Source organism: Lepidochelys kempii, chromosome 14, assembly GCF_965140285.1.
Source record: "Lepidochelys kempii isolate rLepKem1 chromosome 14, rLepKem1.hap1, whole genome shotgun sequence".
NCBI lineage: Eukaryota > Metazoa > Chordata > Testudines > Cheloniidae > Lepidochelys > Lepidochelys kempii.
Window position 1 is genome coordinate 36290927 of NC_136393.1, and position 70403 is coordinate 36361329.

The 70403-nt window shown below is 51.2% G+C and overlaps 2 protein-coding genes and 1 pseudogene across 3 annotated transcripts; 2 read left to right on the forward strand and 1 right to left on the reverse strand.

Annotated features, from left to right (window-relative positions):
• Nucleotides 1-25425: 25425 nt before the first annotated feature.
• Nucleotides 25426-27067, forward strand: LOC144929312 (uncharacterized). The gene is made up of 4 exons (XM_078848477.1): nt 25426-25495; nt 25856-25978; nt 26473-26552; nt 26992-27067. Exons 1-4 carry the CDS (start codon nt 25436-25438, stop codon nt 27038-27040), a joined length of 312 nt encoding a protein of 103 aa, XP_078704603.1. The 5' UTR covers nt 25426-25435; the 3' UTR covers nt 27041-27067.
• A 9470-nt stretch (nt 27068-36537) lies between these two features.
• LOC140897693 (von Willebrand factor A domain-containing protein 5A-like) lies at nt 36538-49231 on the forward strand (annotated as a pseudogene). Its single transcript, XR_013634562.1, has 16 exons — nt 36538-36606; nt 37650-37710; nt 37825-38026; nt 38201-38418; nt 38928-39100; nt 39780-39894; nt 40412-40583; nt 40696-40784; nt 41023-41167; nt 42378-42457; nt 42695-42809; nt 42935-43085; nt 43733-43836; nt 46516-46652; nt 47111-47220; nt 48386-49231. The product of XR_013634562.1 is annotated as a von Willebrand factor A domain-containing protein 5A-like (transcript).
• A 17215-nt stretch (nt 49232-66446) lies between these two features.
• LOC140897649 (olfactory receptor 10A7) lies at nt 66447-67496 on the reverse strand. The gene has a single exon (XM_073310529.1). The coding sequence runs from the start codon at nt 67494-67496 to the stop codon at nt 66447-66449; it is 1050 nt and encodes a 349-aa protein (XP_073166630.1).
• Between the last annotated feature and the right edge of the window lie 2907 nt (nt 67497-70403).

Below are 70403 nucleotides of genomic sequence, written 5' to 3' on the forward strand. Positions count from 1 at the left end.
CCTAATCAGCGTGGAATAGAGCAGAAGAATTACTTCTCATGTCTTGCTTACAACACTCCTGCTAATACATCCCAGAATGATGTTACACTGTTGACTCATATTTAGCTTGTGATCCACTATGACCCCCAAATCCCTTTCCACAGTACTCCTTCCTAGGCAGTCATTTCCCATTTTAAATGTGTGCAACTGATTGTTCCTTCCTAAGTAGAGTACTTTGCATTTGTCCTTATTGAAGTTCATCCTCTTTACTTCAGACAATTTCTCCAGTTTGTCCAGATCATTTTGAATTCTAATCCTATCCTCCAAAGTACTCGCAACCCCTCCCAGCTTGGTATCAGCCACAAACTTTATAAGTGTACTCTCTATGCCATTATCTAAATCATTGGTGAAGATTTTGAACAAAACCAGACCCTGAACCGATCCCTGTGGGACCCCACTCGTTATGCCCTTCCAGCATGACTGTGAACCTCTGATAAATACTTTCTGGGAATGGTTTTCCAACCTGTTTTGCCCCTACCTTATAGTAGTTCCACCTAGGTTGTATTTCCCTAGTTTGTTTATGAGAAGGTCACGTCAGACAGTATCAAAAGCCTTACTAAAGTCAAGATATACCACATCTACCACTTCCCCTCATCCATAAGGCTTGTTACCCTGTCAAAGAAAGCTATCAGGTTGGTTTGACACAATTTATTCTTGACAAATCCATGCTGACTGTTACTTATCACCTCATAATCTTCTAGGTGTTTGCAAACTGATTGCTTAATTATTTGTTCCATTGTCTTTCTAGGTACAGAAGTTAAGCTGACTGGTCTGTAATTCCCCAGCTTGTCCTTATTTCCCTTTCTATAGATGGGCACTATATTTGCCCTTTTCCAGTCTCCTGGAATTCTCCCATCTTCCATGTCTTTTCAAAGATAATCGCTAGTGGCTCAGATATCTCCTCAGTCAGCTCCTTGAGTATTCTATGATGTGTTTCATCAAGTCATGGTGATTTGAAGACATCTAACTTGTCTAAGGAATTTTTGACTTGTTCTTTCTCTATTTTAGCGTCTGATCCTACCTCATTTTCACTGGCATTCACTATGTTAGACGTCCAATCACCACCAACCTTCTTGGTGGAAACCGACACAAAGAAGTCATTAAGCACCTCTGCCATTTCCACATTTTCTGCTATTGCCTTTCCCTCCTCATTGAGTAACAGGCCTACTCTGTCCTTGGTCTTCCTCTTGCTTCTAATGTATTTGTAAAATGTTTTCTTTTTACCCTTTATGTCCCTAGCTAGGTTGATCTTGTTTTGTACCTTAGCCTTTCTAATTTTGTCCCTACATACTTGTGTTATTTGTTTATATTCATCCTTTGTAATCTGACATAGTTTCCACTTTTTGTAGGACTCTTTTTTGGGTTTTAGATCATTGAAGATCTCCTGGTTAATCCATGGTGGTCTCTTGACATACTTCCTGTGACACTGAACTCCATATGATTTTATGAAAATATGCTAATAAGTGTGAATACAATGGAACTGGAATATGCTTCATGCAAAAGGTCTCTTGTAAGGTATCATTACAAAGCTAATAATCTACGGAGTGTGGTCATCCTATTTGTATAAATGTATCGCTCTTGTATCTGAAACTAGAAATATGACTCTGAAGTCATAGATTAACAGATATTAAGGTCAGAAGGAACCATTATGATCATCTAGTCTGACCTCCTGCACAACGCAGGCCACAGAATCTCACCCACCCACTCCTGCGGAAAACCTCTCACCTATGTCTGAGCTATTGAAGACCTCAAATCGTAGTTTAAAGACTTCAAGGAGCAGAGAATCCTCCAGCAAGTGACCCGTGTCCCATGCTACAGAGGAAGGCGAAAAACCTCCAGGGCCTCTTCCAATCTGCCCTGGAGGAAAATTCCTTCCCGGCCCCAAATATGGCAATCAGCTAAACCCTGAGCATATGGGCAAGATTCACCAGCCAGAAACCCAGGAAAGAATTTTCTGTAGTAACTCAGATCCCACCCCATCTAACATCCCATCACAGGCCATTGGGCCTATTTACCATGAATATTTAAAGTCCTATTGTAATTATGCAAAGTGTGGGCCATTAATGGTGGTTTGGAATCTTGGTGGCTCCCATGAGCTAGGACAATTGACTATAGATGGCTCTGTTTCCTTGCAAGTCTTCCTGTGTGTCAGGCTGGAAAGAATGAAGGCTTGGGGTCACACAGGACTTGTGACCATGTCACCTGGTACTGGAATTCATCTTAAACCTGGGGCTCTTCCATTTAGAAGGAGGGGTAGGGACTCAAAGAGACAAAAGATTCCCACCTTGTGCCAAAGCTGTATAAGGGGGTAGAACAGAACAAAGGGGGCTGCAGTCATGAGAAATCCCCTACTTACCACCTGAGCAGGAACAAGGTCTGTACCAGGGGAAAGGATTGGGCCCAGACTAGGAAGGCGTCCAGTCTGTGAAAGAAGCTTATTGAAACATCTCTGAGGGTGAGATTTTATCTGTATTCAGCTTCTTACTGTATTATTAGACTGGCGTGTTTTATTTTATTTTGCTTGGTAATTTACTTTGTTCTGTCTGTTAGTACTTGGAACCACTTAAATCCTCCTTTTTATATTTAATAAAATCACTTTTTACTTATTATTTAACCCAGAGCAATTATTAATTCCTGGGGGAGCAAACAGCTGTGCATGTCTCTCTATCAGTGTTACAGAGGGAGATCAATTTATGAGTTTACCCCGTATAAGCTTTATACAGAATAAAATGGATTTATTTGGGGTTTGGATCCCATTGGGAGCTGGGTATCTGAGTGCTGGAGACAGGAGCACTTCTTAAACTGTTTTCAGTTAAGCCTGCAGCTTGTGGGAGACGCGGTTCAGACTTGGATCTGTTTGCAGCAGGCTAGCATGTCTGGCTCAAACAAGGCAAGGTACTGAAGTCCCAAGCTGGCAGGGAAAACTGGCTCAGAGGTAGTCTCAGCACCTCAGGTGACAGTCCCAAGGGGGTCTCTGTGACTCAACCTATCACACTTCCTATCTTTCCTACGCAGTGGGATAGTTTGCTCTTGTGCCCTTAATAATGTTAGAGTGCTAGGAACTATTAGGAAAGGGTTAGAAAATAAAACAAAAATATCATAATGTCACGATAAACCCTTGGTGTGCCCACATCTTAAATACAGTGTCCACTTCTGGTGTCCCCATCTCAAAAAAGGATATAGTGGAACTGGAAACTGTCCAGAGAAAGGCAACAAAGATGATCATAGAATCATAGAATCATAGAATATCAGGGTTGGAAGGGACCTCAGGAGGTCATCTAGTCCAACCCCCTGCTCAAAGCAGGACTGATCCCCAATTAAATCATCCCAGCCAGGGCTTTGTCAAGCCTGACCTTAAAAACTTCTAAGGAAGGGGATTCCACCACCTCCCGAGGTAACGCATTCCAGTGTTTCACCACCCTCCTAGTGAAAAAGCTTTTCCTAATATCCAACCTAAATCTCCCCCACTGCAACTTGAGACCATTACTCCTTGTTCTGTCATCTGCTACCACTGAGAACAGTCTAGAGCCATCCTCTTTGGAACCCCCTTTCAGGTAGTTGAAAGCAGCTATCAAATCCCCCCTCATTCTTCTCTTCCGTAGACTAAACATCCCGCATTCCCTAGCCTCTCCTCATAAGTCATGTGTTCCAGTCCCCTAATCATTTTTGTTGCCCTCCGCTGGACTCTTTCCAATTTTTCCACATCCTTCTGGTAGTGTGGGGCCCAAAACTGGACACAGTACTCCAGATGAGGCCTCACCAGTGTTGAATAGAGGGGAACGATCACGTCCTTCGATCTGCTGGCAATGCCCCTACTTATACATCCCAAAATGCCATTAGTCTTGGCAACAAGGGCACACTGTTGACTCCTATCCAGCTTCTCGTCCACTGTAACCCCTAGGTCCTTTTCTGCAGAACTGCTGCCTAGCCATTCGGTCCCTAGTCTGTAGCGGTGCCTGGGATTCTTCCGTCCTAAGTGCAGGACTCTGCACTTGTCCTTGTTGAACCTCATCAGATTTCTTTTGGCCCAATCCTCCAATTTAGGATTTAGGTCCCTCTGTATCCTATCCCTACCCTCCATCTTATCTACCTCTCCTCCCAGTTTACTGTCATCTGCAACCTTGCTGAGGCTGCAATCCACACCATCCTCCAAATCATTTATGAAGATATTGAACAAAACCGGCCCCAGGACCAACCCTTGGGGCACCCCACTAGATACCAGCTGCCAACTAGACATGGAGACATTGATCACTACCCGTTGAGCCTGACAATCTCCATGAGTTTTCAAAGATAATGGCCAATGGCTCTGCAATCACATCCGCTAACTCCTTTAGCACTCTCGGATGCAACACATCCGGCCCCATGGACTTGTGCACGTCCAGCTTTTCTAAATAGTCCCAAACCACTTCTTTCTTCACAGAGGGCTGGTCACCTCCTCCCCATGCTGTGCTGCCCAGTGCAGCAGTCTGGGACCTGACCTTATTCATGAAGACAGAGGCAAAAAAAGCATTGAGTACTTTAGCTTTTTCCACATCCTCTGTCACTAGGTTGTCTCCCTCATTCAGTAAGGGGCCCACACTTTCCTTGACTTTCTTCTTGTTGCTAACATACCTGAAGAAACCCTTCTTGTTACTCTTAACATCTCTTGCTAGCTGCAACTCCAGGTGTGATTTGGCCTTCCTGATTTCACTCCTGCATGCCTGAGCAATATTTTTAAACTAATCCCTGGTCATTTGTCCAATCTTCCACTTCTTGTAAGCTTCTTTTTTGTATTTTAGATCAGCAAGGATGTCACTGTTAAGCCAAGCTGGTCGCCTGCCATATTTACTATTCTTTCTACACATCGGGATGGTTTGTCCCTGTAACCTCAATAAGGATTCTTTAAAATACAGCCAGCTCTCCTGGACTCCTTTCCCCCTCATGTTATTCTCCCAGGGGATCTTGCCCATCAGTTCCCGGAGGGAGTCAAAGTCTGCTTTTCTGAAGTCCAGGGTCCGTATTCTGCTGCTTTCCTTTCTTCCTTGTGTCAGGATCCTGAACTCGACCATCTCATGGTCACTGCCTCCCAGGTTCCCATCCACTTTTGCTTCCCCTACTAATTCTTCCCGGTTTGTGAGCAGCAGGTCAAGAAGAGCTCCGCCCCTAGTTGGTTCCTCCAGCACATGCACCAGGAAATTGTCCCCTACAGTTTCCAAAAACTTCCTGGATTGTCTGTGCACCGCTGTATTGCTCTCCCAGAAGATATCAGGGTGATTGAAGTCTCCCATGAGAACCAGGGCGTGTGATCTAGTAACTTCTGTGAGTTGCCGGAAGAAAGCCTCGTCCACCTCATCCCCCTGGTCCGGTGGTCTGTAATAGACTGCCACCACGACATCACCCTTGTTGCTCACACTTCTAAACTTAATCCAGAGACTCTCAGGTTTTTCTGCAGTTTCATACTTGAGCTCTGAGCAGTCATACTGCTCTCTTACATACAGTGCAATTTCCCCACCTTTTCTGCCCTGCCTGTCCTTCCTGAACAGTTGATATCCATCCATGACAGTACTCCAGTCATGTAAGTTATCCCACCAAGTCTCTGTTAATCCAATCACATCATAATTCCTTGACTTTGCCAGGACTTCCAGTTTTCCTTGCTTGTTTCCCAGGCTTCCTGAATTTGTGTATAGGCACTTGAGATAACCCACTGATTGCCCTTCTTTCTCAGTATGAGGCAGGAGCCCTCCCCTCTCACACGCTCCTGCTCGTGCTTCCTCCCGGTATCCCACTTCCCCACTTACCTCAGCGCTTTGGTCTCCTTCCCCCGGTGAACCTAGTTTAAAGCCCTCCTTTATCAAGATCAAGGGTATGGAACAGCTTCCATGCAAGGAGAGACTAAAAAGATTAGGACTGTTCATCTTAGAAAAGAGATGATTAAGGGGGATATAATAGAGGTTTATAAAATCAAGAATGATGTGGAAAAAGTGAATAGAAAAGTGATAGTTACCCTTTCCCACAATACAAAAACCAGGGGTCATCCTATGAAAGGACACAAAGGGTGGTTAGTGCATTTCAGATTGTTGTAGTAAGCCATAAATCCTTCTCACTGGATCGACAGGCAGTGATCGATCCAGTGGGAGTCAATTTATCACGTCTAGTCTAGAGGCAATAAATCGACCACTGAGTGCTCTCACGTCGACCCTGTTACTCCACCAGACCAAGAGGCTCAGGCAGACTCAGTGGAAGAGCGTCAGCCGTCGACTTACCGCAGTGAAGACACCGCGGTAAGTAGATCTAAGTACGTCGACTTCAGCTACGTTATTCACGTAGCGGAAGTTGCATAACTTAGATCGATCCCCTTTTCTCCCCCCCTCCCCTGTGTAGACCAGGCCTTGACCATGATTTTTAGTGTCTAGCAAAATTATGAATTCAAGCTCCCAGGCTCATCTTTTGAGAGCGTTATGCAGGTATCCTTTGAGGACGGGGAATGATAGGCCAGATATAGAGCGATAGCTTTGTGAAAAGTGTTCACCCGCGGGTGATGTGGGGTTTTTGTCTTTTATCGTTTTTCCTGTGTGAGTTCATTTACGAGCATAGTGATTGTCTGGTTTCACCCCCATAGTTGCTATTGAGGCATGTAGTGCACTGGATGAAGTACACCACATGTTATGATAGGCATGTGTAGGATCCATGGGTCTTGAAATGTGTATTGTGGGGGGTGTTATCATTGTAGCAGTGGAGATAATTCTGCAGGTTTTGCATCTGTTGTTGTGGCTGGGTCTGGTGCCAATTTGAGTTGGTGTTTCTTGATCTGTGGGCAGCTTGAGTCTGACGATGAGCTAGGAGAGGATGGAGAGAAGTTTGAAGGCCAGGAGAGGGAATTCAGAAAAGATTTCTTCCAGGATGGGGTCCCCATAGAGTATGGGTTGTAGGTATTTGATGATACCTGGAAAGAACCTGCTTCAATACAGAAATAAAACCCCCTCTGACTGCACACCCCTAGTTGTCACCTTCCATCCCACACTAGAACCCATATGGGGTATTTGGGTGGCCTGTTCCATAGTGTGATGTACTTCTCTGGTGGAGTGAGGTATTCACTATCTATGTAACTACTAATAGGGGACCAGACTTTTAGAGGTATTTAGGCATTTAGTGAGATTTTCAAAAGCACCTATGTGCTTAACACCATTGATTTTCAAATTCCCAGCCACAAATATACATGGGATTCCCTCTCCTTCAGGATGAATTAATTTGAGTTACTTGTGAGGTCTCTCCAACAGGTGGATGGATGGATGTGGAAATTTAAGATTCCAGGGGTGAACCAGACCACACTGCTGTCAATAGCAAAGCTCCCATTGGCTTGAATAGGACCAGGATTTCACTCCAGGGGGTACATGTTAAATGATAATTTAATGCCATAGAGAAAAATTGAAACCTGTGCAATGAGCCTGCAAAAAAACACTTGATTCCCACCTCTACACCCTCACAATAGATCATAGTTATACCAGCTCAAGATCTGGCCCATAGATAGTGATCAACACCCATAAAATAGCAGATCTGTCCCCTAGAATATTCCTTCTGATCCAGTTGTGTGGGACAGTTGTTATGACTCCTACCCAATCCACCTCTTGCTGCTCAGGAAAAAGTACATGGCAAAGATATCCATATGTGTGGCCAATTCCCAGCTTTTGGAATAGCCCATGAAGGCCATTGGCATCTGACACACATGAAAGTAGGATTTTGGTGGCTTTACTTTACATTTGGGACCAGCATCCCAAATAGGGGCCCCAGGATTGATGAATTAAACAGTGTCTTAAGCCACCAATACACACCCCGCTCTGGTCCGGAGCAGGTGACCTTGAATAGCAAGAGATTCTGGCTGCTGCTTTTATTTATTTTGATTTTCCTGGCATTTTTCCAAGAAAGAGTAGTTCCACTGAAACTATTTGTCCCTTTTTAGTTGAAATTGTCAACACTGTCAGCAGTTTTCATCACAAGAAATCATGCAGTTTTTTTCTATATTTTTTAATTGATTGAAGAAATGATCAAAAAATCTCAGAATGGATATTGAAAAAAAATCAATACATGAAAATGTTCACACACTATTGCTCTCTCTCTCTCTCTGTTTGTGTCTAACATATATTCTATGTTTATAACCTATTATATTATATATGACAGGCTTCAGAGTAACAGCCGTGTTAGTCTGTATTCGCAAAAAGAAAAGGAGGACTTGTGGCACCTTAGAAACTAAGCAATTTCTTTGAGCATAAGCTTTCGTGAGCTACAGCTCACTTCACCGGATGCATACTGTGGAAAGTGTAGAAGATCTTTTTATATACACACAAAGCATGAAAAAATACCTCCTCCCACCCCACTCTCCTGCTGGTAATAGCTTATCTTGATTATCATACACATTGTAAGGAGAGTGATCACTTTAGATAAGCTATTACCAGCAGGAGAGTGGGGTAGGAGGAGGTATTTTTTCATGCTTTGTGTGTATATAAAAAGATCTTCTACACTTTCCACAGTATGCATCCGGTGAAGTGAGCTGTAGCTCACGAAAGCTTATGCTCAAAGAAATTGCTTAGTTTCTAAGGTGCCACAAGTACTCCTTTTCTTTTTATATTATATATGTAACCCTGGTTAAGAGATCTGATGAAAAAGAGAGGCAAGCTTGTTGCTGGGTAGATGAGAGATGAGAAAGGTTGCACTGTGCTCACCTAGCTGGTAGAAGGCAGGGGTTTATTGAGCCTTGTGAATGGGTGAACGCTATGGGATGGAAGGCTTACTATGCCAATTGGAGGGGGAATAAAAGGAGCAGATCTCTGCCTGAGGGAGAGTGAGTGTTCTCCTGACTGTCTGTCCCTACCTGTTTTGCCCTGAAAGGGGAGAGAACAACTGATTTAGAAACACTGAGGAGGCCTCCTACACCATGGGGACTTTTTTCTCTGTGAGTAATGCCTATTGCTGCCACAGAGAGGTGTTCCCCCTGGATGAATTGGTGCCCTCATCATCTCACTTCACTCAAGCACCTTCAGGCCTGTAATGACTCATGAAGGTATGTGGGCTCCTCCACATTCGGGAGCCTACTAGTGTGGAATAAATTGAACTCGTGAATCCAAGGAAATCCACTGTGGGGGTAGCGTTACATGTGGGTTGGTTGGTGTTACTGATGTACCCAATTCACATCAATCTTCCCCTTCCCTTTATAAGTTTCAATTATATTATATTTCCCATTGTAAATTAAGTGTAACCTTGATCGTTGGTTCATCCATTATGGAGGTGTCAGAAGAGTGTACGTATGAGGTATCAGGCTAGTCATAAGGATAAGTGCCAGGTTGGGGATAGTCCAAACCACATAGGGAGGCAAAGAAGGTTTCCTGACTACTATAAACCAATGGAGCCACCGCCTGTTAGTGGCTAAGAACATAGGCCACTGCAGTCAAAGCAGAGGGACACCAGGTAAGGGGGCCTGTTTATGATTAGCTACCCCTAGGGGTACAGCAAACCATAACCCCCCCCCCCCCCCTTACTGATATATGTTGTTAGTTCTGCAGAGTGTTGTTAAGGATGCTAAGTTGTTAATGATGCTAGTGCGGCTGTTCTTGGAACTCCGGTGTTAGCTGCACTAGCAGAGAATGCAGCATGAAGATTCAGCAGACCTCAATGTTATTCATAAAGACCACAGGCTCGGTTCAGTGATGAAGGCGCTTGGCCAGATTAATTGTCCACAAAGCACTATTAGGAGCGCCCATAGGAGCTACAGGTACACTAACACATGTACGCCTGCTACAATGGTACTGATAAGTCAGGACAGCAGGATCCTGTTCCCCTAGAGCAGAACAGAGATGCCCCTCCTATGACTTCTTCTTGTATACATTGCTTAATTATTTGCTCCATTGTCTTTCCACATACAGAAGTTAAGCTGACTGGTCTGTATTGGCTGGGGGGGGGGGGTGCGTGCAAAGGGGGGAGCCTGGGCCTGCCCTCTACCCTGAGCTCCAGCTCAGGGACCCTAATAGTATCAACTATAGTAGCTGACTTTTTAGAAACAGGACGCGTACAATTCCCTGGGCCACTTCCCCACAGCAGCCCCCACTTCCTCAAGATCCACTTCACCCTTACCTCAGAACCTCCTTCCTTGTGCCTGACATGGTTTGTACTGCCCAGTCTCCCCAACAGCACAACTTCCTCCTACAGCTCCTGACACACATGTCCACCTGACTAACTGGGTGGCTTTTAACCAGTTTCAGCCAGCCCTTGATTGGCTTCAGGTGTCCCAATCAACCTAGCTGTCCTCCCTGCCTTCTGGAAAGATCTTAATTGGCCCCAGGTGTCTTAATTGACATGTAGCAGCTGCCATTTGCTTAGCCTGGTAACAGGGATTTATTTAGCCTGTGGCTAATATGTCTGTCTCCCATTATTTTACTGTAGCCATCTGGCCTTTCCTCTTCAAAGGAGTTGGCGGTTGTGATTGCAGAGCCATTGGCCATTATCTTTGAAAACTCATGGCGATCGGGGAACGTCCTGGATGACTGGAAAAAGGCTAATGTAGTGCCCATCTTTAAAAAAGGGAAGAAGGAGGATCCTGGGAACTACAGGCCAATCAGCCTCACCTCAGTCCCTGGAAAAATCATGGAGCAGGTCCTCAGGGAATCAATTCTGAAGCACTTAGAGGAGAGGAAAGTGATCAGGAACAGTCAGCATGGATTCACCAAGGGCAAGTCATGCATGACTAATCTAATTGCCTTCTATGATGAGATAAGTGGCTCTGTGCATGAGGGGAAAGCAGTGGACGTGTTGTTCTTTGACTTTAGCAAAGCTTTTGACACTGTCTCCCACAGTATTCTTGCCAGCAAGTTAACAAAGTATGGGCTGGATGAATGGACTAAAAGGTGGATAGAAAGTTGGCTAGATTGTCGGGCTCAACGGGTAGTGATCAATGGCTCCGTGTCTAGTTGGCAGCCAGTATCAAGTGGAGTGTCCCAAGGGTCGGTCCTGGGGCCGGTTTTGTTCAATATCTTCATGAATGATCTGGAGGATGGTGTGGATTGCCGCCTCAGCAAAGTTGCAGATGACACTAAACTGGGAGGAGAGGTAGATACGCTGGAGGGTACGGATAGGATACAGAGGGACCTAGAAAAATTAGAGGATTGGGCCAAAAGAAATCTGATGAGGTTCAACAAGGACAAGTGCAAAGTCCTGCACTTAGGACGGAAGAATCCCAGGCACCGCTACAGGCTAGGGACCGAATGGCTAGGCAGTAGTTCTGCAGAAAAGGACCTAGGGGTTACAGTGGACGAGAAGCTGGATAGGAGTCAACAGTGTGCCCTTGTTGCCAAGAAGGCCAATGGCATTCTGGGATGTATAAGTAGGGGCATTGCCAGCAGATTGAGGGATGTGATCGTTCCCCTCTATTCGACACTGGTGAGGCCTCATCTGGAGTACTGTGTCCAGTTTTGGGCCCCACACTACAAGAAGGATGTAGAAAAATTGGAAAGAGTCCAGCGGAGGGCAACAAAAATGATTAGGGGACTGGAACACATGACTTATGAGGAGAGGCTGAAGGAACTGGGATTGTTTAGTCTGCGGAAGAGAAGAATGAGGGGAGACTTGATAGCTGCTTTCAACTACCTGAAAGGGGGTTCCAAAGAGGATGGCTCTAGACTGTTCTCAGTGGTAGCAGATGACAGAACAAGGAGTAATGGTCTCAAGTTGCAGTGGGGGAGGTTTAGGTTGGATATTAGGAAAAACTTTTTCACTAGGAGGGTGGTGAAACACTGGAATGTGTTACCTAGGGAGGTGGTGGAATCTTCTTCCTTAGAAGTTTTTAAGGTCAGGCTTGACAAAGCCCTGGCTGGGATGATTTAATTGGGGATTAGCTCCTGCTTTGAGCAGGGGGTTGTACTAGATGACCTCCTGAGGTCCCTTCTAACCCTGATATTCTATGATTCACAATTGCTACAAACAAGTTATGTATTATACTCCAGATGTTCTTGGTTACCACTCTAAAAAGTTTTTATGGAATCAACACATCCCCGTAGAACTGTTCTGTTAGAAAAAAATCAATCAGTTGTATTTGCAACACTTCAGAATGAAATATTCCATTTCAAATCGTCAATTGTCAATGAAAAAGTGGCACTTTGATTAAAAATGACATCAAAATTTATCATCTGAATGTCCAATTAAGTCAAAATAAAACTTTTAATTTCTTTGACAGGGTTCCTGACTTGGTTGGTGGGAGAAAGCAGTAGATGGGATATACCTTAATTTTAGTAAGGCTTCTGACACAGTCCCCATTACATTCTTATAAACAAAGTAAGAAATGTGGTCTAGAGGAAATTACTATCAGGTGGGTGAACAACTGGTTGAAAGAACGTACTCAAAGAGTAGTTGTCAAGGGTTTGCTGTCAAACTTGAAGGGTGTATCTAGTGGGGTCCCATAGAGGTCAGTCTTTGGTCTGTTCCTATTCAATATTTTCACTAATAATTTGGATAATGAAGCGGAGAGTATGCTTATAAGTTTTGCAGATGACAGCAAGATGGTAGGGGTTGCAAGCACTTTGGAGGACAGGGTTAGAATTCAAAAGGACCTTGATAAATTGGAAAATTAGTCTGAAAAGAACAAGATGAAATTCAGTAAAGATAAGTGCAAAGTACTTCACTTAGGAAGGAAAAAACAAATGTTCAACTACAAAGTGGGGAATAACTGGCTAGGTGGTAGTACTGTTGAAAAGGATCTGGGGATTTATAGTGGACCACACACTGAATATGAGCCAACAATGTGATGCAGTTGTAAACTAGGCTCATAGCATTCTGAGGTGTATTGACAGGAATGTTGTATGTAAGTCATGGGAGATAATTGTCCTCCTCTACTCAGTGCTGATGAGGCTCAGATGGAGCATTATTTCCACTTCTGGGTGCCACACTTTCGGAAAGATGTGGAAAAATTGGAGAGAGAGTAGAGGAGAGCAACACAAAAATGATGAAAGGTTTAGAAAACCTGACCTTTGAGGAAAGGTTAAAAACACTGGCCATGTTTACTCTTGAGAAAAGAAGAATGAGGGGGAAGCTGATAACAATCTTCAGATATGTTAAGGGCTGTTATAAGATGACTATGATCAACTGTTCTCTATGTCCACTGAAGGTAGGAAAAGAAGCAATAAATGTAAGGGAGATTGAGGTTAGATATTAGGAAGAACTTTCTAACTATAAGGGCAGTTAAACTCTGGAATAGGCTCCCAAGGGAGATTGTGGAATCCCCATCAGTGGAGATTTGGACAAACATATGTTGGGGTGGTCGAGGTTTACTTTGTCCTACCCTGTCCTGCCTCAGCACAAGGGGCTTCACTTTGTCACTTCTCAAGGTCCCTTCCAGCTCAACATTGCTAGGATTCTATGATTTAGAATCCATATTTAAAAATGAAATATTTTGTTTCAAATTAAAGTTTGGAAAGGAAAAAAATGTGGTTTTATAGTTTAATGTCAAATCTAAACGAGATATACAGCTTTGATTTTCCAAGAGAAACTTGAGATTTTTGGGAAAATTGACATTTTCCTGTAGAAAATGTTGAGTTCAACAAAAACACATTATCTGGTGTTAAAACTTTTTTGTGGAAAAGCAATTAGCTAGCCCTTCTGGGCTACCCCTTTGGACTCCTGCTAGATCTCCATGAAGCAAATGACTTCAGGGTCTTTCCTCAATCCTCATCTTCCAAAGACTGTGCCTGGAACCTCACTTTCTATAGTCTCCAGCAGGTAATCAAATAACACTTGGTCGGTTGACCCAAACTCCTGTGCCTTGTCTGGAGACTACAACTCCCAGAAACCTCTGGGGTTAAAGGGCTACATCTGTGAAACACAAATGAGATGCACTTGCTACACAAGAGGCCCACTTCTCTGTTACATCCCGGTAGGAACTGGGCTTAAAATACTGAGAAGTACGAAAGGGATTGTGGCATTTAAGTCCCATTTTCAAAAGTTTTATAAAGCCAGATTTTTAAAAGTATTTAAGCACCCAGTGGGATTTTCAAAAGCACCTGGTTTCAATGAGTGTTAGGTGCCTATATACCTTTGAAATTGTCCACTAGTGCCCAAATATCTTTAAAAATCTTGCCCTAGCTAGATTTTCAGAGCTCTTTAGGCTTCCAAAGTTGCTGGTCGATGTCTTGAGTATTTCACAGAAGTCTTGGAACAGATTAAACACCTAACCCCTATTGATTTCAATAGGAATTAGGCTCCTAAATACCTTTAAAAATTTGGCCCTTGGAAACTCTTGAACATTTTACCGATGCAGCTGACTCCCTTAGATGCAGCTTCCTCCCCTCTCTTACAGGAGTTCTCTATATCTGGATATATGGAAATGGGGAATTGATTAGGTGTCAGAAGATGGTGTCAAGTATATGAAGCATATCTCCTTGGTTTTGTAGGACCAATAAAATTCACTGTTGGGGCTTCCTCTGTCCAGCTCTTTGTCTGTGTTCAGCAGGTCGAAGGGGTCCAGTTTTGGCATTTGCCATTATTTTAAAGCTCGGGAAATGTGGATGGGTGGGGGCTTAACTAAGACAACAAAGCTCCCACTGTGTAGCAACAGTTTGGCAAATGCAGGACTGGAATGTTGGTCTCCAGGCTGCCAGTACCGTGCTTTCACCAGGAGACCAGCCTGCTTTAGCAGAGTTCACTACATAGTCTAGGGAAGTCTGTGAAATTCTGTTGAAATCGAATATCCCCAGGGTGATGGGGAGGTGAGGGTGGAGTACAAAACAAACCCTCCCATGCAGCCAATTTCAGAAGCAGTTCATTAACAAGGTAGGTAGGGGTAAAGCCAGTTGGATGATGATGGAAATAGATTCCTCTCAATGTCAAAATCTACAGAATTTGCCAGAGACTTTTGGTTTTGAAGAGGCAGATTCGCATTTTTGCTAAGGACACTTCACACCACTCTGGCTGTGGAATGGGGGCTTACCGTTGGAGGGAATTATACTTATCACAAACATTTTAAGGCCCCTTTACACTGCTACAGTGGTGTAAAATGACTGTGATGTCAATGTGAACCACATGTGAAATATTCCTGTATTTGCTGTATGTTTAGATGCGGGGAAAGGAAGATATACGATCTCAGGATGCACTGTTTTTCAGCACCCGTGCTATAGTGTGTCATCCAAAGAGAAAAAGATTGTGAATGAAACCAGGTTGTATTGACAAGCTCTATCAGAAGACATGGTAAGTTAATCCACCAGACAGCGAAAGCCTATCCTGGCCTTACAGATTAAAGTAACTGTACTGAGAAATAAGTTTGCCTTTCTCTGTAATGTGAGCTACATGGAAATTGCTGTCAACACACCTGTACTGAAAGAATGAGTATATCTTATTCCCTTTTTTGTAATATAGTATAAAGTCTAGAAAGAACAAAAGGAAATAGTACTTTTTTGTAAGTTGTAAAACTAATAGATCCATTTGGGAAATTACTGTTTTACATCAAAATTTTTGACAAAAATGAAAAATATTTTAATTTTTGTCCAATTTTTGTTTTAATTTTTTTTTCAGATTTTTGTCAAAAAACAAATGAGTTTTCAGTTCGCCAAAAGTTTTCAGGTTTAAGCCAAAATATTTTGTACTTTTTGCACCAGAAACAACTTCTTGTTATTGTTTTCATGAAAATCCCCAAGTTATCATCTTTCTTTCCGTCTTTCTTTCTTTTGCAACAATCTCAGTTTCATCATAAAGACAGTTTCCGTCGATAAAATGTGTTGGTGGAAAACTTTCAAGCAGCTCTAATATATTAACCTGTGGAATTTTCTGGTATAGTAGCTTAACAGCAGCAAATAAGAAAAGGAGAAGGTAGATAGATAGATAGATAGATAGATAGATAGATAGATAGATAGATAGATAGACCTATTTCTCAACACTGCACAGGACAGAGAAGTGTTAATATCAGCTCTTGTGTTCTGTCCTCAGCTGTCTCTCTGATTTGAACAGATAGCTTCATATCCCTGCTTTAGTTTCTCCATCTGTAAAATGGGAACAATTCTACTGACCTTGTCAACCATTCACTCCAAAGTGCCTTAAATCAGACCTCTAGTGTGTAGTCATGTTGTGTGGATTAATAGTCCTTCTTTGCACATTGCTATGCACATGTAAAGAGCTGTACAAGTGCTAAGTACTGTTATCTGTGCATGAATAATTTCAAATTACAATGGAGAGGATAGGCATTACAGCTGGGATTTTCAAAGAAGCAAAAGGGAGTTAGTCACCCAGCTTCTGTTGCACTAACTCCCTCTGACCCTTTTGAAAATATCAGGCTACAATAACTATCAATCATTCTTCCCTCTATAAACTGATGTCTACCTCAGTTCAGGGAGCAATGTCCTTTGTACAATGCAGCAGAAGTACCTAGAGTAGTAGGGTGGGTTATAGGTTGTTTCTTAAGCATTTGGCATTGTGATGCATTTGAAACATGATTCCTAACTAGTTAGGCTATTGTTCTGGTCTAACCCAGGCTGTAAGAGTTTGACTGAAAGCTGAGCCCAGGGGAGATGAGTGGAAGAGGGGAGTTGTTATATGAAAGGGAAATGGAGAAGCAATTTTACTGTATCTCTGGGAAGCTGTTTTCTTTGTTGTTTGTCTCCACCTGTTTGTCTGGCTTGTCTTTTAGATTGTAAGCTTTTTGGAGTAGGGATGATCTTCTATTCTATGTCTGTGCAGCGCCCAGCACAATGTAATGAAGGAAAGGTCCATCAATGGCTATTAGCCAGTATGGGCAGGAATGGTGTCCTTAGCCTCTGTTGGCCAGAAGCTGGAAATGGTCAACGGGAAATGGATCACTTGATGAATACCTGTTCTGTTCATTCCCTCTGGAGAACCTGGCATTGGCCATTGTCGGAAGACAGGTTGCTTGTGCCTTTGTGAATCTTCCAAGGACGGAAGTGAGATGGAGAGTACACAAGAATTTATGAAGGAGTGACCTAGAAGCATTCCACAGTGTTGCAAATCATGGCCTTGTGGACAGATTCTTTCCCCCACCCCAGGCAATACAATGAATATAGCCTCTGTTTCCTTCCACTGGAAGACACTTGCACACCTGCTGGGCCAAGGCTGCTGCCTGGGACTGCGGGTGCTACAAGTGGCCAGCAGTGGGCCAGAAGGACGAGGACCGTGCAGAAGGTTTGCCAATAGTGGCAAAGAGAAGCCAAAAGCACCTTGCTTCCAAAAGAGCCAAGGAGGAGAAGGACACAATCCATCAAGAGAGACTGCTGTAGAGGTTCCTGGATGACGAGAGGTGGAACAGACAGTGGGACGGATTACTCAGGGAGAGAATGCTGGGTATGTGGGCCAGCAGGGTGATTCATCCAGCTCCGTGACAGAGCCTGCAACAATGCATGTGCCAGCTGCAATGTCTGCAGGTGCACAGGCACATGTGGACAGGAGAGGGGAATGGTGTCCCTGGTCCTGGATCAAAATGGTTGGAGGGTGGAGTTTCTAGCAGGGCCAGTGAACAAAATTACAAGTAGGGTTTGTTTTCCAAACTATTCACAGTTGTGTGTCTGAGAGAAAGATCCTCTAATCCCTGTCCAAGAGGTGGACCCCTGTCTCCGAGACCAGGGAGGTGGCAGAGCGCAGACTGGTTTATGACATGTACGACACCTTTGCTAGTCAGCCCTGAACTCTGAATTCTATGATTAATCTTCTTCTGACACTTAATAGCTTTTCTATTTTGGCTGTAGCGATTCTTCAGACGCTCGGCCAAATGGCAATCCCGCTCCCACGTGGCACCTCAATTTCCCACTCTCTAAAGTGGGGATAATCCTGACCCACATTCAGAAAGTGGTTGATCTTCTCCCTTTCTTCCCAAGTCCCTGCCCACCTTGCCCAACCCTGGCCTCTGTCCTGTTCCCTAAACTTCCATGCCCATGTTAGTGCCTGTCTCACAAACCCCTGCAACCTGCAAGATCTCATACACAATCTCCTGCCAGCAAATGGAAGCTGCTCCCAGATCTGGAGCTGCATTCACATGTCCAGTTTTGGCATCCACCTTTGAAAAAGATTTTGAAATACTGGAGATGGGGCAGCAAAAAGCAATGAAACGTTTTGAGGGCTGGAGAAAACTGCCTGCTAGTGAGCTATTGAAAAAGCTCAGCCTGTTTACATGATAAAAAAGATCTGGAGGTGAAGTCATTGAAGTGTTGAAGTGACTTCACGGAGAGAAAATATCGGGTATTAAAGGGCTCATTAATCTAGCAGAGAAAAGCATAACAAGACCCAGTGGCTGGAAACTCAAAAGAGACCAATTCATATTCGAAAGAGAGCACACATATTCAACAGTGAGGATGAATCACCAAAGGAACAAACTAGAAAGGGAAGTGGTGGGAATTCCCCATCTCTTGGTGTCTTCTAATGAAGACTAGATGCCTTTCTGGAATGTATTTAGTCAAATACTAGCTACTATGCTCTACAGAAAGCATGTGATATGCAGGGGGTCAGATGACATGCTCCAGTTGTCTCTTATGCCCATAAAGTCTGCTAATTTATGAAAAACTGAGCATAGCATGGGGAGAAGCCTCTGATGTTTTACTGTGTAGTCGGCTTGAGCCCACAATGAACACTCATTGAGTGGGGTGATCCAGGGGAAGCGGCTGAAACACCCAATGTGGCTGGACAGGGGCAGGACATCAGCACTGCAGGGGAGGGGTGGGTGTGGCAGTGACATCACAAGGGCCTTTGGCAGGACCTCAGCCTATTGGACAAAGGTGGTGGGGAGGCGATGATCTCACAGAGAGATCTTGACATTAGCCAGGCAGGACAGGGGTGCAGGACAGGGGCAACCTTGGAGATCCCTGTGGCTTTGCTTCAGCACGTCTCCTTCTCGAGGTCTCTCCTGGAGGACCGAGAGAGCATTCACTTGCACGTTCGTGAGCGCAAGGAGGACCCTCTTCGGAGTTTTCTCCTTGTCTTGTACCAGTTTTGCTAGAAATCAGATGTCCCTGTTAAGAAGGTAAGAGCCTCAGAGAGGTTTGGAACCTGTTCAGTCTGATCCATCAGGTGCCGGCTGATTTTTAGGAAAGGAAAACACTAGACTGTGGGGGCAGCATTTTATTTCCGACTTAGGACTTTGTCCCTTAGAATTCCTGGGGACATTGGGGTTTCTCCTTTTTGTTTTCCCTTTCCTGTCTCTCCCTCCTTTCTCTTCTTCTCTTGCATCTTTGTCCTTTTCCATGCTTTCCTTTCACCACCAGGAGCTGTCTGTGCGTGTGGAGTTGGGGATGGGGCGGTGGGGGTGGTTGCCCTCCAACTCTCATTGCAGGAGGCCCTCCCAAAGACATGTGGCTGGAACAGTGCTCTAAGAGTGACTCCCTCTGGTGGTGACCTGGGATATCTGGTGAGAACTCTCAGCTTTCTGTTTCTCAGAGTCTCAATGCTGATTGGGGGAGCTTGGGGCTATTGTGAGGGAGGAGACTCAGGTCCTTGTTACTCTCTTTTAAGACCAAGGAAATAAGCCATAACGAAACATGTATTTGATTGCTCTTGATGCTTTTCTCCATTCATTGCCTTTGAGTAATTCATGAATCTCTCTCTAATGGGCTAGTTCTTCTAAAATACTTACTGAATAATTCGGTTTTAATAAAGCCATATGCAAACCCATACTTCCAGTAACAAAGGAGTCAGGCGGCACCCTACAGAATGGGTGAAAATCTGCTGGAAAGCAGTGACACTGAAAAGGATTCCAGGGCCATAGTTGACGAGCTGCTCAACATGATCTGTCAATGTGAAACTGTGGTAAAAAAGGTTAAAGCCATTCTTGGATGGATAGACTAGTGAGTATGGAAAGGGAAGTGATACAGCATTGGTGAGAATGACATTGGAATGTTTAATCCAGTTCTTGTGTCCACATTTTGAATATGATGTTAAAACAATTGGAGAGGGTACAGAAAAGATTCATAATTGAGTGATGGGGATGATGCCTTCTAATGAGACATTGAAAAAGCTTAATCTGTTTAGTGTACACAAAAGAAGAATGAGAGGTGAGTTGCTTGACTTCATGGAGAGAAAATGTTGAGTATAAAAGGGCTCTTTTATGTAGCAGAGAAAGGCATGACAAGACCCCATGGATGGAAGCAGAAATCGGAAGAAGTATAATGACAATAAGACCCAGATTTCTAAGAGGGTGACTCATCATTGGAACAAACTACCAAGAGAAATGATGGCTTCTCCATCTCTTGATATCTTTGAATAAAGACTAGATGCCTTTCTGGAAAATGTTTGAGTAAGAGAAAAAAACAGCTCTTCTGACATACAGGAGGCCTTAGGATACGCAGGGGATCAGATTAAATGCTCTAATGGTTCCTTCTGGCCATAAAGTCAACTAACTTATGAAAACCTGATTGTGGCCTGGGGAAGAGCCTCTGTGTTCTACTGTGTATTCGGTGTCATCCCCACAATGAAGAGTCATTGAGTGGGGTGATCCAGGGGAAGCGGCTCAAACATCCAATGTGGCTGGACAGGGACAGGACATCAGCACTGCAGGGGAGGGGTGGGTGTGGCAGTGACATCACAAGGGCCTTAGGCAGGACCTCAGCCTATTGGACAAAGGTGGTGGGGAGGTGATGATCTTACAGAGAAATCTTGACATCAGCCAGGCAGGACAGGGGTGCAGGACAGGGGACACCTCGGAGATCCCTGTGGCTTTGCTTCAGCACATCTCCTTCTCGAGGTCTCTCCTGGAGGACTGAGTGAGCATTCACTTTCATGTACGTGAGCACAAGGAGGACCCTCTTCAGAGTTTTCTCCTTGTCTTGTACTGGTTTTGCTAGAAAACAGACGACCCTGTATAGAAGGTGTCATAAATATAAAGGGAAGGGTAAAGCCCTTTAAAATCCCTCCTGGCCAGAGGAAAAATCCTCTCACCTGTAAGGGGTTAAGAAGCTAAAGGTAACCTCGCTGGCACCTGACCAAAATGACCAATGAGGAGACAAGATACTTTCAAAAGCTGGGGAGAGGGGAAAACAAAGGGTCTGTCTGTGTGATGCTTTTGCCAGGGACAGAACAGGAATGGAGTCTTAGAATTTAGTAAGTAATCTAGCTAGAGATACGTTAGATTATGGTTTCTTTAAATGGCTGAGAAATTAAGGTGTGCTGAATTGAATGGATATTCCTGTCTGTGTGTCTTTTTGTAACTTAAGGTTTTGCCTAGAGGGATTCTCTATGTTTTGAATCTACTTACCCTGTAAGGTATTTACCATCCTGATTTTACAGAGGTGATTCTTTTTATTGTTACTTCTTTTTTATTGTTACTTCTATTAAAATTCTTCTTTTCAAGAACTGAATGCTTTTTTCATTGTTCTTAAGATCCAAGGGTTTGGGTCTGTGGTCACCTATGCAAATTGGTGAGGATTTTTACCAAACCTTCCTCAGGAAGCGGGGTGCAAGGGTTGGGAGGATTTTGGGGGGAAAGATGTTTCCAAACAACACTTTCCTAATAAAATAAACCCAGATAAACGTTTGGTGGTGGCAGTGGAAGTCCAAGGGCAAAGGGTAAAATAATTTGTACCTTGGGGAAGTTTTAACCTAAGCTGGTAAAAGTAAGCTTAGGAGGTTTTCATGCAGGTCCCCACATCCGTACCCTAGAGTTCAGAGTGGGAAAGGAAGCTTGACAGAAGGTAAGAGCCTCGGAGAGGTTTGGAACCTGTTCAGTCTGATTCATCAGGTGCCGGCTGAATTCTAGGAAAGGAAAACACTAGATTGAGGTGGCAGCATTATATTCCCGATGTAGGACTTTGTCCCTTAGAATTCCTGGGGACATTAGGGTTTCTCCTTTTTGTTTTCCCTTTTTCTCTGTCCCTCCTACCTTTCTCTTCTTGCTTCCTTTGTTCTTTTCCTCTGCTCTTTTCCCACCACCAGGAGCTCTGTGTGTGGAACGGGGACAGGGGGCGAGGGAGTTGTGGGAGGCCCTCACAGAGAGGTGAGACTGGAATTGTGCTTCGAGAGTGATCCCCTCGGTGGTGACCTGGGCCATTCTTTGGGCTATTTGGTGAGAACCCTTAGCCTCCCACCCCTCAAAGTCTCAACCTTGATTGGCTGAGGAGGGGGCTATTGACAGGGAGGAAACTCTGGTCTTCGTTGTTCTCTTTTATGACCAAGCAAATAAGTCACAACCAGTTAGATGTTTGACCAATGTGGATGCTGCTCTCCATTAATTCTCTCGGAGCAGTTCATGATCCTCTCTAACATTCCAATTCTTCTAAAATACTTGCTGAATAATTCCTATGAACAATTGTTGGTCTGTAGCTCATTTGAGAGCAACCCTGCTACTGACTGGCTGCATCAGCTAAGACAAGTCACTGCTCCTTTCTCAGCCTTTGTTTCTCCTTCTGTCAAGTATGAATAACAATCTTCTCCCACCTACCTCGCCATGGGTGGATGCTGGGGATCCACTGCAGAGTGTCACGAGTAGCAGTGCAGACTAAGGGGTGTCCTATCACACTGAGCCACATCCAATTATAACCTAATATTCTATTTTATTTGTATTTTATTATTTTAAAATTGTGAAGAACAGCAACTACTTAGCTCAGACTCAAGCATCTCATTTAATTTTCTAGATCAGAGTGTCTCCCCTTTGTGTAAGACGAGACAGTTTAATGCACTGTGAAGAACAGGAGATTTTGTTTTGCAAACAAATATTTTTGAAAAGAATTTTCATCCTGGGTTTAACAGGCCAATGCTCAAATCACTGAGCTATCCTACTTGTTATGATTTCAAGAAACACAGTGGTTTAGTCTGAATGGAATTTCTGACAGAAAACAGTTTCCATTACAATTTTCACACCTTATATTCCTGGGCTCTATCCCTGCCTCTGGGTGGAAGGGGGGGAAGTTGGGTTTGTTGTCTGCTCGTGAGAACAGGAGTCAGGACTGTTGGCTTCTCTTTCTGGCTCTGTCACTGCTTTGCTGTGTGACACCTTGGGTAGGTCCAATGGGAATAGGGTCAGTTCTCTAACTCCAGGCAGCAGTGAGGTCTGTTAAAGCCGTCTGCGAAGGAGAAAGGGATGTTTCCAGGTGTTGAAGGTCAAGAATTCTAAACTTTGCTAAAATGGCTAGTCGAGAGAAACAAGAACTAGTTGGGGCTTGAACCATTGTCTTTTCTAAAGCCCATTCAGGGATGTGAGTTGCAGAGAGCTATAGAGAGGGCGAGCAACTTGCCCAAAGTCCCACAGATCAATAGGCAGCAATGGAAGCAGGAGTGACACTCCCTCTCAAAGGCAGGGGGACTGGACATTAGGGTCTGGTTGCAATTGCCAGCTGTGGGAGGGAGTGTGCGGCAGTGGTTAGTGAAGGGGTCCATCCATGGCTCTGACACTCAGTGTGACCCTGAGCCGGTAGCTGAGGCCCGTTTGCTGTCAGTAGGGTTGGGGTCCCGTCGCTACAGCCCAGTGGGTTTGGGAGGCTCCAGGAAGGTGTGTAAAGTGCTGGGATGTCAGGATCCTGGAGGCGTTGTCACCTCTGCTCTAGGGCCGTGTTCTGCACCCCCCTGCTGCTGGCTGAGTTTCTCCGTCCCTTGGCAATCAGACAGACTCTTGTTTTCACAGCCAGTCGATCGCCCTAGTGTCATCACCCTGCCTGCTGGCTGGGCAGGGTAGCTCCTCAGGTCACCACCCTCTCCAGCCTGCCTTGGGCTTGGGGAGTGAGGAGGAGGGCGTGGGACCTCTGCTGACCCTGAACATCCACCATCCATCATACCATCAGCGAGAGCAAGTGATTGGCATTAGGGTTCCTTGGTGGCTTCCCCTGTCTGAATGGGGAGAGGCAGAAACAGGGGGAGAGAATATCTCCAAAGGGGGATATTTGCAAACAGCCCCCAAGAGCCCCTCACTCTCAGACCGGGCAGGGGCTTCTCCAGAGCCGTCTCCAGTGTGTTTGGACAGGTTCCAGCATTGGGGCTCCCAGCTCTTCCCTTGTGGGACACTGTTCCCCCGGCTGAGAGTCTCTGAGCTGGGCCAGACCCTGTGAGCTGCTGAGCATGGAAATCAATGGGGAAGGAGGAGTGCCCTGGTCTTCCTGTGCCTAGGGTATTTGTGACTTTGACGTGGGGAATGGTTTTCCAGGAGAAGTCTGGACTCCTGGGTTCTGTTCCTTCTCTAGCCTGGGCGGGAGTGTGGCCTGGATGACAGGAGGGGGCTGCTTGTCCAGAGTAACCGATGGTCTTTGGGACTGACCGCATTGCTCTAAAAGAATGAGACTTCCTGGACATTGTAGCAGCAGGGATGATGAGGGTGAATGTTGGGAGCAGATCATGCAATGAACTCCTGCCAGTGTATGTAGATGGCACTCCCTGCACACCTGTTGGGGGAGAAGGGGCTGCTGTGGTTGGAGCAGGGATGAAGAGGGACAGAAAAGGCCCATGAGTGAAAGGCTGCCTTGAGCCCAAACTCACACCTGCTCCCCGCTTGGTTGCAGGATGGCCAGGTTCCTGAGCGTGTTCAGGAGAAAGGCTCTGCAGGTGGCCCCAGAGCCTGAGGGAAGCAGCTGCCATCTTCCAGGGAAGCATCTCCCGTCCAGGCCAGACAGCGGAAGTGCCCAGCCTTCTGGAAAAGGAAACCAGCTCCCGGCGCAGGTGCTGAGCTGGGAGAGGTCCCAAACAAGCCCAAATGGAGCTGGCCCAGGATGCGGTTTTGCAGACAGGACCCAGCCCAGGAGGGGCGCCGGGCAGGGTGGCTCTGGGGCTTGCTGTGTGGGCAGCAGCGGCCCCAGGAGCCTAGCCCTCGTTCCCATCAGGAGGCATCGCCCTGCCCGCTCACTGAGGACCTTCCAGCCCCCGCCGGCCAGGAGGTGGAAGGTCCCTGTCCCAGCACCGGCAGCTCAGCCTGGGACAGCGGCAGCACCTGGGCCTCTGGCAGCAGCCAGGCCGATGGAGGCCACTGCTTTGTTCCAGGTGAGGAGCCAGGCTGGGCTCCGGGAGGGCTGAGGACAGGATGTGAACACCCTGGGCCCAGACACTCTCCCGGTGATATGTGGGGGGGTCCCCAGCCCAGGTGTCTGGTCTGAGCCACGGGAACCCCACTGACAGCAGCAGCAGTCACACAGCTGCCCCTTCCGCATGGGGAACTGGGGGTCGGGGCATCAAGAGCTGCTGCCACTTTGGTCCTTGCTGCTCCGGGACTGGGGGAGTAGGCACCTCCCCTGGTGTCCTGGCCAGTGGAGGGGGGGCTCTGCTAGGGGCTTCTGAAGTTGTTGGGGGCTGAAGGCATCCCTGAGAGGGAAGTGTGGGGCCCCATCTGCCCTGGGTGACTGAGGTGGGAAGGGGGGTTTTTAATCCTGATCTCTCCACCACACCTCTGTCCTTCCCCCAAGTGGCAGCAGGCATCACCCTGTTACCTTCTCTCTCTGGTGCAAGAACCCCCAGGGATTTGGAGCAGGAGGAAGGGGTGGACATGGCCACAGATGAAGCTGCTCCGAAGGTCATCAGAGAGCAGCTCCAGTACAGAGAAAAGGTACAAATGTTCCCCACCTGGGCTGGAATCAAGATTGCCCTGTCCCTTCCCAGCATCCCCACCCCCTGCCCAGGGTCTTGTCCCTCATGATCCACCACCCCTAATGGGGCCCTTTTACATCCATGATGTGGGACCCCCAAGATGGGGGTGTTTGTCCCACAACAGCTGAGGTCGTCTCCCCCCACAGGCACTGTCCCAGTTCCTGGTCCTGCTTGTGTAGGAGTGGGGGGGGGTTTGGACAATAGGCGGGTCCCCACAATCCCCCATTGAGGCCTGAGCCCTGGAGCTGGTGTGGGTGGGGCAGGAAGGTCCCTCGCTAACAGGTTCTCTCTCGCTATACCCCACTCCTGGTGGGTACAGGACGAGGGGCAGCAGCTCCTGTTCCTTCAGGCCATCTACCCCGCATGTCTGGCTGCACGGGAGAGAGGGGAGGACACGCTGGAGCCGCGCTGCTGCAAGGCGGCTGTGGTGAAGAGGATCGTGGTGAGTGAGACACGCCATACGGCAGCTGGAGGGAGGAGGGAGACATGGGATTGGCAGGGGTATGGCCGGGCTAATGGGTGGGGGCCGGGTGGTGTTGGAGGGGGCAGCAGAGAACAAGGATTGCTGGGGCTGAAGACTGGGGAGAAGAGAAGGGAGAAATTCTGAGATTGGTCAGTAGTGGGCAGGACGGGAATTGTGGGGCTGGAGGGCAGCTGAGACTGGAGGACAAGGAATCACATGGTCCCAGCTCAGTAGTTGGGATGGTGCTGAATGGGGGCAGTTTTGACAGGGAGGAGGAAAGAAGGGGATTGGGACTGAGCTGGGCAGGAATCCTGGAAAGGGGACAAATTTGATGGGCAGGAAGGAATCAGAGGAGCGGGAGGTGGTGGGGGATCCTGCTGCCATGTGGGGCACTGGCTGTGTAATCTCCTCACTGGGAGGTGTCAGTTGGGCCTGAATCTCACACAGCCCTTTGTCTCCTTCATGTCTCACAGGAGCTCATTGAGGAGCTTCCCAGTGACTCTCCACCCTGTGCCGTCCTCGCCAACTTTCTGACTGCAGTGAGCAACCTCAGGTACCGAGAGAGCCGCACCCCACCCTGCCGCCGGCTCCCCTAACCCGAGTGCTGCTCAGGCCCAAGGCTGGCAGTCACTGTCCCTCCCCCTCCCAGGTCACCTCCCAAGAGTGGCTCCTCTGGCAGAGATGGTGGGGTGGGAAGGTTCACTCTCTCCTGGCGGGGCTGTTCTTTTCACTAAAATAACATTACAGGGGCCTTGGGGAGGGGCTCACTCCCGGGCTCAGATACAGGATGGGCAGCAGGCTCCAGGGAACAGGAGCTATTCCTGTCCTGACACTGTCTGTCTGTAACGCCTTGGCCTTGTCATTTCCGAGCTCAGTGTCTCAGTTTCCATCCTTGCCAGCCTGTGCCTATATTCCTGTGGTTTCGTGTCCATGTTGGCGACAGTCCCACCCCCGTACTGCACAGTCTAATACCAACTCCTCTCTCTTGCCAGCACCATGAAACCTGCCCTTGAGCCAGACCTAGAGATTCACCTCTTGTGACTTGCCCTTCACTCCGTCTTCACCCTGGTACTGAGAGGGACACCACTCGCATCCAGGTACATCCTCCTCCATCCTCCTACTCTTCCAGAGTGGTCCTTGGTCCCTACTCCCTTGATTTGCTGGAGCTCCAGATTTAGGGGTGGAGTAGGCAGAGATGGAACAAGCTGCAAGGTTGCATCCTTCCCTCCAGCAGCGAAGAGATTATCTGTCACTGTGGGATTTCTTTCTTTCTTTCTTTCTTTCTTTCTTTCTTTCTTTCTTTCTTTCTTTCTTTCTTTCTTTCTTTCTTTCTTTCTTTCTTTCTTTCTTATGCCGTGTTTTGCCCAGCAGCCCAGCTTCCATCCGCAGCAACTTGGCTGTTTCATACTCTTCTGCCTACAAGGCCCTCTGCAGAGACCTGCTAAGCTCATGGTTCTAAGATCCAGTTGTCATCAATTCTTGCAAATTGCCTGCAGTTATATGTGAATGAGAGAGGTCAGGATATGTGTTTGGGAATCTCCACAGTGCTTCCCAGAGACCCCTCTTCCTGTCCTGTGGCAGGGGTAGGCCCAGTTTCCCTAACCCTGACCCATGCTTTGCAGGCTCTGCACAAAGTCATGCCAGAGGTCCTGAATGCCATGCTGGGGAACCTGATGGCAGAGTCCCCAGACACAGACAGGCTCCACTACATCTAGGAGGTGAGCCCCATAAGGAGGGCTGGGGACCAATTTTACCTTAACTCTTTGGGGGACTGATAAGGAGAGACTGGAAGATCCATTTTCTACTCAGGGTCCCCAGTGGGCCGTCCTTGGTTGGGGAGGTCAGTGCAATGCAGTATCAGGTCCTTCCTTCTGGAACTGGGACTTCAAGCCGGAACTCTGCCTGGTTCTGTTGAACACTAACCACAGGGCCCCTGGCTGTCTTGGGGAGTGAGAGTCTGAAAACCCACCCTTCCCCCGCCGCTCCAACACACACACACCATAGATTTGGGAGATGGTTCTCAGAGAAGAGGCACATGCTCCTTCCTAGAGAAACAGAAGGACCCCAGGGAATCAGCCCTTCCCTCTGATCTGCTCTGAAATTCCCGGGGGGATTGTGCTCTCAGTCACTCCCTACATCCCCCCAAGGATTTGCGTAGCAGGGAAGGGCAAGGCTTCAGTCTCCTTTCTGGTGAACTGTTCAGGAATCAGGAGTTCTGGGAGGATGAGACCAGCTGCGACACCAAACATTGTCCCAATCTAGAGAGACATTGACAAGTTGTGTCCTGCAGGGTAGAAGCTGCGTCCAAGGGAAAGAATCCCCTTCTACAGCTCTGCCATCAATGACTCAGATATTCCCCCCTGCACAGAATGTCTCAGGCCCCTGGGGCTGGGGCTTATTTGCAAAGCATGTGCACGTGGCCATTGAGTCTGACCTGCCTCCTTTCCCCACAGCATGTCAGCTTCTGGATTGTGTCCAGGATGTCCCAGGAGAGAGCCAGGGCCATTCGGAGCAGCACAGCCCTGCTGAGATACACAGTCACCCTCCCTGAGTTTGACGTAAGTGACCTCTGACCCCAGCTTCCTGACTCCAGGCGTAGGCGGGCTGGCTCCAACCGGCTGTAGGATCTGCTGCTACAGGGGCTGTGGCTTAGGCGTGTTCTTCCTGGGGAGGCAGAGTCAGAGCAGGGACTGAGCTAGGCTTGAGTCAAGTTCTTCTTGTCCTGGTTAAGTGTTGTCCCTGGGCCTTTAAGGGGACCATGCTCCAGCCCCTGCTTGGCATCCCAAAGCAGCTCCTGGCTCCCTTGGCAGCAGAGCAAATGAAGGGTTGATCTCAAGCTCCTCTCCCCCAGCATCTCCTGCAGAAGAGTTAAGGGGAAGGAGCCTTCTGGCCCAGGGAGGACAGGGAGCGGACAGGAAAATGCTGATGGAGTCCCCTCTCCTCTCCCTTCCATTAGATCTCAGCCAAGTTCCCTAGGACGGGGCACCATGTGGCCCAGCTGGCTCTGTTTGTCAGTGACCCAGACAAGGACATCAGCCGGCAGGCCAGGGAGGGGACTTACGGGCTCTACCAACTGATGCTCCAACAGAGGAGTAAGGAACCCAGCTGGGACACAGAACCCAATAGGTGACTGAGAATGACCACAGGTGGATAATGGGACCCCAGGCAATTTCTCTCAGACTGACCCCAGCTGGAGGACAAGTCTCTCTCTGCCTCTGTTCTTCTCCACTCCACTGTGGAGCCACCAATGGGATTGGAAGGACACAGAAACTGCAACCAGAATGATAAAAGTCTCTCTCTCTCTCTTCCAGGCCTGACCATACATGAGGCAGAAGATCTGTGGTGCTACAACTGGCACCAGGATAGCAAGCTCCTGGGCTACAAGAACACAGCCAGAGTGGGGGAGGTAAGGGCACTGTGCCAGGGCATGACACAGCTCAGGGAGTGGGGCTGGCTGGGTTCCCTGCAGTGGATGCCTCCTGGAGACAGGAAAAGAGCCCACTCCTTATTTCCAGCTCAGAGTTCCTCATCCAGCAACCAGTGGGACAGGCTGATGTAAAAGGTCCCACATTGGAACTTCACTAGTTGCCGTGATTTGAGTGTCTTACATGGATCCATTGCTACGTGGCATAAGGAGAATCCCTGGGTGGGTGAGTTAATATAGGATTGTGGCTCTGGGTGTCTCTCTGCTCTTTGTCCCCCTGGCTGATCACAAGTGTCTGAGAGGAGAGCACTGGGTCAGTCAGTCACTATTGCTTGATCAGACCCTTGTTTAATTCCCTGCACCCTGTAGAAGCAGAGAAAGGAGGTGGGCTTAGCCCAATTCCATTGCCAGTCAGGGAGCAGAATGCCCCAACCTGGGAACTGGGTAGGGGACACAGTGAGCTCCAGAGCCAATATGGACCACATGCGCCCCACTCATGTCTCCAGACCCGGCCAGGGAATGGCAGAGTATCTAGACCTTAGCCACTGTTCCAAAGAAGCACATTGTCACTGACCCAAGTTGCGGCTACTTGCTGAATAAGTAGAAAATCAAAGACCTGCCCCCCCCACCCCCACCCCATCTCACAACTGTGGTGAGAATATCCAAACCTTTGAACACACCTTAACACCATAACACAGACTGGAGTCAAAGGTGAAATGAGTTATTTGTACAACATCACAGAGGAGGCCTTGGAATGGCTCCTGGATTGACAAGGGCATCTACAGAACGCTGCTCCACAGACGCCCCGTGAGAGAGACTGTGTGAGCTTGTCCTGCCTTCCACAAGCTGAATTGCTGCAGCAGAAGAAAAGTCTCCAAGGAGTGCCTGTGATGGGGACTGGGACATGAGTCTCCTTATCCTTGTAATGTTGCAGATTGGATTCCCCTTGGAAGAAACCAAGGAGCTGCAGAGGCCATACCCAGCCACTAGAGAAATCACTAAGTTGGGGGGAAGAGACCTTTGGTCTGTCAGCTCCAACCCCCTGCCACTCGCCCCACACGTACACACACTCCTCTAGCCACTGAGGTGCAGGAGATCTCTCTGCTGGAAGCAATATAGGGTCCCTTGTCATCTCTGTGCACTGCACAGTAGAGTGGGCCTGCTCACACACATTAGAGATCCATTTCCAGCCTATCATGGCCCCTGAGATAAATTGCCCTCCAGAAAGAGTCACTGGAGGCTTTGGTCACTGAGCATCTGCGACCTTTTAATAAAGGGGCTTCCCTGAGCCATGGAACCCTGAAAGCCTCCTGGGGAATGAACTGCCTTGGCTGCAGCAGCTCTCTTACCCTCCCTTTGGGCCACTGGACGGTGATGCCATTGTACCGCCAGGACTTGGAGGCTGGCTCTGGGCAATCTGCTGGAGCCTCGTGTCCTCTTGGTTTTAGGTCTTTGGAAAATTCTTCTCGAAGGCGCAGAGAAGATACTTCCTCCAGACAGCGGTACTGGCCATCCACGACCCCCTGCTGCTTGTCAGCCAGGCTGGGCTGGTGCTAGTCTAATCCCTCCTGGAGGAAGCCCAGCAACTGATGGGGGACACGGTAAGTAGCTGCAATAGACTCAGGAGCTTGGGTTGGGGCCCAGGGCCTCATTCCCATCCTATCGCCATTCGCTGGCCTGGGAGCAAGGAGCCTAGTGGGGGCTTCTGGACTTCATAGACTACTGTTCTTAGGTGTTCTGCTATCACTCCTGGGAAGAGCAGGAAAGTCCCCTTAGTGCCCTCTGTGAACCTTTCCTGCCCCACAGAGCTGCACCCATTTCCCCATGGCCGAGTGTCCATGTCACCTGAGCCACCATCGAGAGTTGCTCCCATCCCTGGCAGCCTGCGAGGCCAAGAACTGACTGGTGGTGGCGACTGACCAGGAAGGGCTGAGGCACATGGGCATGGAAAGCTGGTCTCGCTGCTGGTAGGGCTGGACCCACTGTAGAGAAAACGGGAGTATTTAGTCAGCAGGGGCTGCTGACCTGTCCTGTTCCCTGGGGCTGCCATCCTGTGGCTTCAGCTTTTGTCACTGGGGTGACTTGGGGAAAGGTCTCAAGCTCTCCCCATCCCACTTCACTGCTGCCAGAATCCCTCCTGCCCCCAGCCACCCTGCTAGAGCCCCCTCTCTGCCCTACCTGGGTGGGGATGGAGGTGGGGGTGGAGGAGAGGGTTCTACGAACTTGAGCGGTGTCCCCAGCTGGGTTGGAGGTGGAACAGCTGTCAGGGGCACGGATGGGGAGGAGGCAGGAGCTCGCCCTACAAGGAGGGGGGTTGGCACTGGAGGTCACTAGAGAGGACAGCAAGCCTCCATCCTGGGGATTAGGAGGGTGAATCCACCACTCAGACATGAGCAGCTGCTGGGTGGAAATGATGGTGCTGGTTCCAGGTGCCCTTCATCCTCCCTGATTCCTGGGGAGTGTCTCAGTCTCTGACATGTTCTCGTTCCCCTGCAGCACGAGGATGTCACAGCCAAGGTCATGGGCCAGCTCCACATCATCCAGCACTTGCGCCAGATGCCCGAGGCGCTGCAAGGGCTGTGGCTCATCTGATGCTCTGAAAGGTTCCCCTCCCTGTTCAGCAAGTCCCGCTCCCTGCTGCAGGTACTGCTCTGTCTCACTGTAAATGGGGGGCTAGTGGAAGCGGAAATGGAGGCCCCTGGCACTCACAGAAACTCTCTCCCCTCTCTGTGGAGCTGGGTCCTTCTCTCGGTCCCCCAAATTCCTTCATGTGGGGCAGGAGTTCTTTCCCTCACACACATACCCCTCCCCTCTTTCCTTGATCTGACCCCCATCCCATTCCCTTTGCTCGCAGGCAGAGACCTTCCTGCCCCATATGACGCAGAAGGACCTTTGTGTCAGGGCTACAGACTGTCTGCCCAACTGAAGCTCAGGAAGCTCCACATTTGAGGCGGTGAGGATGGGACAGAGGCTCAGGGCTTGCTACATCTCCTGCCCTTTATTCTTCCTTTGGCCCTTCTATGGGCTCTCAGTGTCTGACATGAAGAGGAGCCTCCTCCCCCCGTGTCTTCTAGGCCCTGGGGTGGTGTGACAGCCTCCCAGATCGGTGCAGTCAGAAGCTGAGCCACCTCAGGGAACAGTGAGGACAGGTCACCTTGTCCTAGGAAACCAAGCAGTGCTAGTTCTCAAAAAGGCTGAGAGGGAAGACCCCGCTCCCTCATGGAGGTAAGAGCCATTGACTTCAATTGGTCTCTTGGGGGAGAAATGGGATTCCTGCAGTATAGCCTGGCTGGGAGAGTTTCTGGGAGGAGGCTCCTGTCCCTCAGTCTCCAACTGCATCATGCAGTCTCATTCACATAACATCTCCGCTCTCTAGCTCCACTTCCCGCAGCAGGATAAATGAACCTTCAGCTCCTAGAGAACGGACTCTAACCTCCTTCTGATCAGCAATGGGGTTTCACCATCCCCTCAACAAACCTGTCAGCCGGGTTGGACCGGATTTGAAGGAGGAGGGCATCATAGAATCATAGAATATCAGGGTTGGAAGGGACCTCAGGAGGTCATCTAGTCCAACCCCCTGCTCAAAAGCAGGACCAATCCCCAATTAAATCATCCCAGCCAGGGCTTTGTCAAGCCTGACCTTAAAAACTTCTAGGGAAGGAGATTCTACCACCTCCCTAGGCAACGCATTCCAGTGTTTCACCACCCTCCTAGTGAAAAAGTTTTTCCTAATATCCAACCTAAACCTTCCCCACTGCAACTTGAGACCATTACTCCTTGTCCTGTCCTCTTCCACCACTGAGAATAGTCTAGAACCATCCTAGGTATCTAATAGGGTGGCTTGGCCTGTCGCTGCCAAGCCTGGAGCTAGGCCAAATTGATGACCAAGTGAGCCCCACCTGAGAGGAAACAAGGGAAAACAGCAGGAAAAGTACAGAAGCAGATCGAGCTGTTCAGTAGACGGCGTTGGGCCAAAACCTGGAGTCCAGGGTAGGACTGGGTTCTCTCACCGTCCCTAAGGAAGGGGACATAGAAGACCATAGAAACCCAAAAAGGGCAGGCCGAGCCGAAATCAGGCTGAGGAAGAGCTCCCCACAGGGGTGGAAGGCCTTGTTGCTGTTCAAGACATTTGTATGGAAGGTGCACGACCCAGGAAGGAGTGGACTAAAGGACAGTCACCTAGTTGGAGGGCTGAGTTCCCAGCCAACAAACTGCAAGAGTGAGTATCAGCGGGGTTGCTAGCCCAGCGAGAAAGCGGTGACACGAGGACTGGCCAGCATCTAGCGGTGAGTGAATTCTGGTACACACCTGCTTCCATTTTGGAAACAGCCTGGTAATGGAGAGTGGGTGGGGAGAGCAGGGAGATGGGAGGAGTTCCTGAGGCTGGGGTGGGAAGGAAGCTGTGGGTCTGGGAGGGGAAGGACATGGCCCAGCTTGTCGGAGGGATCCTGCTGGCTGTGTCTGGAGCCCTGTTTAGCCTCTTCTCTGGGAAGTGCCCATGGGTCAGTGTCTGGTGAACATCCCTTGGACTCTGTGCCCAGCACCACTCAGAAATTATTCACTACCTTCAAAGAGATAGGGCACAGCTCAGCCTGTTAGGTAGGCTGGAGACTCATACTTCACTCGAACACACAACACTGAGGTGGTTTGGGAAGAACAGTAGCAAAGAAGAGATTTAAGTGATACTAAGCAAGAGAAAGAGACAAATTTCAAACAGAGAAACAAAACACAACACACTTTGCAGTGACTAAAACTGAATCTTAACAAGTTACAATCTTTGCCTTAGCAGTTTCCAGACTAACATCTCAGCTTTCCTAACAGACCTTCTTTCATGTCCCTGTACGGTCCAAAACTTCTCTGTCGATCCGCTGATTTGATTGCTTCGTCTTTTGGTTTCAGACCCTCTGTTCTCCTTCTGGGGTGCCTGGACCCTGATTGTAACATCTCTCTTCCAGTCTCTGGCCCAGCCTCTTACACAGATGTGTGCTGCAGCCAGCCCAGCGCAGGGAGCAGCGGGGACAGATGATCTCATCCTGTCAGACCAAGAAACAGGGGTCCCAGTGAGGCTTAGATGGAAGATTCCAGGCATCTTCTGGAGGTAAGAACCGTCCACTCTTCTGGGCACTTGGGGCTGTTGCAACAAAGAGGGGGCTCCTGTTCCATAGCCTATTTGTCCTCATGACTTTGTATTTTTATTCTCAGAGGATGCGTCCTGGACCCTAGAGACTGTTTAGTGCAGAAGGTTTGAGCGGGGAGAGATCACTCACTGTCATGACCCATGGGTCATTAACCCAGGTCTGCAGGGTTCCTGGGAGCAGCCACACTCCAGCACACCACCTGGAAGCCTACGAAAAACTGCTTAGCTAGGACTAAGGAAGTCCAGACCCAGTTTGAGGCTCTATCCCTGAGGCCTATTGGCAGAGTCCCAGAGCAGCTAATCGGCCCCCAGGACCTCCTTAAACCAGCGGCAGGAACAAGAAGCTGTCTGAACACCCGAGCTCCCCCCTGCCCCCTCTGGACTGTGTGTTAGCTGTTCCTGCTCCCACTCCCCAGGCTTGATTTCCTGGCATCCTGACTCGGGGTGACTCATCTGATTTAAGGTTCTGAACACAATTTGGTCTTTTGCTTCTGCTCTTCCAGTGTCCTGACCCAGCTGACTCTCGACTCCTGTCTTGTGAGTGTGGACTCAGCCTCTGACCACGAGGTCTGGCTGCCCATGTCCCAGCCGTCATACTGACTTTTCTCCCATTCCTCCAGTGCCCTTTTCTGCTCTCCAGCTCTGCTCTCCGGGCCCTCGAGGACCATCGGGCCTGAGGTGCCTTTGTTCGATCCCGCATCCGCCTGCCAGCTCAGGATGGAACTAACTCTCCTTCTACTTGTGCTGGGTAAGTGACCTCCTTCGGCCCGCATCCCTCTGTCTGTCTTTCTGGAGATCCCCCGCCCAGCATCCCTCCATCCCTCTGCACCCCGATCCCCTCCCTGGAGCTCACACCTCTTCTCTTCTCTTCCCTTCCAGCCTCTCTCCAGCTTCTCCCCAGGCCGGTGTCCCCCACATTTAATGACGTCTCCTTTCCTTGCTGAAATGCTCGCAGCGAGGGTGAGGGGGTATCAGGGAGTGGGGGGTGGGGATCCTCCTCCTCTCACACTGTGATGTTTGGAATTGCAAGGAAGGGGGGATCCCTGGGTACCCCCCGTGTCATCCCCTGGGTGGGTCAGGCTGCCCTGTTCACAGGTGCATCCTATGAACCTGCCCCAGCAGCAGCTATGGTCCAGAGCCACTTCCGTGGGGGTGGAAGAGCGACGCGTCCCAGCTCAGGCCGTAGGGGAGAAGATGCCGCATCCCCCGGGCGCTACCTCATTGGCAGCCTCAGCAGAGAGAGTGAGGTCTGGAGGGACCATGGAGACTGACCTCCCACCTCCCCATTACAATGATTCCCCCCTGGCCAGAGGTCCGTGGGGGTGGGGCTGTGTGTGGAGGGGGGGGCCTCTTTCTGCCCCAGCTCTGGGCTCCCACCCACAGAGGACTCAGGGCGGGGGGGCAGATCCAGCACCATCCACCAGGACATTAAGGGCAGGTTCTGCAGAGACCCCAGAGGAAACGCGGTGGGTGGAAAATTCCCCCCTCCCTTCCCCACATGTGGCCGAGCTTCCTCATGTCTCTCGGATGCCTTCTCGCTACTGAGAGGAAGGTGTGATGGTCGACTGACGGGTTCTCCCCCCTCTTCCACCACTGCCCCTGGATGGAGAGTGTGGGGTGAATACCCTGATGGGAAAGGGGTATCTTGGAGTTGAAACATTTGCATCCACAATCCTCCCGGCTTTTTGCACCATAAAGGGACAGGAAGGAGCAAGGAGCAGTTTGGAGACCCCCCCTCCCCAGCCCCAGTTCAAGGATGGGAAATGGCAGGATGTGTGGAGCGAAGAGTTTGCAGACGGTCCCTGGCTCCCGGGTCGGGGATCGGGGGCCGCCAACTGTGCAGACGGTCCCTGGGTTATAGAAGCTAAATGGGGAGCTGGCAGACGCTCCTTGGCTGGGGGGTGAAGCGTTTGCAGACGCTCCCTGGCTGGGTTGGGTTGGGGGTGAGGCGTTTGCAGACGCTCCCTGGCGGGGGGCGGGGCTCGCGGGGACACTCTCCCTCCCAGCCTGGCTCAGGGCTTCGCTGCTCAGAGAGGGAGCGAGAAGGTACCGGGGGTGCGGATCGGGCCCCAGTCGGGCCCCCTCCCCTGGGGGGCCTGGACCCACTGGTCCTAGCCCCCTTCCCCTCCGTGTCCAGGGACCCCCACCCCCTGGTCTGGGTCCATCCCCCGACTGAGGGTTTCGCTCCTGCAGAGTCTCCCCGCCCTGGCTGCGGGGCCCTGCGTGCCGGGCGGGTTTGGGGGTGTTTGGAGGGAGGTGACCCCGAAACGTTTCTGCTCCTCCCCCTCCCCCGCACGATCCACCCTCCCTTTCCGCGCTTCTCCCTGCGTGGATTTCCCAGGGGCCATCCCCGTGGTGCCTGGCCGGTGCGAGGACACAAATCTCAACCCTCCCTTTTTGCAAGGAGGGGCACCGACCCTGACCTTGGGGCGGGGGGTCTATGGCGACTGCTCCAGCCTGGGGTGAAAGCTGAGTAAATAGCAGGGCCGTGTCCCTGCCAAGAACGGCCAGGAGCTGGAGCCTGCTCCACAAACCTCTGCTTCTCCGCAGGGCGACAGCGGGGAGAAGGGCCTAGCTGGGTTAACACCCCCCCAGTGACCGACCCAGGTCCCCTGCACCCCCTGTCACTGCTCCAGAGGCCCCCCAGGGGCTGGGGATAGAACCCAGCAGTCCTGGCTCCCAGCCCCCTCGTTCTAACGCACGAGTCCCTCATCTCCCTTCATTCTGTCTGTCCGTCTGACCCCCGCACCTCTCCTTCCTTCCATCTGTCCATCCATCCCCATTTACCTCCCTGTGTTTCTCTCTCCATCCCCCAACTGCCAGCTGTACCCCAGTCCCTGCCTGCCCCTCCCTGCCGGGGGCTGGTGCAGTTGGGGCAGAGCCGTGACTCTGATCTCGGGAGCTTGGGCCTGTGGGACTCCCTGCCACAGGACCTGGCTGAGCAGGGGGGTGGGGCTGGGGTCTCAGAGCCATCGCCGAGTGTGTGTGTGTGTGTGTGGGGGGGGGGGGGGGGTCAGGGCACCCTGTGGCCATCAGTTTCCATGGGAACCCCATTATCTCACCCCCCTCCCCCGCTTCCCCTCACACAGATCCCCGACCCCGGAGCCGAGATGATGAGCTGCGGCCTCCTGACCAGCTCCAAGGAGCCGGGTGAGTCAGGGCTGCGGGGGACGGTGCCATGAGGGGGAGGGTGGCCCCATGGCTGACATGGCTCCTCCCCCCATGCCCATGGGGGGTCTGTAGCCGATATCCCCCTCCCCCCAGTGCCCCTGCACCACAGCTCGGTGTCGGTGTTGATCCGAGGCTTTGTGGCGGACGTGGGCTGCCAGCTGCTCCACAGGAACGAGGAGCCGGGGCCCGTGGAGGCCGTGTTCAAATGCCCCGTGGACGCTGAGGCGCTGTCGATGCCTTCCAGGCCTGGCTGCGGGGGGCCTGCATCCAGGCCCAGCTCCAGGAGAAGAGACAGGTGCTGGGGGGCAGGGGTCCCGGGGGGGAGAGAGGAGGGGGCCGGGCTGGGGGGATCTCGGGGTGACCCCATCTCTCCCGGCAGGTGCATGAGCTGTCCAGGGATGTGCTCGTCGGGAGGGCAGGGGATCTTGGGGGGCAGGGGGATCTCGAGGTGACCCCGTCTCTCCAGCAGGCACAGGAGCTGCATGGGGATGCGCTGGCCGGGGGGCAGAGCTCGTTCCTGCTGCAGCAGGAGGAGGCCGGGGGCGACATGTTCAGCTGCTCTCTGGGGAATTTGTCCCCCGGGGAGGAGGCGATGCTGACCCTGAGCTACACCTACGAGCTGCTGCTGGAGCATGATGGGGCCGCCCGCTACGTGCTGCCAACCGTGCTGCACCCTCGCTACACGCCCCACGGTGAGACCCACAGATCCCCCTGCAGCCTCGCTACATGCCCTCCAGTGAGACCCACAGATCCCCCCCATACTCCCCTGTACCCCGGCTGTGTGCTTCCGGCCATGCTGCACCCCTTTTGACATGCCTCATGTTGAAACCAGGCCTATTGGTGGCCTAGATCCCGCATAGCTCCCTGTACCACATAGCCCCCAGAACCCCAGCTACACACCCCACGGTGAGTGATCCCACAGTCTGTAAGTCCCTGAAATCTCCATAGCCCCTTCTATGTACCCCACACTGAAAGACCCACATAGCCCTCATAATGCCCAATAGGCCACTACTGTGTTCCCTGTGGCAAGTGCCCCCCCCAGGGTCTGCAGTCCCTGCCCTAGTGTATGTGACCCACCCCAGCCATCCTGAAATCCCCTGATATCCCAGCCCAATACACCCCCAATACCTCATACTCCCCATTCTTCCCCCCACTCTCCCAGCCCCCTGGCCCTTCACCCCTGGGTCTCCTCTCTGCAGTGGGTGGGATGGGGAGAACATCACCCCAGGAGGTCCCGCGGGTCCTCACGGGGAGCTGCCCTACACCCTGAGCCTAAGCGCCATGCTGCAGTCGCCCCCACAGCATCCACTGCTCTCCAACTGCCCCCTCAGCCCCCTTAGCTATACAGCCAGGGACCACCACTGCCCAGGTAAGGGCTCATCCGGACACCTGGGTCCCAGCCATTCCCACTGGGAGGAGGGTGCTGGGGGTGGGGGCAGCGGGGAGGGTTCTGGGGCGAGGAGTGGGTTCCAGGGAACGGGGCTGTGGGCGGTGGGGGAGGTCCCAGGGGGTGAGAGATGTGGTGTAGGGCAGGGGGTGGGTCCCGAAAGGGGGAGCATGGCCAGACTCTTTGGGTGATTATGGGGGTGGGGGAATTGAGCGACTCCAACGGATTTGGGGAATTTCCCAATTTCTCTGGGGAAAATCTGGACAGGTGGAAATCTGCCAGTTTGGGGATGAAATCCCTGGCAGTCGCTGGGCTCTGTAAGTCTTTAGTGTCTGGGATTTTCCCTCGCCTTGTTTCTCAGTGGAAGTAAATGGAGGTGGGGGGACCAGGAAAATGTCACCCCCAAATTGGAAAGATTTAGCCCCCCCAAAATGTCAAATTTTTGCAATTTTTCACCAGGAAAATCCAAATTCCCACATTGGCCTTTGGGGTTGTTCTTCCTTCTTTTCTCTCCACCTAACCCGGGGGGGCCCAGCCAGCGTTCCCACGGTCTGCCCCCCCCCCGTCTCCATTGCGGGGTGCCGAGCTGAGCGCAAGAGCCAGCGGGACCCTGCCCCCCCAGGACCCGTGTGGAGGTGACTGTGTGTCTGTCGCCCCCCAGGTGTCGCTGGCCCAGGCCCCCCCGTGGGACCGGGACTTGGAGCTGCTGGTGTATTACGCGGAGCCACCCAAACCCAGCGCGGTGCTGGAGGCCGGGCTGCCCGGAGCCGAGCCAGGTGCGGGAGGGGATCCTGAACCCTACTACCCCTGGGCGGGGGCGCAGAGGGGGATCCATGGGGTGGGGATCTGGGGAGGGTGAGGTAGGTGCTGAGCGGTGACATGGGATCGGGGGGGGCACAGGGCAATGAGGGGGATGATGGGGGAATGGGGGGTCCTAGGACTGATGTAGGTAGATGCTGGGGGAATCTGGGGGCAGGCGAGGGTCAGGGGACAGGAGCGGGGGGTCTTGGCAGAGCTGGCATTGGCAGGGCGGGGTGTCTGGGAGCAGGCGGGCACTGGGGAGCACTGCAGGTTTGGGAGGCATGGGGGAGAACTGGGTATGGGAGAGCAGGCCCTGGGGGGCTGGGTATTGGGGGTGGGGGGATCTAAAGAGAGAGGGGGTGGGGGAGGGACAGAGCAGTGGGGGTGGGTCTCTGGGGGGCGGCTCTGAGTCATGGGGCTCTGAGGGGGCGGCTCACAGGGACTCGACCCCATGCCCACCCCATTTGGGGGCTGGCCCCCATCTCCCTGCAGGTTGCCTGATGGGCGACCCGGCCGTGATGATGACCCTGCTGCCCAGAGTGCCCAAGGCGGTGCCGGCCCAGAGGCGGGCCGGGGAGTTCGTCCTCCTGCTGGGCCGCTCCGGCAGCACAGCCTGCCCCATGGACGCAGAGACCTGTCCCGCCAGTGCATCAACAGCACCAAGGCACGGCCGGGCGGGAGGCTGCGCTCGATGGGCTCGTGGGGCCGTGCCAGGGGAGCAGCCCAGGCTGGCTGGGCCCGTGGGGCTGACTCTCCATCCGTCTGTCTGTCCCCAGGAGACCCTGGTCCTGCTGTTGAAGAGTTTGCCCCTGGGCTATTATTTCAACATCTATGGCTTTGGGTCTGAGTTCGAGTCGTTCTACCCGTGAGTCCGAAGGGCAGGGAGGGGTCTGGCTGGGTTAGGAGGCAAGGCTGGTTAGTGGACAGAGGGTGTCTCTTGGTTAGGGGGCAGGGCTGGTTATGGGACAGAGTGTGTCTGTGGGTTGGGGGAAGGGCTGGTTAGGGGACAGGGGTGTCGGTGGGTGAGGGGGCAGGGCTGGCTGGGGGCAGGGTGTCCCTGGCTCCGGCTGTCCCAGCCCCAGACCTGTCGGCGCCCCCCGCAGGCAGAGCGTGGAGAATACCCAGCAGACCAAGGCCGAGTCCCTGCAGCGCCTCCAGCTGCTCCAGGCTCACCTGGGGGGCACCGAGATCTTGGAGCCGCTATGAGCCATTTACCGCAGCCCCTGCCGGGACGGGCACCCACACCAGGTGCCGGGGTGCCAGGGCCAGCCGGAGGGGCATCCTGGGAAGGGCTTGGAGAGTGATTGTGGGGCCGAGGGGTGATGTGGGGGGTCTCAGAGAGGGATGCGGGCCTGCGGGGACAGACTCACAGACTTTCAGGACCGAAGGGAACATCATGATCATCTCATCAGGCCCCAGCTCCTCGCCCGCCATCCCCCCCCCCCCCCCCCCCCCGCCCCGTGACAGTGCTCAGCTCCTCGCTCCCCCCGGGGACAGCCCCACCTCTCAGGCTGAGTCACCGGCACCCCCAAACCCTGAGTTACAGGCGTCAGGTCACAGCGACTCCCCCCAGTTGCTCCAGTTCAAACCAGTGAGTGCCCCAGGCTGCTGAGGGAGACCAACCCCCTCGGGTCTCTGCCAGTCTGAGCCAGGGGAAAATCCCTTCCCCACCCCACACGTGGGGGTCAGCTTGCCCAGAGGATGGGGGTGAGACCCCCCCAGCCAGCCCCCTGGGAAGGATTCTCTGCAGTAACTCTGAGCCCCCCGCCCCACTCCCAGTGCCCCGCTGCCGCCCATGGGGTGTTTGCTCCCAGCTGTTGCTGTGGGCCATACGCCATTACAGGCGCCTCCTTGCCAGCCCTCCCTCCCCCCACCCCCCGCTCCCCTCAGCTGTTGAAGGGGGAGACCCTGGGAGAGGGGATCGGAGAGGGGCTGGGGGCCCTGTGGGGCAGCCGAGCGGGGCCAAGAGGTTGCTTGGAGTGGGCCTGGGGCTCTGGGCCAGATGGGGTGTGAGCAGGGCGTGGTAGGTAGCAACTGCTGGGGGCGGATACCTCTGTATAGAGCTGGGAGGGGCAGCGCTTTGTGCTGTGCCCAGCTCTGGGGGGTGCCCTGCAGCCGGGAGGGGCAGGGAGGTCACTGGTGGGGGGTCAGGAGGGAGCTCCTGGAAAAGTGCCCACAGCAGTCAGTGGGTTCTTGTCTCCAGGGGCTGGTGAACATGTGATGGGTGGGGGTTGGGGTCATGCCTAGGGGTTGGGGGTCACAGAGATAGGGGAGGTCAGCAGTCCCTGTCTGTCAGCCCCTCAGGGGAGATCTCTGGGAGGGGAGGGATGGGGCTGGGGATCTCTGGGAGGGTCAGTGGGGCAGACTCTCCGAGGGGCTGCTCCCGTTCCCAACAGGGTGGGGGTGTTTCTGGGGGGGTTGGGGTCCCCGGCTCTGACAGTGTCTCTCCCCCGCTCAGCTGTTCGTGTTTACGGACGAGGAGGCAGAGAACACCCAGGACATCATCGCAGAGGTGCAGCATCACCGGGGGACCCACAGGTAACTGAGGGTGCCTAACCCCATTAGCATTGCCATCATGTGGCCCCCCCACCACCATAATGCCCAGCATCTGCCCAACACTTTGCCTCACCCTGCCACCCAGCCCCGCTAGCATGGGGAGCCCCCCCCAGTCCAGCCAGCCCTACTGGCCCCTCTCCAACTGCCCTGCCCCCCCCAGAGCACTGGATGGGCCCCACCAGCTCTGCCCCTCCCAATCCGGTCTCTGCCCCCCAGCAGGTGCTTCTCCTTCGGCATCGGGGATGGGGCCTCCACGGCTCTGATCAAAGGCATCGCCCGGGCAGTCGGGGGCAGCGCCGAGTTCATCACCGGCCAGAACCGCATGCAGCCCAAGGTGAGAACCCAGCAATCCTGGCTCCCAGCTCCCCCACTCGAGCCTACTAGACCCCACTCCCCTCCAGAGCTGGGGATAAGACCCAGGCGTCCTGGCCCACCCTGTGTGTCCCGGTCCCCCACCAGGTGCTGCAGTCTCTGAAGCGGGCCCTGCAGCCGGCGGTGACCGGGATCTCACTGAGCTGGGATGCAGGCCGAGCTGGTGCACTGGGACCCCGAGGTGATCTTTGCTGGGCAGCGGTGCCTTGTCTACGCCCAGCTCCGCGGGTAGCCCCAGGTGAGAGAGTGAGGTCCCCGCACTGGGATGCCCCCAGGACTTGGGGTCAGTGACTGAGCCAGGAGCCCCACAGTCCCCTCCTGGGCGATAACTCTGACCCCTTACGATGGCCATTGGGCCAGGGGTCTCTGTGTTACCCCAGCCCCATTGATCTGAATGGGAATTGATAAATCTGACCTCTCACGGTGGCCATTAGGCTGCAGGTCTCTGTACTAGCCTGGCTGCATTGATCTCAGGGCCGGTCTACACTACAAATGTTCATCTCCTGCCAACGTAGCACTGTCTGCACGGGGGGCTACGGTCGGTGTAACTACGCCGCTCATGGGTGTGGATTTTTCATGCCCCTGAGCGATGTAGTTCTACCAAAGTATGTAGTGTAGACGAGACCTCGGTGGGGATTGATAACTCTGACCTCTGATGATGGCCACTGGGCTGGAAGTCTCTGTGCTACCCCAGCCCCATTGAGCTCAATGGGGATTGTTATCTCTGGACCCTAATGCCGGCCATTGGGCTTACGAAGCCAGCCCCTCCAACTGGTGTTAATTGGGTGTATTTGCCCCCTTCATTCTGTAAGCTGGGTCTGAGGGGTCCCAGGGCATCTTCTCCCCCCTTGCATTCCACCTCTGACCACCTTTCTTTCCCCGCAGCCCCCAGACATTCCCATGGGGGGCATCACCCTGCAGTACCGCATCCAGGACCAGACCTACAAGGACACGCTGCAGTTCTCCCTGCAGCCACAGGATGGAGACAGGTGACAGCAATGCTCCCCTGGCTCCCATCCCCCACCCCAGGCAGCTGGGTCCTGCCCCCCCAAGTCCTCACCCCAACAGAACAGAGACAGGATGGGACCAGCCCCCTTCTGTGACCACTAGACCCCACTCCCTTCCTGGGGCGAGGATAGAACCCAGGAGTCCTGGCACCCACCCACCCCCATCCCGCTAGACCCTGCTCCCCTCCCCACAGCGGCTGGAACCCAGGTGTCCAGGGCTGACCCCGTGAATCTTTCTCCCTGGCACAGGCTGCCCGTTCACCGGCTGGCTGCCAAGTCGCTGCTGCTGGAGCTGGAGGGGGCCGTGGGCGCGGGGTTGGAGGGGGACGGGCGCCGGGCACTGGAGGCCAGCCTGAGCTTGGGGGTCGTCTGCTCCCTCACGGCCTACGTGGGGGTGGACATGGAGCGGGGGCAGCTGGTGCAGGGGCTGCTGGTGAGACGGGATGTCCCGCTGGCAGGTAACCCCCGAAGGGGCTGGGGCTCCTGGCGCCACGGGGGGACCCAGCATGTGGGGGGAACTCGGATGGGAGGGGGAACCTGGCGCCAGGGAGGGGCGCAATTCAGGGAGGGATCCCAGCACAGAGGGGATCCCAGTGTAAGAGGGGGGGACCCAGAAGGGGCATGCGGGGGGCGTCATGTTTACGGGATAATGTCCCTTTGGCCCTCTCCTTGCCCCCCTGACTCCCGGGGGCTGTGCTGTCCCCTCCCTGCTCCAGGGCAACGGCGACCCCAATCCCCATACCTCTGGGGCATGGGGAGAGCAGGGGCGCTGGCAGGGTGAGACGGGGACTAGCACATGGGGGGGGGTGTGTGTGTCCCCCAGCCAGAAGAGTGGGACCTGTGTCAGACAGATGGACAGAAGCAGACAGGCATGCAGAGACCCAGAGTCAGACAGGGACAGAGACCGAGAATCAGCCGACAGACCCAGACAGGGACAGGACGGAGAGACACAGAGAGAGAAACAGACCCAGTCAGACAGACAGACCAACCCAGATAGAGGCCGGGACAGGAGGGGCGGGCACATTGCTGTCATGAGCAGACCTGGCTAGTAGGGGGCCTCTCGCCCCCCGGCATCCTGCCATCATCCATGGAGCGCAGCACCCACCCCTGCATCCCTTGGGGCTGGAGGAGGGGTCCTGGCTGGTGGGAGAAGAATGGGGCTGTGGGGACTGGATCTGGGGGTCGCAGTCAGGGGGGAAGGGGCAGGAGCTGGGAGATCCTTCCTGTGATGGAGCTGTGGGGAGAGGAGGATGGGGCTGGGTGTGGGGAGGTCCCATCTCGGGGAAAGGGGCTGGGGGGTATGGAGGAGGGGTCCCAGCGGTGCGTTGGCTCTAAGTGCCTGGCGGGGGGGACAGAATTCTCTTCCCTCCCTTTGCTTCTCTGGGTCTGTCTTCGGGCTCTTGTCCCGTGACTTGGCTGCAGCACGTGAGTACCACTGCTACGCATGCCTGCAGCTCCCAAAGTCCAGCGCCGGCCATCTCCCTCGCAATCGCCTGTCCTGGCTCTGTGGCCTCCCAAAGCTCAGCCCCCAAGGGCAGACAGTCCTGCAATCAGGGGGCCCCACCGGAGATGGCACCCCAGAAAGGTGAAGGGGGCTGGGAGTCAGGACTCCGGGGGTGGGTCAACGCCAGGGTGACGCTTCTTCGGGTTAGAGACCCATGTGCCCTGAAGGTCACGGAGCTGTGCAAGTCTTTAAAAACGACATAGAAAACGAAGGAAATTCCTGGGTGAAAAACCTTTGTGTCGCTGAGGGAGGGGGAATTCTTGGCTGTTTTTTTTTGTGTCGTGATGCAAATTATGTTGAAAGAAAATGAATAAAAAAATAAGGAAACCCCCAGGCAAAAAACTCTGTGAAGGTGGAATTTGGGGTGTAAGGTTTGTGTCAGTGAGCTAAGGATGTGTGTGGGGAGTGGCGGGGGGGTGGGATCGGTAGTTTTTCATAACAGGAATGTCTCTGAGCAGTTTTCTGTGAAATAAACCCAGAGGGAAATTCCCAGGCAAAAAAAAAAACCTTGTGAAGCTGGATCTGAGCTTGGATGTTTGTACAGGCGAGTTCAGGGGCAAAAGTCTTTATTGGCACCTTCTGGTTTATAAACGAAGAAACCCCCAAAAGGCAGAAATTTTAAAGTGAAGGTAACCTTAAAGCCTGCATTTGGAGAGTTTGGAAATACAAAGTGACTGTAGCCCAGATAACGTTAACTCTGCCCCGTAACCCTGGCCCATGCATGGCTATAATATCATATAGACTCTGAAACATCCCATCCCCCGCTACCCCTTTAGACTCTTGTGTCTCTCTCCGGACGTAGGTCTGTATCACAGGTTGTAGTGGGGGATGGTCCTGGGGTCAGACTGTGTTTGAGAAACAGCGTGGGGTCGTGGAATTAATGTCTGTGTAGGAACATTCACAGGGAGTTGGGTGCCTATCTCTGATTGAAAGTTAATTGTCATCCCATGGGTGCAAGAAGGGACAGAGTTAAGGATGACTGTGGTGGGGTTAAGGGTGCAGAAGAGCAGGTTAAGGACACCCATGGAGGGACAGAGTTAAGGACACACAGAGGGTGACAGTTAAGGTTGTTGGCTGTCCCCCAGCCTGGACAGGCCATGTCGCTGTTCCGTACCCACAACCCTGTGCCAGCCCCATCTCCCTGTGTCTCTCCCCAGAGTGGGCACCGGAGGAGTCTCCCTTGCTGAGGCTGGTGTCTCTGCAAAATGCCGAAGTCTGGTGGAACCTGGACCCCCATCTGGCTGCTGTGCTGGGGGTGAGCGAGACCGACGCCAGGGTGAGGATACCCAGTGAGGTGAGCGGGGGTGCAGAGGAGAGGGGAGAGATCGGGGGCAGGTGCCATGGGTTGGGCCTGTTTTCTGCTCCCAGATGAGATTGGGGAGGGTAGTCTGAGGGTGACTGGATTAAAGGTCCCCTGAACCTGGAGCCCAGTGGGCGAGACGGGCCGAGATCAGGGGGCTGGGAACCCCCTAACGGGGTCGGAGCATTGGATCGAGGGGGCCCAGGGCCAGGTAGAGGCACCCAGGTTGGGCTCTGTCTCAGGCCATCTCTCTACTCCCTGGACATGGCCCTGGGCATCTGGGTAGAGGGTCCATGGAGGGGGAGCGGGGGCGATAGGAACCCTCTGAGTCGGGGTGGGGGGATGGAGTGGGGGGTCCCTAGGGAAGGGGGAGGGCTGGGTGAGGGATGGAGGTCAGGGGAGGGGACCAGGCTGGGCGCTGACTCAGGCTGTCTCTATCCCGCCCCACACAGGACGTGACCCCCAGCATCTGGGCCACAGTGCTGGCCATGGTCTGGCTGCACGGCCGGGCCGTGGGGCAGCGTGACGAGTCGAGCTACTGGAGGCCAAGGCTGTGGGCTGGGTGCGGGACTGAGCAGGTGAAAGGGAGCCTGGGGGGTGGGGGGCAGGGACAGGGTCCAGGGTCTCGACCCTGAGAGCCCCTGCCCCATGGGGCCCCTGAGCCTGGGCCCCAGGAACCTCCATCCTCATGCCCCTGTCCCCACGGCCCAGAGCCATGAGCCTGCCCCCCATGTCCCATAGCTCAGCCCCCTTCAGGGCCCTGAGAGCCTGTGCCCCATGGGTCCCAGGGCTCCCATTCCTGAGATTCCTGCCCCCCAGGGCCCCACAGCCCAGCCCTCGAGAGCCCCCATCCTCAGCCTCTCCCCATCCCAATCCCAGCACCCTTCTGGGGTTTCTGTGCCCCGCCCCTCAGCACCTTTAATTCCCAGCTTCCCAACCCCCACGCCAGTTCCCCAAATGCTGTGAGCTCTGTTCCCTTTTTCCCCAGGCCCTCCCCTTGTTCCCCAGGCTGGTGTCTCTCCAGTACCCCGCTCTCATTTCAGGGGACCGGCTGGGCGAGTGCCTGGAAGCCGCCAATGCCGTGCTGGGCTGCAGTGTTGGCCCTGCCATCTTCAGGCTCTGAGCCCCCTCTAGGATCCCCACACCCGGTCCCCAAACTACCCTGGGCGTCCAACTGGGAGCCCGAGGGCCAGTAGGGGACACTGGGTGCAGACCCACTTGGCTGGCCTGTGCCCAGCCCGGAGTAAACCCCCAGCTGGGATCCCATCTCTGCCACCAGTTCGGATGCATCTGCCTCTCGCTGGCTGAAGAGGAGCAATGGCTGTCCCCCGGCTCCACCCCACTCTGACCCACTGTTCAGTAACCCCCACGCTGCTCACAGCCGCCACCTCCTCTCCGCATTGTGGGGGAGTCCTTGGTATCACCTGCATCAATGTCACACATTTCTTCGCTTTTTACAAATGACTGAGGGGTCCCTCTGTAAACAGCCCCCGGCCCCCACCCCAGAGGTGGCTGCACTGACCTCGCCCTGCATGAGCCATCCAGTGTCAACCTAGTCCCATCTGCACGGAGTTCAGCTACTGGACAGCCAGCCAGACCAACCGGATCTTTGCTTTTCCAAACATGACCTCCTTTTGTTGTAATGGCAGTTTTCTCTTCACTGGACAATCCTGAACGCAAACACGAGCACAGTGATTGGCTTAATTCTTCATTTCCTCTCTGCCTAGGTCCAGACTAGAGCTGGTCAGACATTTTCCAGCTGAACAGTGCTGTGTTGGCAAGTGCAATTCTGTGATGAAGGCTGAAAGGTGGAACCAGACAGCAGATGGAGGAAGCTTGCCCCATGCTGCGTGTTGTGAATCTGTCCCCATTCACCAGCTGCTGAATTCTCTACCACAGGAAGAAATGCTTCAAAACCTGACCGTCCATCTCGACGGTTAATGCTCACGCTGTGTCCATCCTGGGCAGCACCGGGCCCTTCTCAGGACATCCTGGGACTCAAGCAAACGATGAAAGACCTCAGCTGGTTAATTCCCTGGAAAGAAAGTGCTGTTTTTATCAAGAAACTGCAGGAACATAAGGAAGAAGCAAACAGTTTTCCCATTTCATGTTAGCCAGCACTGACCTCCTTTGAACAGCTTTCAGCATATGACTCCGTGCTGGGTGGTGTCCCTATTTCAGCCTTTCCGTGTCCGAGAAGGCAACTCAACAAATTCAATTTACAGCCACATTGCGCAGCGACTCCAGGGAAGGATTAAGATACTAGGTAATAGATTAATTGCCTTAAGGCCTGAAGGAATGCTGCCCTGGGACGGAGATTTCTCCAAAGGCCAGACGGAATTCAGAGATCTTAATTCTCACTTCCCGCTGTGAATAGTGGAACTTCAATACCAGGAAATGGCCCACCTGATGATCACTTTAGATAAGCTATTACCAGCAGGACAGTGGGGTGGGAGGAGGTATTGGTTCATATTCTCTGTGTATATATAAAGTCTGCTGCAGTTTCCACGATATGCATCTGATGAAGTGAGCTGTAGCTCACGAAAGCTTATGCTCTAATAAATTGGTTAGTCTCTAAGGTGCCACAAGTACTCCTTTTCTTTTTGCGAATACAGACTAACACGGCTGTTACTCTGAATACCAGCAGTGACACCCTGGCGCCATTGAAATCAAAGGCTGTTTTGTCTTCGACTCCAGCGGGCACAGTATTTCAGCCCATATTACGAGGCTTTTGCAAAATGAAAATCCCAACCTACTATCCTGTTCCAAACCCACTGAAGTCAGAGGAAAGGCTCTTTCACAGACAGCTGGGGAACCAGCTCCCATTGAAAACTCCAGCCGGAGTGAGTCTTTCCAGTGGTCTTTAGATAAACTCCATTGGTAGAAGCTGATTGCCTAGCTCCCTTCTGCGCCTTTGGATATCCCAGCTTCCAGCTGACTCCAGTGAACTTTGAAGCAGAGCCAGTCTGTATTTCTGAGCCTTTAGATAGATAGATAGAAAATCCACACAAAGAATAACTAAATAGAATCATACGACCGTCTGTACTCACACGTATGTGACCATAAATAGCCTCACGTACTGTAGCATACTCATTAATGTATGAACCCTCCAGCCTGTAATGCCCCATCTGTTCCCATCTGGTCCTGGGTCCTAGGTCCTCTCCTTGGCTCTGGCTGGGCTTGGCATGCTAGCGACTAGAGCAGGGGACTGGCCCATGGCGTTCCCGGGTTCTGTTTTGGTTCCTGGAAGCAAATGTGGCCTAGTGGGTTGAGTAGGGGCGACTGGGACTCAGGACTTCTGGCTTCTACTGTGGTAAAAGCATCACAGAGAAAACATAATAATGACAAGAAACCGATGTAAACACGCTGAGCATAGCAGGAGTCACCCGTCAGTCTTATGGGGCCCCAGCAGGTCAGAGACTTTCCAACGCTTCCGCCAGCCCAGAAGGTCCTGTCAGTCGATGGTTCCGAGTCAGTTCAAGCTCATCCTTTCAGAGCAAAAGTCCTTTCTTTGTTTCCTCGTTTCTGGAAAAGCCAGCTTGACCCAATGTGTGCGAACCCCCCAGAGGGCGTGGAACTTCTGCGGAGCGGATCAGTCTCCGGTGGGGTGTCTACACTGCATCGTAAACCCAGGCTTGTGGACTCGGTGTTTCCAAGCCCGTGCTTGAGAGTCCACACTGCATTGGAAGCCTGGGTTTACAATGCTGGACCTGGGTCTCACAGCTGTGCTAATGTGTCCATGCTGCGCTGTGCAGACCTTCTGACTTGGGTCTGCGGCTTGACCCGTGTCCACACTGCACGATGACAGGGCTTGGACCCGAGTTGCAGTGGGAGTCGGGCTCTGACCCATCCACCTAGCAGCATCCTAGGACCCTGGCCCTCAGTGCTTCCTGCTCTGAGTCAGATTGACCTGTGTGCACGCAGAAGGGGGCCTTGGACTCAGACATGAGTCAGAGTCCGGGCGTAGGGTACAGTGTAGACATAGATGGTAAGTTGCTTTGCTTTACTCACCCCTCCCCTGGTATTTTTGTTTCCTGGAGGAGCTGGCATAGCCCTCCCCCATGGAGTTATGTACAATTCCTGGCCCACAATGATACGTAAACTTAATACAGTGTGGTCCCCAAAATATTGATGGGGTGCGATATCTAAGACTGGCCTGCAGAGAGCATCCTAGTGATGCACTGGATTGGGCAACATGAGTGCTGAGTTCAATTCTCAGCTCTATCACCGAATCATAGCGTGACCTTGGGTAAGTCACTTCATTGCTTTGTGCCTCAGTTTCCACTTCGAAAAATAGGGATGAGGATGAAGACGATATTCCCACTTCCAGTTGTGCTAGGAGGATAACTCGAAAAATACTTGGGAGTCGGATACGACAGTGTTGGGTGCGGTATAATCCCTAGGGTAGATACGTGAAGGGTAACATCTTGGTCAGTTACTGAAGCAGAAATAGTTATGAGCAAGAAACTTCACTTATCAAATGTATATTTCACACCTCCTCTTGGAATAAATCCTTTAATCTTTGAGTCAGCGAGAGTAAACCTAGACCATCCCTGACAGGTGTTTGTCCAACCTGGTTTTAAAAACCTCCAGTGACAGGGATTCCACAACCTCCCTTGGAAGCCTGTTCCAGAGCTCAATTACCCTGAGAGAGAGAGAGAGAGCGAGTTTTTCCTAATATCCAACCTGAATCTCCCTTGCTGCAGATTAAGCCCATTGCTGCTTCTCCTCCCTTCAGTGGCAATGGAGAAAAATGGATCACCATCCTCTTCAGAACAGCCCTTTGCTTATTGGAAGCCTGTTGGCAGGTCCCCCTCAGTCTTCTGGTCTCAAGACTAAACATGCCCAGTATTTTAACCTTTCCTCACAGGTCAGGTTTTCTAACTCTTTGGTCATTTTTGTTGCTCTCCTCTGGACTCTCTCCAATGTGTCCACATCTTTCCTTAAGTGTGGTACCAAGAACCGGACACAGTATCCCAGCTGAGGCCTTGCCAGGGTCGAGTAGAGCAGGACAGTTACCTCCCGCGTCTTACATACGACACTCCTGTTAATACAGCCCAGAATGCGACCAGTGCTAGGGTCTGTGTTACACACGAGGGAAGATGAGATGGTCCCATAGATTCCAAGGCCAGAAGAGACCAGTGAGTCATCCCCTCCTGTCCAGTCCCTATAATGCTGCTTCCTTCTCATTCCTTATCCTTTGCCGCCCTCTGGCGACTGCATGAAGCAACCAGAATTTCATGGACATCTGCTGTATTCTCCATCTTTTCTCTTTACCGGTTCTCTTCCAAATGCTTCCCATTTGTCAGTCAAAACTCCTAAGCAGCAAGGGCTGGTTGGGGCACTTGGACTGTGGATGGGATCGCAGCGCCCCAGGCACCCGCCAAGATTTGCCTTTGTATTAAGTCACCAGCACGGAACGCACGTAGGCCCCAATCCTGGTGAGACAGGGCCAGTGGGAGCTTGGCCTTTGATCTCAGTGGGGACAGGTTTTGCCCCCATTGTCTATCTGGGTAGGTAAATGCCTCTGAGATGAGTCCAGTGGAGCTACGGCCGGGCCACACCAACTGGGGATCTGCCCAGTGACTCCAATGGAGTGACGGCTGATTGTGGGCCAGATCCTCAGCTGGAGCCAGAGTTTAAGGTTGATATTTTCCAATCCTGATTAGGTGATTTGGGCACACAATTCCCATCACATTTAGTTGGAAAACATCAATCTAAGCGACACACTCAGTGCCACACAGGGCGTCTGGGGCAAAGCCAGGAACTGAGCTGGGAGTGCCGAGGGCCAGTCCAGTGCCTCCAACACACGATCAGCCGTCACCGCCACGCTGAGGTCCGTGGGTGAGGGTCTCTGGCCTGTGCTATGCCCAGAACAGACTATATCCCAGGGGTCCCTTCCGGCCTTGGAACAGCTGGGAATCTGAGTGTCCTGGCGAAACTGTGATCCGTGGCTGTTCAAAAGAATCGTTTAGCATTAAGCGTCCTGCTCCTCAATGAAAATTGCAACCTCTGCTTTTCCCAAATGAACAGCTTTAGGAAGATTGATTTGTGGCCAACATTTTCAAATTTGGGGACCTAAAATTAATAATAATTAGGCTGGAATTAGGCACCTAAATCCGACTGAATTTCAATGGGATTTGGACATCTAGCTTCTATAAAGCTGCTTTCAAAGTGCCAAACTTAGCTCTCATCTGGCACAACTGTAGACCTCAGCCCCATTTGCTGAAACTGAGGCACAGAGAGGAGATGGGTCACACTGTCGAAAGCATCTAATCCTAGTATCCAGAGGGACAGGTTTTTAAAGGTATTTTGGTGCTTTGTGGAATTTTCACAAGTGCTTAAAGAAGTTAGATGCCTAACTCCCCTAGAAACGAAGAGAAATTGGGCATCCAAATCCCTTCGGCAGTTTGAAAATGTTAGCCTTAACGTCTCTGTTTTAGTCTGGGTGTGTTTTTCAGGATTGCTGGGCAGCCCTGGCTCCCAGACAGGTCACTGAGAAATGCAGGTGCCCAACACACCTACAAGTCTGGCCACTTGAATTAGTAGGGATTTTTGCTGGCTAACTTTAGGCACCTGAGTTTGAAAACTTTTGCCTAAGTGATTTGGCTGAGGTCGCAAAGACAGTCCGGGCCAGCTCCGATATTAAAGCTACGGTCTCTGGATCCCCATCACGTGCTCCAAACTATTCTTATGAATTCTTCTTCTTCTCCAAACTTACACCAGTGAGACCAAGGTTAGAAACTGACCTCTGGAGACAAATCAGGGTCTCAGATGCCCCAATGCATTAGCCCCACTTAAGTCACGGAAGGTGAATTCTGATTCACACTATGAAGACCCAGATCTATAACAGAAATTTAACATTTTTGGTGATATATTGCTAGGTGTATATGTGAGGAAGGTGGAATTTTTGGTAATATTTTTACGACCTCACTATGTGCCTCGGTTTCCCCTCTATGGCACATGGTTACCCAGTGTGGGAAAAAGGACTCCGTGTGTTTTCAGGAAAGACTAAAAGACAGAGGAGTGTGCATGTCAGCTCCCTGTCTGAGTGGCATGAAGAGTTGTTAAGGAACTGGTTGAAACTGACCCAGATGAACAAGGGGGCCAGCGAGACAATGCCAGCGCTGCCTGGATTTCCCCCCTTCTCACAGGGAAACTGAGCAAAGACACACACCTGCTAGCTGGAGAATGAAGGACTGGGAAGGGGTGAGCTGAGGGGTCAGAGGTGACTTCTAGACGCTCTCTCTCTGGGAACTGACTACAGAGGTTAGACAGATACACAGACACAGCCTGGACATGGGGTTCACTGCGGCTGGGTGGGGCCCGGGGCTGACCAGAACAGATGACGTTTTCACCTTCATTTGTCTGTGCTAACCTGAGAGCTTCCAAGGCTGTGTCCACGTGACTAATAAACCCGGCTGTTTTGTACACGCTGCCCGAGTGTCACTGCGAATCCTGGGGGAGGCGCCCGGGTCCCTGCACAGTGGACACGTCTCTCTCAGGAGTCTGGCTCCACTGGACAGAGCTCACGGGATGAAGCAGGGGGGCTGGAGCCCCAGAGGGTCAGTCCAGGAGGTGGTGAGGCCACGTGGCCTCCCCTGAAGGGAGAGTGAGACCCTTTGGGGGTCTGGCCCATCGAAGGGGATCCTCCAAGGGACTGTTCCAAAGCTGGGGGCGCAGCATGGATCCTGTGGATCTGGAACAATATGTGTGTGAGGCTGTTCCCCCTGCCGGAGGCTGTGGGATCTCCTGTGTATTTGTGTGTGTGTGTTTTGTTGTTGTCCCCTGCTGGAGGGAATGAGACCTGCTCAGTGTGTGGGTGCAGGTCCATGCATCCCTGCTGTCCTCTTCCCTCGCTCGGGTGTGGGGCGGGATGCGTATTTCCCTTCTGCGCCCTCTTGGAAGGAAGGACACTTGTTCTGTGAGAGTGGGTGGGTGAGAGGGGAGAAGTGCAAGCTGCTTTGTGAGGCATGGAGACAGCTCAGTTCTGGCCTGGGCCTGGCCTGGCAGGGGCTGCCCGAGCTCAGAACTCCACAGAAATACCAGAGCTCTGAGGATGCAGGGCCTGGGCCAGGCTCCTTCGCCTGCGTGCTGCAGACAGGGCAGGAGCAGTGCAGGAGGAGAGCTGCCGGTCACAACTGTGGTGCATTGACAGAGCTCTGGTGGGGGGTGGACTTGGATCGCAGAGGGTCAGGACGGACGGGAACTGTCAGCGCTGTGTGTTTGGGGCAGGGCAGCAATGACAGCTCCTTGCTGTGATGTATGGGCAGCGTCAGGACGGGCACAACAGGGGTATTGTCAGTCAGGGCTGAGATCCCTCAGCAGAGCTGTCAGGGAGTCAGGGCTGGGACCGCAGGGGGCTGCGGGTCGGGATGGAGGGGCAGCAGCACAGCTGTGTGTGTGTGAGCCCAGAGATGGAACGGGGTGGGGGAGAAGGGGGCTGTGGGTGAGGACCGAGGACATCGGAAGAGGTAGGGGTTGTGGGCAGGACAGCAATGCCTGTCAGTCACTGAAGCCTAGAAACCCCGAATTACCTTTTGCTTAGTGCCCCTGGGCGGTGATGCCTTTGCTAACCTCGTGGGAAACTGAGGTTTGTTTACATGTCTGTTTCACTGCAGCCTCCACAACCCCTCACATTCCCTCACTACCTGAGGGTCTGATGGAATTTACGAAGGAGGGGATCACCTGTCATGGGCGCTAAGAATGAACGGCTTGACTCCTTTGGCTTTACCCATCGGGGCTATTTGCCATAGGAACAGACCTGTCCCTTCCTTTGTCTAAGTTTAATCAATGCCTCTGAGTTTCTGTTCTAATCAGCCCCCACGAGACTGCCACCGAAACTGGCATTTCCCGGCAGTGTTGCCATTCTAATGGCCCGCGGCGGGACCCATTAAAGCAACGAGTAACTTTGTTTCTGCTGTTGGCCCGTAATTCCTCGAGAGGGTTTTCAGCTCTCCAGGCCAGGCCCAGCCCTGTGTTGGGCTGAGCCCTTCTCGGAGTGCTCATTAAGACATGCGAAGTTCTAATGACCAGTGTGTCGTCCTGTCGGTCTCGGTACACTCACAGACACTGCAAGGCTCATTGGAGAGAGTTCTTTTTAGAAGGAGCTTTGCTTACAGGAATAGTTTTAATGAGCACAGAATGAAGTGGCCTTTTGGGTTAGTTTTTTTTGTTTGTTTTTTTTAAATATTTTTGTCCTAAGCAGAGTGTCAGTGAAATTAATGTGTTTCAAATGAAATGGATCCAGGCTGTACAGCAGGTCACCATCGCCTCCTGCAAGACCCCTTGCAGCTGAGGGGGGCTCTGCTGGGTGCTGCCTCTGTCTTCACTGCGGAGATCACTTTGACTTTAAGGCTAGTAGGGACCATCATGATCATCTGGTCTGCCCTCCTGCCCATTGCAGGCCACAGAACCTCACCCACCCACTCCTGGAATAGACCCTCAACCTCTGGCTGAGTTACTGAAGTCCTCAAATCTTGATTTAAAGACCTCAAGTGACAGACAATCCACCATTTACACTAGTTCAAGCCAGCAAGTGACCCCTGCCCCGCACAGCAGAAGAAGGCGAAAACCCCCCAGGCTCTCTGGCAGTCTGACCTTGGGGAAACCCCCCCGAAAACCTGGATGTTCCCACGTCAACTTTTAAATTAATCACACATGTATCTCTGTGAGTTAACGCTCCATTCACCTTAGTTCATAGCACTGTCAGGGTGCTCACGGCAAGAGAATCTCTCCTGACTCATGCCAAGGAGAATAAACACATGCAAAAAAAGAAAAAAAGTTGATATAATATCCCCTCTCTTAGGGTTGGATTTTCAAAGGGCTTTGAGAGGGACTTAGAGACCCAGCTCCCCTGGAATTTCAGCTGCCCCCATGAGCCCCTTTGACAATCCTGGGCTCTATCATTTTCTTCACTAAATTGGTGTTTATATCATGGGAGGCAGTGGCTGGGGAGCTGGGAGCCTGCTGTCTATTTTCATGTCTACCACTGACCCACTGGGTGACCCTGAGCAAATCACATGATTCCTCAGTGCCTCGGTTTCGCCATCTGCCTTATTGGGATCCAGGAGGTGGGCAGGCTCCCCATCTGCAAAAGGGGGTTAGCCATGCTTCTCTTTCTTTGTAAGGTGCTTTGAGCTCAAGAAAATTGCACTGGGTATGTGGGTGTGGTGGGGTGTCCACCCCACACAAGCCCTGAGTGGGTTTATGTGGGCTGGGAGGGGCCAATTAACCTTCCATGCTGCACCTGGAGGGAAACCAGGGCTTGATAGGGCCTAATGGCAGGTGAAGCCCAGCTATGGGATGAGCTGGGCGAGCATTATCAAGCCAGGAAGCCCATGCAGTAATGAGCTGCTGGGAGGCAGGACATCTGCAGTTGTTCTTTGGAGAGAAAGGGAGTTGGCCTGGGATAAGGAGGAGATCTAAGGGGATAAAGAAGCCCTGGAGTTGTGCCCTGAGCCAGGGAGTCTGATAAGAGCTGTAGAGGAGTGAAATAATGAAGGGGCGTGGAGGAAGCTCCAGGGGTGAACCCAGAGATAGGCAAGGAGATAGAGCACTGGGCTGCAGCAACAGGGTCTGAGACTGAGCAGACCTAGCGTGCCAGTCAGAGGGTACCTAGGTCCCCTCACCGGCAAAGTGGCCCAGGACCTGGTGTTGGGATAGAAACTGCCTGAGAAGGCAAATGGATAGCTTGTTGGCTGGGACTGCATTACCCTGGGGTGCTACATAGTGACCTGGCCAGAGGGCTGAGTCACAAGAAGGGAGCACCCTGAGTTATAGGGAGGGGTAACAATATAAGCAACTAATGGAAGAGGACACCAGATGGGGTGAGAACTGATTCCCAGACCCAGCCAGGAGGAGGTGTGCCTGGGGTGAGTCACTCCCTTCACAGAGAGATCAGGCTGAGATTTTGAGATTTCTAAAGTGCCTAGGGGATTTGGATGTCCACAACCAGCTGAATGCCAGTGAAAGTTTGTGTGTGTCTGTACTAAAGTCAGGGCTAGCTCATGCTCATTTACAGTGATGTCCTGGTCACTCCAATTTATGGTCCCCACACAGCTCTGCAGTATTTTTGGGGGGTGGGACGAAGGGGCCTGCCTGCCTGCCTGCCTGCCTACCTACCTACCTATGGGGGTCTAACCCATTCTTCTAGTCTCCTCCTACCTGAATCAGGTTCAGGGGGAGCTTGCCTTTCTGTGGGCCAGGATCTGGGGAGCCCTTGCCCCTCTGGATGGGGGAGCTGAGAACAGGCAGGTTTGGGGCATGCACCAAGGATACACTGTTGAGAAGGAGGGTGCTTGACACACCAGAAACTCTCCAGCCCTGGGGAGGGGAACCCCCACTAAAGTGAATGGGGGCAGTTCACGTGCCTCAGAGCTGTGCTTTCAGGCTGTATTGAACCCTCCTGGGTGTTCTCTTTCAGCTGAGAACCTCTCAGGGAGATGAGGGGGCCACTTCCCACCTCTCTAAGCCCAATCTGCTGCAGATAGATGGGGGGATCCCCTCCCCTTCATTCTCCCCCAACTTCATACAGTAATGGAGTGCCAGGACAGCTCTGCCCTAGCCAAGGTTGGGAAGCCCTTCTTGTTAAGTGGATGACTCCAAGTGCTCTAAAATTCACATGCTTATGCAGATTGTCTTAAAACTTGCTATAGCAGTCCTGGTAGCAACTGCAAACCTTGCGAAGCACTGCTGTTTCACTAAACCAGTGGTTTTCAGCCTGTGGTCCACAGACCCCTTTGGGGTCTGTAGTCTGCCTAAGATTTCCAGAGGGGTGCATCCCTTCCTTTGAAATTTTTTAGGGGCCTGCAAATGAATAATGGTTGAAAGCCACTTCACAATAACCAAAGTACGGGGAGGAACACTGCGGAATCACAGAGCTTAGGGGAAAGCTCGTGCCCTTCCGTACCATTGCGTTCAGCAAAACTCAAACTTTGGGTAAGGTAAAAGCCTCAGTTACCTTAACTCTGTCCTCAGTGTGTGCTGCTCTTTCCCCCCAGCCCCCACCCAGGACCCAAATATACACGCTGCCTCTCTGCCTTGTCTCGGCAATGGACGGGTATATCTACAGCTGCCTGGCCCTCAGTGCTGAGCCAGGCCCTGTAAAATGTAACCAGACTTTTACAACTATGATGCTTCTCGGGGTGCCCAGGGCTGGGAGTCACCTTGTTACCCCCTGCCTCCAGCACGAGGGAGTCCTGCCTGTGCTGGCTGAGCGAGAGCTCCGGGCACACCTGGCCGCTCAGACGCTCTCCTTTGGTCTCCACCAGTCCTGCAGCCTCACAGTCGATGCGCCCCAGCTCCTGAGTCCCTCCAAAGTGTCCCCTTCTGGCATCCACCCCGATCGCTGGGTTCCTTAGTTTCACCTTTCCGCCCCCGGGCCTCTGTCACACAGCACTTGAGTTCAGTCACAGTAAAACAAAAGGGAATTTATTTAAGAAAGAACAGAGATTCACACAGAAACAAGTGTGAGTGACAGAAGCAAATGGCTACATACAAAACAAAATCATAAAGCACAAACTAGGGCCTAAGCTTGCTCATGGTCACCTTTCCTATCTAATAAAGTAGATTCTCACCCCAAAGTTCAGTCTGTCACAGGGATTGCTGGCCCCACGGAGCTAGGACCTGGTTTTTCAAAAAGCACCCCTGCTCAGCCAGGTACCTCCTCAGTCAACGAGTGCAGCCTCTTTCTCCTGTCATGTACGGAATCAGTCTTTTGTCTTTATTCCCAGACAGGGCCGTCCCCTCGCTGTCATGTCGTCTTTTTCGCTTCCATGGCGTTTTGATGTTTATAGTGTCTTTGGCTTCCGTTGATTGTTCTGGATTGGTAGACAATTGAGCGATACATTACCTAAAAGATGAGCCAGGGAGGGATGACAACTCCCTCCCAGTTAAATGGGCCATCACCGAGACACGATTCCCTGCTGACTAACTCTTACTCCAAGACCATAAGGGAAAAACTTTTAGTATAGCTACATTATTCCCAATATGTACACTTCGCAATAATTGAGTATCAGTACATTACAAGCTTTCAGTAGACACCTTGGATGCTACTGTTTATGGATAGACAGTTTATGTTTATGGATAAACACCATGAAGGTGATGTATTAGTTGTAGTGAGTTTGTCAGGTCTGAGACAGGAGTTGCTTGAAAACAGCAAACTCTTTGCCAGTTGGCACCAAGGGGCCCCTGTGTCACAACCACCTCTTCACTGTTGCATGCACGATACCAACTAACCCTATACTTTCCCTACCCATCATTAAAGCTGCAGACCACTCTCACATCCTATCTCACTGCTGTCAATACCCGTTCCAACACAGAATCATTTAGGTCAGTGGTTTTCAAGCTTTTTTTCATTTGCGGACTTCTAAAAGATTTTGAATGGAGGTGCAAACCCCTTTGGAAACCTTAGACATAGTGTGCGGATCCCAGGTTGAAAACCACTGATTTAGGTTATGTCAATAGCAGGGCACTGAGGTCATCTTGCCCCGAGCAGTGAGGACCTCTCAGGGTTCCTTCCCACCCTGCATTTCTGTGATTCACACAGGAACTTAGAGTGGAGCAACTCCTAGCTTGTCAGCGGCAAGGACATCCTTGGGGTTCACAATGCCTGAGATAGGTACTCAGGCTCCCTGAACAATGAATGGGGAGCGACGGGGCAAAGACTGGGAGTCACAAAAGCCAGCGTGCTCTGCAGGCAGGTGCCTAAGGTAGCCCCTGGGAGATGCTAAGCACAGGAGTGCGTCCCAAACCCGCCCCCTCACAAAGTTCAGCACCTAAATCCTGGCTGGAGGGAGGTGCATCCTTCTGACTGGGGCTCTCAGCCCCTCTCTTTGAATCAGACACAGCTGCCCCGTAACTCTGAGCCTCAGGAGGTACAGCACTCCCCCAGCACATGGGAGACCCTGGATCCAGTCTCCCTGCTCTAAAGGCGTGTTCATTATTTAAAGTCAATCAATTATGACCCTACTTGGAGCATAGCTTTTAGAAGGAGGCTCCAGCCTTCCTGTAAAGTCTCCAGATGATGGCAACTCCACCACATCCCTTGGTAAATGGTTCAGAGTTGCTCCAAGACAGGGGTAGGCAACGTGTCCGTAGTAAAAATTATGATGTCCGTGGCAATTTGAATATGGGTTGAATGACTGAAAGACATAACCCTTCCCGCAATGTCTGTCACTAAGTCCAGTAATTTTGTCAAGTGTCCGTCGCACAACATGGTGGTGCTGACCTGTGCTCCAAGAACGATTTGGGGATCTGGAAAACCAACCTTACAGTGAAAGACTCAAGAACCTCAAACTATGTAACTGAACAGGGAGACGGAGAGCAAAGCTTCCACAAAGAGTTGACTAGAAGTATCTACAGGGAGGGTGTTGATAGTTGCCAGGGACTCTTCAATCTCCTAGACAAAGGCGAAATGAGAGCCAATGGCTGGCAGCAGAAGGGAGACAAATTTGGGCGAGAAAGAAGGGGCACATTTTTAACAGTGAGGGCAATTGGCCATCGGAACAGTTTGTCCAGGGCTGTGGTGGATTCTGGGTCATTTGCAGTCTTTAAATCAGGGCTGGATGCCTCCTTCTAAATGATCCTCTCTAGCTCCGGGACAAGCCAGGGGTGTTGCCAGGGGTGGGCTCGGGCTAGAGGGGGTTCACCCCCTGCCAGATCTGAGGGAGCCTCCCGCTTGGTGAGAGCCCGCTGGCTGCCCAGCAGGGGGACGTGCAGGGAGAGTCCCCGTGGTCCGGTGTGGTGCCGCGGGCAGAGTCCATCCTGAGCGTGCCCAGTGTGCCAGGCCTGTCCCCGGTGTGGGGAGTAAGATGGAGGGAGGGGAGGGGAGGGGAGGGGGAAGGGGCTGCGGGGGAGGGAGGGAGACAGACACAGCCAGCTGCTGCCATCGGCACTGCCACACGGCTGCCTGTGCTCCCAGCCCCCCACCGCCCTTCCCTTTCCCCTCCAAACCCCCATCATAGATCCCCCAATTAATCCCTTCCCACAGTGCCCCTCAACCCTCTCCCATAGCCCCCCAACCAACCCTCTGCCATAGACCCCCCAACCCTCCTGCGGTCCCCAGCCAACGCCCCCACCACAGACCCCCATATAACCCCCAACCCTCCCCACAGCTCCTGTTTAAATCCATCCAACCCCTTTTACCCCATCCCCAAATAAACACATCCACGAACCCCTGGAGAAACCCAAACCCCACAAAACCTCCTTCTGCCACATCCCCCACCCACCACACTACACAAACCCCCTTCTCCCCACATATATCCACCTCATGGCACACCCCTCCAACTACACACCCCCAGAAAACATCACCCTGACAGCACCCCCTCACCCCACCCAGACCTCCCCCCGCCGCTGCTCGTCATCCCCCCAGCCCCATTGCCTAATAAACCCACCTCTGAAAACCGTCCCTACGCCCCCATCCCCCACCATCCTCAAACCACTTCCTTCCCCACACCTCCCTCTGTCTTTGCCCCAGCCCCTCCTGCCACTGCTCCAGCACCCCGACTCCCCCCAGGGCCCTTTTGTGGCCCCCAACACCCAGGTCCATCTACCCTACCCATCAGCCCGAATGCCCCCAGCTCCTGGCTACACCAACCCCCCTCTCCCTTCTTCAGTCGCTCCGGTCCCCTGGGGCTCACCCCGGAACCCCCCACAGGCCTCCCACCGCTTTACCCTGGCACCAGCATCCTACCTTCACCGTATGTGGGGCTGGGGACCTTTTTCCCCCTCCTTAGCCCTCCCCTTCCTTGTCCCCTTGGGGTGGTCGGAGGTCTGAGCCCCACTCATTGGAATGAGCAGCCCAGCAAATCTGAGAGTGGGGAGAGCCAACAGGCCAGAGCAGGGAGCTGGGCCCAGCCCCACAGGACGCTGCTGTGGGGTGAGCGTGGGGCAGGCTGGCTCTCCAACCTCCCTCCCCTCCTTGCTGGAGCCTCATCTCCGCACCAGGCTGGGTTAGAGACAGCCACCCCGACACCGGAGAGTGGGGCCTGACCATTTCCCTGAGCTCCCCCAAAGGGTATCTTCACCAGCCCCCTAGGGCGATGGGCCTGAGGGGGGAATCGCTGGCTGGAAAGCTCCAGCCTCTGCTATGCGGGAGATGTGACTAAAATGATCAGAATGGATTTTTTTCACCTTAAAATCTATGTATCTAGGAGCTCCTCTCCCCCCAGGAACAGCGGGTTAATGGGGAACTGTGAGTCTTGCAGGGTGGAGAGGAGGTGTGTTCACATGGGCGTGGCGGGGATTGTGAGTCTGGGCCCCTCTCTCTTTCCTCAGCTGAGTAGAAAGGAGCACAGTGCAAACCACCTCCAAAGGTTTTGACAGAAAACTGAAAACAACAGAACATTTTTTTTTGAGAGAGAGAGAAAGAGAGCGAGAGAGGGAAAAAAAAGGTGGGTGAGGTGTTACCTTTGATTGGTCCAACTTCTGTTGATGAGAGAGACAAGCTCTCATGCTTACACAGAGTTCTTCAGTCTAGGAAATGTACTCGGTGTCACAATTAAGTACAAGGTGGAACAGATAGTTTATCATAAATAGTTCAAACACATTTCAGGGGACCATTCAAGTTGAAATGTCCCATTTAGTCGGGGATTGGTCCTGCTTTGAGCAGGGAGTTGGACTAGATGACCTCCTGAGGTCCCTTCCAACCCTGATATTCTATGATTCTATGATTAACACCTGTGAGGGTTCCTTCCCCACTCTAAACTCTGGGGTACAGATGTGGGGACCCACATGCAAGATCCCCTAAGCTTATTTTTACCAGCTAGGGTTAAAAACTTTCCCAAGGCACAAATTCCACCTTGTCCTTGAACAGTATGCTGCCACCACCAAGTGATTTAGACAAAGAATCAGGGAAAGGACCACTTGGAGTTCCTGTTCCCCCAAAATATCCCCCCAAGCCCTTACACCCCCTTTCCTGAGGAGGCTTGAGAACAATATCCTAACCAATTGGTACAAAGTGAACACAGACCCAAATCCCTGGATCTTTGGACTCTGAAAAAAAATCAATCAGTTCTTAAAAGAAGAATTTTATTTTTTTTTTAAAAAAGGTAAAAATCCCCTCTGTAAAATCAGGTTGGAAGATAACTTTACAGGGTAACAAAAGATGAACAAAACACAGAGGAACCTCCTCGAGCCTTAGTGTCAAAGTTACAACAAAACAGGGATAAATCTCCCTCCAGCAAAGGGAAAATTCACAAGTTGAGAGACTGGTTCAGAATGGTTTGGAGGACATGGATTGATGTCCGGTCCCTCTTAGTCCTAAGAGCAAAGGAACACAGAAACAAAGAACCGAAAACAAAGCCTCCCACCCCAGATTTGAAAGTATCTTTTGTCCCCATTGGTTCCTTTGGTCAGGTGCCAACCAGGTTCCTCCTTACATATAAGGAGGAATTTTAGGCTACCCTTAGGGTTATGACACACACACACACCCCAGTCATCGGAGGGAGGGTGGGAAATGCTGCTCTGTGTGTGTGTGGGGGGAGCGGGGCTTAGTTGGTTACAGTTTGTTGTAATAAGCCATAAATCTAGTGTCTCTATTCGGTTCATGATTTTTAGTGTCTTGCAAAGTTATGAATTTAAGTTCCCAGGCTCATCTTTTGACAGGGTTGTGCAGATTTCTTTTGAGAATGAGGACTGAGAGGTCAGATGTAGAGTGAAGGCTTTGTGAAAAGTATCATTAAACAATTACAATCCACACTCGATGGGGATCACATTCTGAAAGAAATCTTTCCTGAACCCCCACTTCTGGCTTTCAAACAACCCCCCATCCTTTCCAACCTCACCATCAGAAGCAAGTTCCCCACAGATCAGGACACACCAACTCAAAGCCGCATCAGACCCTGCCAGAACAACAGATGCAAAAGCAGCGGACATATCTCCTCTGCTACAATGAGCAATACTTCCCCCAACACACCTTTCAAGATCCATGGGTCCTATCTGTGCCTATCATGACATGTGGTGTACCTCATCCAGTGAATCAAATGCCCAGACAACAGCTATGTGGGTGAAACCAGACAATCACTATGCTCTCAAATGAACTGACACAGAAAAATGATAAAAGACAAACATTGTATTACCTTTGGGTGAACACTTTTCACCAAGAGATCACTCTATAGCAGTCCCTTGAAATATGTTAACTACTTATGTTAAACAATCTGTTCCACCTTGTATTTAGCTGACACACTGAGTACATTTCCAAGTCCTGAAGAAGAGCTCTTCTGTCTAAGCTTGAGTCTCTCACCAGCAGAAGATGGTCCAATAAAAGATATTACCTCACCGGCCTTGTATGATGGGATCCCTGGGGTACAACCTGGAGCTCTGGGACCTCTGTGTCCCCTTAACACTCCAGCCTGGGCTGTCTCTCACAATAGTATGCCAGTGATAAGCAGCAAACCCCTCCAGGTGCTGTGATCACTCAGCCATCAGCTTGTGGAGACCCACACCCAGTTAAATTGCATGAATGTTCTCCAAGCCAGTCATGAATTATACAGAGAGAGGCACCAGTCAATCACCCCAGCCTTGCACCCTAGAAACATACCGTCTTACACTGCTCAAGACTCCTTTGGACAGTACAAGCTCATTAATTAGTTGGCCACGCCAACAAATGAAAGTAGACGTGCAACAGCCTTGTGAAGCTGAGCTGAGATTCCCCAAGCACTTCAACCAAAACCACACTGTTTTAGGTAAAATATAAAAACGATTTATTAACTACAGAAAGATAGATTTTAAGTGATTATAAGAAGCAGGCATAGAGATCAGAGTTGGTTACATAAGAAATACAAATAAATTTGCAGTCTAAATTCTACAAATGAAGCAACATTTGAATCAAACAGTTTCTCACCCTAATAAATGTTACAGGCAGCTCACAGTTCTCTATACACAGGCTGGAATCCTTTCCCAGCAGGGGACCAATTTTCCCCAGTTCAAAGTCTTTGTCTTCCAGACGATCTTCCAGGTGTTAAGATGGTGGAGGAGAGAGGCCAAGTGGTGATGTCATTGACCCTCCTTATACTTTCTCTCCAGGTGCTAGAAAGATCCTTGTTGTGAGGTGGGGTCGGGCAGTACCCATTGTGTACCTGCCCTCTGAGGAGTCTCTGGGAGAGTGGATTCTTCTTGATGGGCCATCAACGCCTGTCTGGCCAGCGATGGGTGCCCCTTTGTTGTTATGAAAGGCCACTGTGGCCATCTCCCAAACTCACTATATTTCAGTAACACATTTAGCAATTCTTTATAACATCACATACAATGATAGTACCCACAATTCAACAGGATAGTAATGTTCAGCAGATCCAGACTTCTCAAATGATCCCTCCCAAGGCATACTTTGTACCAAACACAGCATCCTCCTATCCCAGTGGTGAATAGGGGGGTCCAGGGTGCTATTTTGAGGTACAGAGGGTCACAGCTTGTCTTTGTAATATTCTGGGACCAACACAGCCACAACAACAGTGCATGACTTTTTTTTTTTTTATTTTTTATTTTACAGTTTCCATCTGAAGGTTTTCAGATGTCAGTTGCCAAAAAGCAAAAAAAAAATAAAAAATCATTTTTCAGGTTTCAGTTATTTTGATAAAAGTCAAAATCTTCTCTCCCCTCCTCCCCCTGAAAAAATTCCAACCATCTGTATCACTCTTAAATTTATATATGTGTGTGTGTGTGTGTGTGTGTGTGTGTGTGTGTGCAAGCACACACATCTCTTGTACACTGCATTTCTGTATCAGGGCCCACTTAGACCCTCCTTCTTTCACAATAGAAAGCAGATTGATTGATCCTCATTTCATTCAACTAGTCTGACTTCTTTGTGAGGGCCAGACATTTCCTGACAGCTTTTCTCAGGGCCACCTTGACCTCTCTGTTTCTCAGGCTGTAGATGAGGGGATTGGCCAGAGGAGTCAGGACTGTGTAGCAGACAGAGAACACTTTGTTCAGGGCTCTCAGGTTGCTGGATTTTGGTAGCATGTAGACAATCATTATGGTCCCATAGAAAAGTGTTACCACAATGAGGTGAGAGAAGCAAGTGGAAAAGGCCTTTTGCCTCCCGGTGGTGGAAGGGATTCTCAGGATGGTGCTAACGATACAAACATAGGATGTCAAGGTTAATAGAAATGGGGAAACTGCATCTGGGAAGGTAAATATGTAAAGAACCAGCATAATCTGGCTGGTGTCACTGCAGGAGAGCTTTAGCATTGGGATGAGATCACAAAAGAAATGATCCATTACATTGGGGCCACAGAAAATTAATTGTGACATAAAACAGATCATGATTGTACAAAGTAGAAATCCACTTATCCAACACCCAGCTGCTAGCTGGAGGCACAACTTGCCATTCATACAGGTTCCATAGTGCAGTGGTTTGCATATGGCTAAATACCGATCATAAGACATCACTGCCAGGAGATAACACTCTGTAGTTGTTAGAAAACAAAAGAAAGAAAACTGTGTCATGCAGCCCCCCACAGAAATGGTTCTGTCCCCAGTCAGGAGACTGGCCAGCATCCTGGGCAGGAGGGCAGAAGTGTAGCAGGTCTCCAGGCAGGACAAGTTCCCCAGGAAGAAGTACATGGGGGTGTGAAGGTGCTGATCAGTCACAACTAGAGCAATGATGAGGAAGTTCCCTGCCATGGTCACAATATAGATCACTAGGAAAACCAGAAAGAGAAGGATCTGCAGTTCAGGGAGATCCCCAAACCCCAGGAGGATGAATTCTGTCACATCTGTTTGATTTTCCACATCTCCTTTCTCCATGAGCTGCATCCTGTGATCGTGAAAAGTAATGAACATTGAAAGATTTGGCTGGACCTTGAAATTAGATAGATTTCCATCTTTTGATCCCATAAGAGTTCCCACTGCAAACTGAGAGCTGGGTTTATATTCTCTCACAACAGAGAACCTTCTTCACTTCAGAGAGATTCCCCCACCCCAAAGAGCTGTCACCCAGTTAACTTGCCCCTCTTCTGCCCCATACCCCAACTTTTTTCATTAATTGATTCTTAGATTTAAGACCAAAAGGGACCATTTGGGGATGGAGGTTGGCACAACTGAATAAAAGAGCTTTAAACTAGAAACTTGGGGGAGATGATAAGTAATCTCCAAGTCTGATTCTAAGATTGAGAGGGAGGAAAATCAAGTCAGAAAGGATACAGCAATGGAGAAAGGAGCCACAGTGGGTCGTGGAATGGACATTAAGAGGAAGGATAGGGACACTGGAAGGATAGGTGACACTGGAAGAAGAATAACTGTACCCGATCAGGCAAGGAATGTGGGCGAAGCCAAGCAGCAACAGATAAGATGTTTGTACACCAACGCAAGGAGCCTGGGTGACAAAATGGGTTAACTAGAACTACTGGTGCTGGAAGTGAAACCAGATATTATAGGGATAACAGAAACATGGTAGAGTAATAATCATGACTGGAGTACAGGTATGGATGGGTGGATGCTGTTCAGGAAAGACAGAAATAAAGGCAAAGGTGGTGGAGCAGCATTGTATATTAATGATGAGGTAGACTAAAGAAATTAGAAGTGATGGAATCGATAAGACAGAGTCTGTTTTGGCTAAAATCACTTTGGGGAAGAAAGCTTCTGGAGGTTCTCCCAGGATAATCTTGGAGTCTGCTACAGACCACCAGGATCCAATATGGATAGAGACCTCTTGTTAATGTTTGTAATGAAACAAATACTACTGTGAATTGTGTGATTAAGGGAGACTTTGATTTCCCACATATAGATTGGGGGACAAGTGCTACAAAAAGTAATTTTCCCTCTGCTGATACTCACACCTTCTTGTCAACTGTTGGAAATGGGCCACCTTGATTGCATTGGCCTTGTTGGCACGACAACAGTAATTTTCCTTCCCTTCTTGTCAACTATTGAGAATAGACCACTTCCACCTTAATTGAATTGGCTTGTTAGCACTGATCCCCCACTTGGTAAGGCAACTCCTATCTTTTCATGTGCTAGAATATATATTCTGCGTACTGTATTTTTCACTCCATGCATCTGATGAAGAGGGTTTTAGTCCATGAAAGCTTATGCCCAAATAAATGTGTTAGTCTCTAAGGTGCCACAGGGACTCCTCATTGTTTTTGCTGATACAGAGCAACACGGCTACCACTCTGAAACTAATAATAGTAGGGCCCAGGTTTTCCTGGATGTGATTGCTGACAGATTTCTTCACCAAATAGTTGCTGAACCAAGAAGAGGTGATGCCGTTTGAGATTTGGTATGGGTGAGCAATGAGGACCTCATCGAAGAACTGGTTGTAGGGGACAACCTTGGTTCGAGTGATCATGAGCTAATTGAGTTTCAACTAAATGGAAGGATAAACAAAACTCGATCTGCAACTAGGGTGTTTGATTTCAAAAGGGCTAACTTAAAAAAAATTAAGGGAATTATTTGGGAAGTGGACTGGCGCGAAGAACTTCAGGATCTTAATGTGGAGGAGGCTTGGAATTACTTGGTAGAAGTAGCAGAAGCTATCTGAAGCCAGCATCCGAAGCAAGGGGAAAAAATTCATAAGGAAGGGTTGCAGACCAGCCCAGACGAGCAAGCTTCTCAAACAGGTGATTAAGAGAAAGCAGAAAGCCTGCAAGGAATGGAAGATGGGATGGTTCAGCAAAGAAAGCTACCTCATGGAGGTCAGAAAGTGTTGGGATAAACTGAACATGGCAAAAGGCAAGCGGAGTTGGACCTTGCAAAGGAAATTAAAACCAATAGTAAAAGGTTCTATAGCCATATAAATAAGAAGAAAAGAAGGAAAGAAGTGGGACCACTAAGCACTGAGGGTGGAGATAAAAGATAATCTAGGCATGGCCTAACACCTAAACAAATACTTTGCCTCAGTTTTTAATGAGGCTAATGAAGAGCTTAGGGGTAGTAGCACGGTGGCTAATGGGAATGAGGATATGGAAGTCGAAATTACCACGTCCAAGGTGGAAGCTAAACTTAAACAGTTTAATGGGACTAAATCCAGGTCCCTGGATAATCTCCATCCAAGAATATTAAAGGAATTGGCACATGAAATTGCAAGCCCAATAGCAAGGATTTAATTAATCTGTAAACTTGGGGATCATATCCTAGGATTGGAGAATTGCAAATATACTGCCTATATTTAAAAAAGGGGAAAAAAGTGAGCCAGGAAACTACAGATTTGTTAATTTGGCCTCAATTGTATGCAAGATCTTAGAACAAATTTTGAAAGAGAAAGTACTTAAGGACATAGAGGTAAACAGTAATTGGGATAAAATAAACATGGTTTTACAAAAGGTAAATTGTGCCAGACCAACCTGATCTCTTTCTTTGAGAAGATAACTGATTTTCTAGACAAAGGAATTGCAGTAGATTTACCCTACCTGGATTTCAGTAAAGCATTTGATACAGTTCCACATGGGAAATTATTAGTTAAACTGGAGAAGATCGGGATTAATATGAGAATTGAAAGGTGAAGAAGGAACTGGTTAAAGGGGAGACTACAATGGGTCATACTGAAAGGTGAACTGTCAGGCTGGAGGGAGGTTACTAGTGGAGTTCATCCAGGATCGGTCTTGGGACCAATCTTATTTAACATTTTTATTCCTGACCTTGGCACAAAAAGTGGGAGTGTGCTAATAAAATTTGTGGATGACACAAAGTTGGGAGGTATTGCCAATGCGGAGGAAGACCAGAATATCAAATAAGAAGATCTGGATGACCTTGAAAACTGGTTTCAGAGTAACAGCCGTGTTAGTCTGTATTCGCAAAAAGAAA

Bases quoted from the DNA above. Each gene is read 5' to 3' on its own strand.
- LOC144929312 (XM_078848477.1), top strand. From the start codon at position 25,436: ATGGCCACAGATGAAGCTGCTCCGAAGGTCATCAGAGAGCAGCTCCAG. The intron at 25,979-26,472 runs GTGAGTGAGACA...CATGTCTCACAG, and splicing joins CTGTGGTGAAGAGGATCGTG to GAGCTCATTGAGGAGCTTCC. The intron at 26,553-26,991 runs GTACCGAGAGAG...CTCTCTTGCCAG, and splicing joins ACTGCAGTGAGCAACCTCAG to CACCATGAAACCTGCCCTTG.
- LOC140897649 (XM_073310529.1), bottom strand. From the start codon at position 67,496: ATGGGATCAAAAGATGGAAATCTATCTAATTTCAAGGTCCAGCCAAAT.